A 70,909-nucleotide genomic window follows, 5' to 3' on the forward strand; every position below is an offset into this window, starting at 1 on the left:
ATTTTATGGGACAAAAATGTTTGAAGTGTTATGCAGTGTAAAAAGAGGTGAGAACTACTAGACCGTTTTGTATTTTTTGGTTTGAGATTTAGATGTCATGTCTGTTTTCTGTGATCTTGCAGCCATTCATCTGTACAAAGTAAAAAAGCACACTTGGAGGCCATTCCAACACAAAGCGTAGTATAAATGACTGCTCAACACAAGCTATAGCGGTGGCTGGGCCAGCTTAACAGGCTCTTGATGGTCAGTAGTAGATTTTGTAGCCTGTGGTGTGAATGCTAACAAAAATGCTTGAAAGACAAGATCCAGGATCCTGTACAGAAGGGCCTCGATTTCCTGACAGTATGATATAATTGCATCTTTTGGATGAAGTTTAACAGGGGACACCACTTTTCCCAGGTACATTACCTCCACTCTCACTGAGAATGTTGCCAAAAGAGTGCCACCATGTTGAGATGGAACGTGGGCCATTGCTGCTGATTAGGTTACCCTACCAAGGTTGCTACATGACCCAATGGGTATGTAAGTTCGTTTCATGTGATTGTAATGAATGCGATACAATTTGTACTTCACCTACAAAGGACTTTTTGGCCAAGGTTTGTTTGCCTTGTGCCTCAAAGGAAAGAAAAGCTTTTCCATGACAACTACTCTGAAAAAGCTAAACATTTCTCATCTTCATATGCTTTCTTGCAGATTGATGGGGCAGTCCAGTACCATTCTATGACTCTGATGTACTTTGATCGTCTCCTGATGAAGAATGTGACTGGCAATGCAATTTGTCAGACTCCAACCACCTCTCCTACCTCTGAGGTTAGCTGTGGAAAGAAGAGCATGACTGTAAAGCTACCAGCTGGAACCCATAGGACTATGAGAGTGCTTGGTTAGTGCTGCTGTTGTCTTGGCCTGTTGGAATACAATGTTTCATACGTCACCTAACATAATCCCAATTTTGTGTGATCTTGTAAGCATTTGATTCATGAAACTCACTTCTTGGTGTGGTGTTTAAATACACCTGCAACTCAAATTGCAAGCCTTTTGGTGGTAAAGCTGGCAAGTCCATTGAGGGGTATAAAAGGACCAAAGATTGAACCTGAGTGCAAGTGAAGGAGGGCCCAAGCAATATGACTGATCTTGAATGCTAAATGTATCGTGTTTACTTGACATTTGTTCACTCTGAAGGTCCACAAGCACAGGATGAATACAACATATCACTATTAGCAAGTATTGATGCTTTGTTTGTGAAGTTTTCACAAAAAGTAAAGGTAAGGGCTTTATTTAAACATGCTTGATTTTTATTACCAAACAATTGAAAACGTGTAATCAGATTGCATGTAATCTCTATTTCAGACAGAGTACGACGGTATGTCCCTGCAACTCGTATATCAGAACTTTGCTGGAGAGATGTCCACTGTGAAGATGTCGTGTTCCTCCAGACGTCCCAAGTCAAGGCGTTTCACAAGAGAGGTTGATGAAACTTTTTTGGATCTTTGGGAGTTTCAAGACATTGCACTTAAACCGTACATTCCAGATGAGACCAGCAAAGCTCAATCATATTTTGAGTACTATGATTTCCAAGATATTCCTGAAGCTCCTTATGTTCCTACCTTGGCACCTCAGACTACAAAACGAGCACAAACTGCACCCACCAGGCCATCACTGACCAAAACATTTCCTACACGCTCCCCTGCCCCAAATGTCCTAGATGATGAGTTCTGTGGTTTCCAACAACTGTTTGCTATTCCTTGTGTTCCTGCCACAATATCACTGACTAAGAAGCCAGTGCCAACCACCACCTCCCCTATGCCACTGACCAAAATATCATTTGGCACGGTAGATCTATATGATTTTGAGTACTATGGTTTCCAAGATATGCCTGAAGCTCCTTATGTTCCTACCTTGGCACCTCGGACTACAAAACGAGCACAAACTGCGCCCACCAGGCCATCACTGACCAAAACATTTCCTACACGCTCCCCTGCCCCAAATGTCCTAGATGATGAGTTCTGTGGTTTCCAACAACTGTTTGCTATTCCTTGTGTTCCTGCCACAATATCACTGACTAAGAAGCCAGTGCCAACCACCACCTCCCCTATGCCACTGACCAAAATATCATTTGGCACGGTAGATCTATATGATTTTGAGTACTATGGTTTCGAAGATATGCCAACAGCTCCTTATGTTCCTACCCTAGCACCTCGGACTACAAAACCAGCATGTACTGCAACTTTATGGCCATCATTGACCAATAAAGTCCCTACACGCTCCCCTACCCCTACCTCTTGCAATCCTGGATTGCAAGAGATTCCTATTATTATAGCACCTCCAACTAAAAAACCAGCAACCGCAAGGCCATCAGAAACCAGAACTCCAGACTCTACCGGCGCCCCATCAACAAGAGCTCCCACATTTGAGTTCTGTGGTTTCCAAGGTATGTCTACTGTTCCTTATGATCCCACTATCTCAATGCCAGAGCCCCCCACCACCGAAGTATGCCCCGCCACAACAGATTTAGTGGATCTTAAAATCTGTGGTTCCCAAGAGGTGCCTACTGTTCCTCATGATCCTGTCGTAGCATGCCCAGTTATTGTGACGCCACAGCCTGCTTCAATAGATCCAGAAGATCTTGAGACCTGTGGTTCCCAAAAGACCACACTGCAGTCAGAGCCCGCCATGACGACTCCAAAGCCCACCAAGACGACCGCAAAGCCCTGCACCACCACGACAGCGGAGCCCACCACCACCACCACGGAGCCCACCACCACCACGACAGCAGAGCCCACTACGACAACAGTGGAGCCCTGCACCACCATCACCACGACGACAGTGGAGCCCTGCACCACCACCATCACCACAACAACAGCGGAGCCAACCACCATCACCACCACGACGACAGCGGAGCCAACCACCATCACCACCACGACGACAGCAGAGCCAACCACCATCACCACGACAGCAAAGCCCACCACTACATTAATATGCCATGCCATTCCACCGTCTACCACAATGGATCCAGAAGATCTTGAGTTCTGTGGATTTCAAGAGGTTCCTCATGATCCTACCTCAGCATGCCCGGATCCAGCCACGCCGCAGCCTGTCACAATGGATCCGGAAGATCTTGAGTTCTGTGGATTTCAAGAGGGGCCTACTGTTTCTCCTAAACCTACCATAGCATGCCCAGCATCTATACCACAGCCTGCTGAAGGAATAGATCCAGAAGATCTTGAGTTCTGTGGATTTCAAGAGGTGCCTACTGTTTATCCTAAACCTACCATAGCATGCCCAGCATCTATACCACAGCCTGCTGGAGGAATAGATCCAGAAGATCTTGAGTTCTGTGGATTTCAAGAGGTTCCTCATGATCCTACCTCAGCATGCCCGGATCCAGCCACGCCGCAGCCTGTCACAATGGATCCAGAAGATCTTGAGTTCTGTGGATTTCAAGAGGTGCCTACTGATCTACCATAGCATTTGAAATTACAAAGCACCAACCACAACAGGTGCACCAATTGTAACCATTGGTTACCAATCGTAACCATAACAGCGTCATGTTGAGGGTCTACAATACCAGCAGGACCTGGTACCCCGTACTCCTAATTTTCACTACAGCATGTTCAATATTTTGACCCAGCATTGTTACACAAATAAAAAAAAAAAAAAACAAGGTTGATCAACCTAACAAGTTTGACTTGCATTGTAATAAATTAAGTTTAGATTGACATTTTTCACCCTTTCAGCACCAAGGATCATTGTTTTCTTGCCTTTGTCACCATCTGGTGACCTGGTGTAGCCAGAACAACTTGGAGCTCAACACTCAAGACAGATTGTGGATTTCAGAAAGCACCCAGCCCCACTCATCCCCCATCATCCAGTGTGACTCCAAAGTCAACACCCTGGAATCTTTCCATTTCCTGGGCATTATCATTTATAAGAACCTCAAGTGGGAGCTGAACATCAGCAAGGGATTTTTTTTATTAAGGCCATTTATTTAAAGATACTTATCTAGTTTCTTGCATGCAAAGACCAGCCTTCTCAGTTTATTGACATCTACAGCATCTGCCCTTCCTCCATCGATACTCTTCCAGTCTCATCTGTTGTTTTTTGAGTTCATTGCGCTTCTAAGATGATCATTGTCCATTTCTCTCATTCTAATAGTAATTTCATAGGAAGGCCCCCAGAGAACACTTGTCAAACTGTCTTTTTGAAACCAGGTTAACCTACCTCATGAGGTACCTTCATCTGAAGGCTAAATGGATGTTTAGCTACTACATATTTATACTTGTGACAGTACAAATGGCCAACAACATTGATATGACACCAGTAAATGACATTCAGTTCTCAGTAATGCATTAAGCAATAAAACAAGGCTAGTCATCTTCCTCAGAAGAGGAGCGTGTTGCACTGTCATCACGATAACAGCGGGCCAGGATGCGTAGTTGTTCCAGGGACTCATTGAAGTCCCCGAGCTCAGTCCCCTGGGAAAGGAAGTTGTGGGCGACTCTACGAGGATCTATGGCGCTAGCGGAGCGCTGCAGCTCAGACAGCCAGGGACCCAAAGCTGGGGTGGATTGGAGGGACGTCAGGACAGGAAGGGAGGACACCCCAGGCCAAAACGCTGTAAGAGAGATTCATGTCAGTAATGCCCATTGCTACATTTTCACCTCAGAATTGAACCCTCCTACAGTCCTGGGGGGTCAGAACAACCAGATTCTTGGTGTAACTGGCACAATAAAAAAAGAAAAAAGGGAAGTCAATTGTTTTAGGGTCAATGTGACCTGAGAATCATACTAATATGAGCTGTACCAGTCCCATGTGAGAGATTAGACTAAAACCACCATTTGTCTTTTTCATTTGAATTAGTGTATGTTTGGATTATAAGGATGTTGGAAAGAGTAGTTACTCAGATTTTGTATTCAGTCTTCAAATCGACTTGTCTTGGTTGAAGCACAAAAAAAAAGAACATTCCAATGCACACACTCTTTGGGCAATCTAGATGTGTTCATGGTAATATTAACAACCTTGAATCATGTCTGTAATCTCATTGGGATTCTTAGTTTTGACGTTAAGGGTATTAGGTATTATATAACTATTCGATTGTATTCTACAAGGGGGGGGGGGGGGGGAATTGATTCACATATGAATCGCGATTCACAAATAAATAAAAATAATTTAGATTTTCCATAAAAACAAATGTATGTAAGCTAATATTGAATCAAAATATCATAAGGGCAATTACACTGTCTTGTAGAAAGTAATTTTGCAGGAACCCTCAGTGGGCAAGCGTGTGTACCATCGAGTCTTCTGCTAAACACGGTACCCCTGGTTCAAATCTCGCTTAAACCAATTGATAATTTATTTAACTGATCAGTTAATTAAATTGTTATTTATTTAATTGTTTACATTATTTTGTGTTTAAACATTTAATTTAAGCATATATTGAATCAGAATTTGATAATACGATTTTTAATCGAATCGTGACCCCAAGAAACCATTCGAGTCATGAGGTAGCAAAATATTCCCACCCCTATATTGTACACTTATAGCTGTAAAATTGTGCCAAATTTTAAGTGTTCAACGGATTAGTTAAAGTATGAGACAAATTGGAAACCAAGTAGGTAATGGGTGTTAGTCTTTTTAAAGACAATAGGAGAGTCAAACGAAGATGAATGTACTCACTGCCAGGGGGTTGTACTTGGCCTCGTAATAATCCGTTTTTACCCAGAGATTGGCTAAATATCTGTGGGAATGGTGACGTAAGTTTACTGGGGCTGGATACAAGCTGGACTGCTCTGTATAGAGATAAAAAAGGAAACAATTGTCAAAGGGGACAATATGCGGAACATATCTGTAGGAAAAAGTGAATGTATATGTGGGTTTAGGGTGACACTCACAGAGGAGTTGTGGGGTAGTAGGATCTTATATAGGATCCAAGGACGTCTTCTCCATTGCAGAGGCTATGCAACGGAGTGGGCGGCTTGATGTTTGGGGTCAGCGAACTGGTGAGCAAACATTAAATCAGAAAAACAACTGTATCGATCAGTGATTAATAACCCTACCTGTGCCCTGAGACCTTTCAGGGTTTGTTACAGTCTAATTGTATGTATATCTAAATGTATCCCCTTTGGCATTATCAACACACACTTCTTTTATATATTATAGTGTTGTAAAGGCAAGGTAAAACGCAAGAAAGCAGCAATGCTCCAAGAGACCCTCACCTGACTAAGCTCTGCCCCTCTAAGCCCCTGAGCGTCACCGATTGGCCAAAACACCGTCCGTCACCTAATTCCGGGCAAGCTGATAGGGGTTTCCAAGGCAGCCCATCAGAACACTCCATCAGGGCACTAGGTAGACAGCTGCCTTGCACCATGGGAAAGGGAATGGCACCATGAGCTGCAACCACCTTAAATAACACACCATGTCATGTCACACACAGTACATACATAAAAAATAAAATAATGCATTTCATAATAAATAAATAATAATCAACAAATTGTGTGCATGGCATAACCTTCTTAAGGTTTTTACACTGCATAAGGTTTTGAAGGAGGGCTCATCTCTCACCTTCCTCCCAGACACAGCCAGCGCATCAGCCATCTGCCCCATGGTGGTGTTGTGCCTCAGTCTGTAAGGCACAGTCATGGAGTCCAGAGCAAGAGCAAGGACTGCACTGGAGTGGTACCACAATGTGGGCTGTGACAAAGAGAGACAACAGAGAGGAAAAGGTGCATCAGGTTAATGGAACAATTCATGTCATATCCAGCATCTGTTTTCAACTGAATTAACGGGGGAAAAGAGGAACACCTTTAAAGAGGGGGTTGACCTACATCGTAACTGAGAAGGGGGAAGGTGGTGGGGGAGGTGGGTCGTCTTCCTAACCCGCCCCTCAACGTCAAAGGGCAGAAAAAGGAACTGTGATTGGCCATGTTGATGGTTCCTATGGCGTTGTTCATAAGGTGGTAGACTTCCTTCATTGGAGTCTGTGTATAAAGTAATATAATAATGATGGACAAATGACATTGGGCCAATGTCATTGGAATTAGGATAAATAATTACAGCACATTTACACAATGGGAAGAAACTGGCATATAATGAGACAATACTAATAATGAAGGAATAGATCTAATGATCTGTTCTGTCAAATCAAATTTGTCAGTTTCACTCACTGAGTCTCTGTGATTTACTGGTGCAAGTCCCCAGGTAAGAATGCCCCTCCCACTGTAGGAGTCTTGCAGCATCTCAGTGACCTTTGAACCCAGCCCTGAGAAGCCATCTGAAAGGTCGCACAGCACTTGGAACCCCTGAGATGGACAGGCATCAAGATGTCGAAGAGGAAAGAGTTGTTGCCAATGTCATAATAACAGCTAAATAAAATATAAAATAAATGATTAAATGTCCAGATCCTCACACCCAAAAAAGATATGCCTGCTTGGTAGCTGTTGCTTGCAATGTCCTAAGAATGTTGTTGAGAATGATCTTGTGTTATACTGTTCACTTTGAGATCTATACCCTATAGCAACAAAAACCTTGGATCTGTGCAGGGCCCATTTTTGGTGATTTGTGATTAAAATGGTGAACAGTTACCTGTAGGTAGTCACACTCTTCCACAAAGAAGTGTAGTTTATCCTCCAGATCATCCAACACTGAGCCTTGCAGTAGAGCCTCCCCTTGGCCAAATGCCTCCAGCCGATGTGCTTCCCTGGACACATAGGTTCAAGTAATTGCCATGTACATTTTCCATGTCTGTGTGTGTTCATCTCTTCAAAACGACTCAAACGTATTTTTCACATCAGACTGTGTCCCACTTCAAACTGTGTAGGTGTTGCTCTCACCCATCGTGGTTGTACTGGTTGATAACCAAGATGGTGCGAGGATGCAGGTGGATCCTCAGGAAGTCTGACCACACCCGCACGCTGCCCTCCAGTCTATAACCCTTCTGAACTTGCTCCAGACGGCTGTTCACTGTATCCATGGCAACTGCCCCTGCATACAAGTTAGTGATAAAGAATTATAATGTGTCTGTGGTCACGTGAGTGTGAACACAATTCTATTTTTGATTGTTTAAGCTAATGTAAGATATTGATCAATATGAAACAGTAAAACCTTTATTTAAAGGTGGCTGTCCTGTGTTTACCTGAACATTGCTGCAATAGAGATGTGTCAAGGTCAGCCTCAGCCAATATCTCCCCCTTCTGGACACAAAGAACAAGAAATCATAGGTCTTCAATAGCAGCCTGGGGGCATAATTCAGGTCAGAAACACATTAGCTGCGAATTCAGCCCTTATGGCCCCCAAACTGTAGTTAGAAACACTTAAAAACGTTTAGGAATGTATGCGAAATGCTGATGGCCCCACCTACCTAACTACTAATCATATGAAAACCGATATATGTTTTCAACACAAAAGTAACAAAATATCATATAACTAAACATTACACTCACATCTAGCTTTTCCAGGTCTTTGAGGAAAGAGTTTTTTGACGAGGGGCTTTCTTTGTGCATCATCACATTCCCTTTCCTGCAGCAGGGAGATACGAAAACATATAATGATGCACGACACACATGCATCCATAAGTACATACATAACACACACACACTATACCATGTCAAGGCAGTAGGTTCTCTCCCAGTTTCATAGAGGCATCCTTCCTGTCGTAGTGTCTGAAGACTTCCTGAAAATCACAAACATGCAGACAAGGGTAGTTTCCAGTACCTGCAGCTATGAGCCAAATTTCAACCTAGAAACATTATTGAGCAGATATCCAATTTCAGTTTCCTGATAAGAAGTGTGCAGTAAGAGTCGTCCATCCACCAAAGTTTATGGGAGGTTACAAGTTACCTTTTAGGTCCATAGCGATGAGGCGTGGCGTGTAAGTGACATGCCCTCCCAGGGTCTGTCCCTCTCTGAACATTTCATTACACTGTAGTTCGCTAGGGGGCGAGTCTGGGTCGTATGACAAGGCGGCATCCTAATACATTACAAAAGGGGATAGCCTGGATTAGAAAGATTGCTCCTTCCTATGTAAATATATAATTTTACATTATTTACACGTTTTCTAACAGATTTGCTCATAACTTCAGAGCTGTTAGCCTAGGTAGCTACACAACCAAGGCTAGGTTAACAAACAAACTATATTACTGTATAGCGTATGTCTCGAATTGTAGCTAGCTAGCTGACTAGCTACCAAGCTTGGTGTCTGCGGGTGTTCCATGCATTTTTGGTTCATGCTAGTTCTACAGACAGTCATTACCGAAACAAAAGCTATAGTATAGCTCTAACAATACTTGCCTGTAAATTCCACCAATGTGTTCCTACAAAGTTGGAGTAGTGCCCTAGTTGAAAAGTGATGACTTCTCTACAAAAGCTACCCATACTTGCGAGAACGAGTTGTTAAATTAGGCTTGCAATTACGATTTGTGATATAACCAGCTGACTGTCTAATAGAGTATACGTCTCATCATTTTAAAAGTTATTAGAACAACTGTATAAGGATGCCCCAAACGAAAACATGACAGCATTGCCAGATCAATCTAACAAGCTGCTGAGCAGTCAACGTATCTTGATCCAACCCTCGCAAACTGTTAGGCGTCAGCTATTGGATAGTAGAAGGAGCTTTCAAAACAACGATTGGCCATACGAAACGTCCTCGAGAGTGTAAAACACCGTGTAACCAAACTACATAAAGACTGCTGTGCACCAGCACCGCACATGGGTATACAGTGGGCGTACAGAGCCTCTTCTGAAAAGAAAAAGTATAGTTTTAGACCACATGGAATTGTAAATAAAACATTTCAATTTGTAGCGATTTACGTGTAGAAATGTATTCTAAATGTAGGGCTATTTGTTACGCCGATGGTTAAACATTAAACATTATGGCCAGTATGGATGTAGCTGTTGTTTCAAAAGGGAACGATTTGTTCACTGAAATAGCCACATGTCATCTCTACAGTACAGAATATACAACGCAGAGTGGGCTATGTCGCAGTTGCATTCTGGTTTATAGGATTACAGGAGTTAATTGTATAAAAAACTTGCTACAATGAATTTTGAGTGTGGGATATATATATATATATATATAATACAACACAAAAGAATAGGCTACGTCACTAGGGGTGGAGTCATGAACAATCACACGTCTTTCCAACAATGATTTACCTGCCGGTGGCCACACCTGTTCAACTACTAAACTACATTTTCTTCCGACTTCCTTATTTATGTCGTCATATCAAAAGTCATATTCTTACTGCTTACTTGAAACTTCCCTGTTTACTTTCTCTGCGGAGAGAAACCGCGGTAAGTTCACCGACTAGTTTGTTTTATTATGTCCTAAATATAGGCTACAAAGATTTTAAACTTGTTTTGTTGGTTCTCAGATTATGGGTAACTACCCACATGAAACGTGCAGTTTAGCGTATTATATCCGAATCAAACTATGGTTATCGATATTCATGTGCTTTTTGACATTTTGTTCCTGGAAGCGCCTTGTGAAGTTCCTTGGGTGGTCATTATGAAATCAATATCGCCTAATTATAGCATGTTATCAGAATCAGAATTCGTTTTATTAGCCATGTATGTTATACAAACACGGAATTTACTGTGGCATGGAGGTGCAAAACACTAAACATATACGAATCTTAAATTAAGTAAAAGTACAAAAGTTTAACTATTTCTAAGAACTAAACAATCTAAGAATACAACAATTTAAATATAAAATAAAATATATATAAGAATGAGCAGCGTGAGTGGTCAACATCGGATACAGCAATCGGATACTGAGGTAAGGTGGCTCGTGCATACTGTAATTGCCATTAGATGGACTTATAATAGTTAAATAAGTGAATGAATGTCAATGGGAGTCCTTGGCCTTGTTGAAGAGGCCAGTAGCAGATGGAAAGAAACTGTTCTTATGGCGTGAGGTTTTGGTCGTGATGGACCGCAGCCTTCTGCCAGAGGGGAGTAGCTGGAACAGGGAGTGACCAGGGTGGGTGGGGTCGGCCACAGTCTTCCTCGCAGATCCTCCATAGCCTCACTGGTCCACTGTTTTGATGTCCTCACAACAGGTTTACAGAGCTTTCATTTCTGCCTGTATGCACGAATCAGATGGACCATGGTATGGTCAGAGTGACCCAGTGCTGCACGAGGGACGGCGTGGTAGGCTCTACTGACTGTAGTGTGGCAGTGATCCATAGTGTTCTCTTCTCTGGTTGGGCATTTGATGAATTGTCTGTATTTAGGGAGTTTGTGGCTGAGATTACCTTTGTTAAAGAAGCAGAGTACGATAACAATAAATGCAGTCCATTTACAAGGGAATCCGGGTTTGCTCGCTCCACACTCAGAATCTGGTCGGCGAGCATGCGTTGGGCCTCTTTAACCTGTGGACCTGGTGCCACAGGTTATGAAGACATCTTTATTAACACTTTGCTATTAGCACTCTTAAGACCAATACAAGTTCAAGAACACATTTTTTAAAAGCCCATATTTCTTTCCTGCAGATAAATCAGATCAAGCCTGTGGCACTGGAACTACACTGGTACAGAGATGATGCAGATCTAAATCATTGAGGACAGCATACTGAGACATGAGAGGATAACTAATATAGCACTCCTTAAGGTTGTCAGTGAAGTCACACCTTAGGCTGCATGTAAAAAGCCTGAAACAAATATAAACACACGGTATACTTGATGACACCGTTCTCTCCATTTAATATGTCTGAGCAACAAATTGGAAACTCGGAGAGAGGTAGCAATGAAAGACCTTCGAACAATGAAGCCAATCCAGAACCTCAAATCCCTAGAAAAAGTCAGGATGGTTCAGAGCTCCAGAACACAGCTGAAGAGAAGGAAGAAAAGAGCCATTCAGAAAATAAGGCCAGATTCAAGTGGAGAGAAAGCATGCCAGAGGGAGAGAGATGGATGGAAGACGGGGTCGAGAGGACGGGAGAACACGATGACGGCAGTCATGGATCAGTTCCCGATAATCAAGACATGAACCGTGAATACCTAGAGGGCTGTACCGCAGAAAAGGAAGCACCGTTTTTTTCGCCAAAAGTCAATGTAGTGTGCCCTACATGGAAGCCGGTGCTTCCACAAGAGAATGAGGAAGAGCTTCCGGAAGAGCTTCCGGAGAAGCGTCCCCTGATGGAGCCACATACGACAATCTCACCAGTGCAATACTATCCTGAGTGGACAGAGGAGGACGACTTCACATGTAAGTCATTAGGGTTTTTCTCTCCTGAATGATGTAATCTATGTTCTGTACCAAAGAGAAATGAACAATCAACTTTGGATACTTTCCAGTGTATGCACCCACAATGCTTTATGTTATGCTCAATATAAGCAAATTTAACTGTACTAGCAGACACTAGCAGATTTTTAGCAGACAAAACATTTTAAAGTCTCATGATGTCATTCTGGCTACCAGCAAGTGCAGTGATAACACTTAACTGGTCGTTTCTAATGTTTATATTTCTTCTTCTGTTTAGACATATGTGACAGTGACAAGCTGAAGCTCAGTGTGGGTGTTGCCGTGGCTGCACTGCTCTTCCCTCTGCTGGTGTGGGGAGGCTATGCTTTCTTGCCTTTCGATGCCCCATTGCTCGACAGTGCCCCACTCAGGCTTGTGTACACACTGCGCTGCTCCTTTTTCGCTATTGTTCCCATTATGCTGGGTAAGGTTGTTTTATTAAAGCTATGTTTTTGGTTGGTTACGCATTACAGTAGGATTTTTTTTATTATCAGTGTATATTGAACTGGTATCAGGTTACCCAAGCTATCTCATTAATTTATATTTTCCTCCCCTTATCTTTTCCCTCTTTCTTTCTCTCTCTCCGTTTCTGTCTCTATCTCAGGTGTTATGGTGCAGGGCGTGGCTCGGTTGCGCTATGGTGCGCTGACCCCCCTGTATGACAGGAGGGTGGAGAGCAGGGAAGTGTTGGTGCACTGGCACTTCGTCAGCGACTCACTGGCTCTCTTCCTCTTCTACTTTTTGCTGTTGGCTGTCATGGCCACATATATCAGCCAGGACTTTCTAAAGATAGTCCCTCTGCTGACTATTGTCTTCACCTTTGGCAGGTGTGTGTTCTAATCTTCTCCTATACGTAGGTTGTGTGTGACAACTTTTATTTTGTGCAAGCATGATACAGAATGGATGTGTTCTTTATTTTGCCATTCTCACTTTGTTCTATCCCTGTTCTGTAGGTTGATTTACTGGGTCTGTGTGTCTCTGGGCAGCAGTGCGAGAGGTTTGGGATTTGGTCTTTCCTTCCTCCCCATGCTGGTCATGCTGGGAGCCAACCTCTACTTTGTCTGCTCGTCACTCAGAGAAGGGGCCATCTTTGATGTGGCCCCGCCCACCACTGCCCCACCTCCCAGGCAGAGATGGTTTGGGTGAGGAGTGGAGTGAAAAGGAATGTCCTCAAGAAGAAAGATGTGTGTGAAGTGTAAATGAGTCTATACAGCATTAGAAATACTGGGGTTAAAGGGAGATGTTGCCAAAACACGCAAAACAACTATTATGATGTTTACTTGGTTCCAGATTGACTGAAGGCCTTTCTGGATTATTCATGTTCTTTGGTATTGTAATAATAATTCAACATGCTATTTGTAAAGTAATTGATAAAATATAGTGCCATTGTTTTTGAGTGGTGAAGGAAATTAATGCTGAAATGAACTGATAAACGTGAATGAATAATGATCACGACTTTTTAGATCAAACCTTCTTATGATACATGTAGAATGTAGTGTACATAAGGAATACGACAATTAATACTGAAATTTCACATTTAGAATTTATGTATTTCATGTGATTTTAGAATATTGAGTATCTCTATAACCATTGTCATGCTTGTGGCTACACACAATTGAATTACAATTTCTTACGACTGTGAATTATTTTTATTTTGTATGCTGCTATATAAAACAGATTGATGAAGTCATAAATTCAATAAAGCCATCAGAGGGTTTTGCTTTTTTTTTATCATTTTAAATGATGACAATAGATTATTTCACTCAATTTGTCTATTTAATATATAAAATACGGTAAAACATACGCCAAAAAAAGGATAAGGTTTCAAGGGACTTGGATACTTTGGTACAACAAACACTTTTTTGTAAAAGCGGTATAGAATTTTAACATATCAGTGCATACTTTGTATATGAAAATATACACAAAATGTATATCATTCTCAAAAACGACAAATTAAGTATTTCTTACAACAAAAACCCAAAGAACATAGCGGAACACAATATATTACCTATACTTTATCTTGTGTATTTATGCTACATTTCTTCTGAGATATTTTACTCATTTGTGATGCATGTTGTTTATTTCTACTGTTTATTAACATGATTCTTTTTAAGTTTCTTATCCCATGCATGTTTATTTTCAAATTAAAAATTTCAGTTTCCCACATTTTATAAATATATTCTGTCTTAATTTAAATTGCAGCATTAAACGGGTATTTTCCTTCATTGCTTTTGCTAATACCACAATGACTGATCGTGCAATTTTAGTTGTATCATAGAAGGAAACCAGTCTGTATACAATAAGGTAGATTACATAAAAAAGGTTGGCTATTCTACACAAAATAGCAGAAAAATAAGAGCTCCATAATAATAATAATAATATTATTATTACTAGTAATAATAGACAATGAACTTTTACCAGCACAAATAAACACTTGAAAAATAGTGAGTTAAAATAAAAACATCGTACACAAAAAACAGGGTCGTGGATATTTCATTGCTCATAGATTGTCTTGAGACTACATTGCTAGATTGGAAAGAGAAAGCTATTTGTACATTAACAATGTTAAAGCCAATCTAGGTGGTGTCACTTTAAATTGCCTATAAATGACCTGTTTTGTGCCACAAAGCTGTCAGAGCAAAACTTGTGTAGAAACTAAGTGATTCTTGGTGTAATACAGAGCAATCATGCCAGCCTCACACTGTACATCCCACTGTGATCTGCACATTCATAGTTAATGCAGCCACTAGTTCAACTCCTGGTTGGCCACACACAGCGAACCCTGGAATTCCCATGTCAGGCACTGATATTAAATCAGTTATTTCCAGGTGTCTGTTCAAAATGACACTCAGAATTTGGGATTCACATTTGAACATTTTAAAAGATTAAAACTTATATAGGTGGCAACTAATTTTACAGATGAAATGTTTTGCTTAAACATAATTTTATAATGTATGCAGTACTGAAGTTTCAAGTGTATCCTTACTGATCTGACCTCACAGAATTATGAAATTCAGACCTACAACAAAATGTAGTTAATTAGTCCAACTATCTACGTAAATAATTCAAGTTGTGTCCACCATTTTCATCTTATTGTGGGATTGGGTTCAGTGTATGTGGCAAAATAACATTATGACATCACAACAGGCCTCTAAAGAATAAATGAGAGACAAAAAAGTGCACACCATCAACACTAGCATTAAATAGGTTACTAAACAAGGTGACTCACCACCTAGTGCTGCAGGGCTCTTGCATTGTAGCTTGAACATATCAAATTACACTCATACGCAAACAGATTCACTGAGAATGAACACATTGCTTGTTTTAGGGATACCTACCAAAGTTTATGCAAATATATTCATATGTACACTTATCGTCCTCACTAGGGAGCCAATTGCTTTGCTGCCGACTGAGGCGGTAGAAATATAGAATATAGAATGTCTAGAATACTGTGTGTTCTTGTATTCTGCTGTAGCGGCTCTTCTGGAACACATACAAGTGCTAAACAGAGCTAAGAGAACATCAAAGCTTTTGTATGATAGGGTGTTTCATTAAAAAATTTGAATTGTTACTTATGAACAATCATCAACAGTCTCAACCTTCAAATCTATAATGCATCACTGAAAAGACCAAACACTTCCCTAACCAGAGAAACCTATGTCATAAACTACGGTCTCTAAGAGTAAAAACCATTATGCGTTTTCTGATTTCAATTATCATTGGGGGCAAATTCCTTCCAAATTGGAAAAAAATTATAAAACTATGACTTGAGGCATTCTCACCGAAAGCTAATTCAAAGCCTGGCGTTAGTCAATTTTCATTTGTCACGTTCTTGAGCATCTTCTGTTTCTACAATGCTCCTTTTGCATGTGATGAGGCATTTGGCATTTTAGTACAAGAGGAGGTTGATGTCGGCACTCTGGCAATGAGTCTCTACTTGTTCTAGGCCTTGATGAGAGTGCTAGTTGACGACGGAGTGCTACCTGAGTCTTTGGCTGGGCTTGAATGTTGATGTTGGTGCACGCAGTTTCAGTCTGCCCTAACCGCAAAATCTTCGCAGCCCGTCCGGGTCTCTTTGCAATCTTTTCAACTGAGCTGAGTCATGCTTGTTGTCACCCCAAAAGGTGCTTTTTCACGGACAGTGCTTATTGAAAACATTTTTAGAGCAGAACTGTTGAGTGAACGTGGCAGTTAGTCCCGTGAGAAGCTCAGTCTACAACCCAGTCCACTCCAAGCACAGATTAAAACAGATCATACTGTCAATTATGCAGATGCAGCTCAAATTCAATACATAAAGTTGTTGACTGTGCGGTCTACAAGCGAAGACTTTCATCTGCTCTTAACATCGATGAGCAATCAACCTCGGGAGATAATATGCACTCTTAACACACCTGTCCACACCATCAAATTAAATTAAACAACCATTTAAAAGACGGCATTCCGATTGTGTTTTCTTCATATTCAATGAGATACCTCGTTCGAAAAACACCAGTAAACAATCGCACATTTCCGGCTCAGCGTCTGAGTCCTGTGGGACTGACCGGGTAGGTGGATTTATAGGTTTAGATGGAGGCCGAGAGGGGCTGGAGGTGAACAAATGGCAGTGTCAATGAGGTGGGATAAGTGGGAGGGTGTGAGACGTGTCCGTGTCTATATGTATTTATACGTGTGGTGTCAGTGTTATTGGTGCTTTCAGGGGTGAGGACGGTTTGGCATTGCTGCTTTTATGTGACCCACGTGTCAAGTCTTATGCGTTTGACATTTGCTCCCTCCTGCTCTGCCTCGCTCTGCGCCCTGTGGAGCTCAGCTGAGGGGCTAAACTCAGGGGGGAGGGCTCCACCCGATGGGCCTGCGTTACCCGCGGCGTGTGTGGAGACGCCGCCGCCACCTGCCGCCGGGTCATCGCGGTCACTCCCCTCGTAAGAGCTGGCGTTGCTGCTGATGCTGTCTGCGGGAGAGCGGCCAGTAGGGGGCTCCAGGCACAGCAGGGAGCCTGGGTACTGGGGTGGGGCCGTCGCCGTCAGGACCCCGCCTCCGGACGAGGAAGAGGTGGAGGAGGGAACAGAACACTGGGTGTTGCGATCTCTGCCAGGCGACACAGGCTCAGACTTGATGCTCACATTGGAGTTGGTGTTGACGGTTAGCATGGTGCTCTGAGGTATATGGGTCACGGGCCTGTGAGACAGAGAAAGAGGAGGCCAGTCATGGTGTGAAAACAAAGAAGGAAGGAAGGAAGGAGAAAGAAGTTCATAGAAAACTTGAATACAAAGATTACATGACACATTGGAATGGATTTTCAAATCACAAAACCTGAGACACCAACATGGCGTAGCAACACATATTAACAGTCAAACAACCCAATACACTACAAGCATTAGAAGCCTTGATTGGCTAGCCATACCGAACTCCATCCACTAGTTTTTCACTTTGCATTCACCCAAATAATAATATCATCCACATAATCCGCATACCCTCAAATTCCATGTGACTAGTGGGTTTAAGTTGCACCTCATATTTCATAGAAATCTTGTCTCATAAGGTACAATAGCATAACATCCAAATATGTTTAGGGTAAGGGTGGGTTTATTTAGGGTTAGATGAGTGACGATGCTAAAGCGAGACGCCTTCGGTATGGCTTGCCACCCAGAAGGTTACTGATTCCTTTCTCAGCTCCCACATTTCACCACATAGCTGCCCAACAGCAATTCAAGCATGAAATGGTCTGTATGAGAGAGTGACTCTGCTATGGCGTAGGCGAGTCGCATTTTTTTATTTATTTTTTATGCAGACAGCATAGACATGCCTTGGCAACCAAAAAGCGCAGACACACAACGATACAGGAAGTAATACAGTACCGTCCCAACCACTCATCTCTACCCAAGAGCAGGTTGGACGGCGAGGACACGCTGTAGGGAGAAAGAAAATGTTGGACCACTTGAGAAAATAAGATTTATGAAATGAGAGCAATGTTAAAGAAAAAGGTATATGAACACATATACCAGTCCTTGAATCCATCTAATCTGTATGTACACAAACAAGTGTACACAAACATACAGTAGATGGGCAGAAAAACAAATCACAAGAATGATAGCAACTTGTTAGAGATGGATAACAAATAAATTGATTCTCCCCTCTCACGGTATATGTAAAGGACACAAATAATATTTATGTATGTGTCTTGTGTGTGTGCATATAAATCTATCGAGGTTCCCAAAAACTAAGTTCTACACAGGGATTCCATATGACAGATAGCTAGTCAGAAATTAGAGGTTAAACCGGGTAAAGTGAAGAACCGTGCCACTTGAAGGTGCACCACACCAATAAGAACAGCAGGACATCACACACATTCACCTCAAATTGGCTGCTAGACTGGAGATCTGGCTAGACAGCTCGCCGCTCTGTTTGTCCATACCCCACATGCTGTGGACAAGAGGAGAGAACACACTTACAAGGCTTTCACAGTGTCCTCCCCCATCCAAATAGCACTGCGCTGGGGTCAGGCACTTGGTTTTACACTCTTCCGGAGCTGAGCTTTCCGACCTCTTAAGTTCCCCCCTCCCCTCCAGCAGAGACGGTCTGTGTGCACAGGTCATGAGGGACAGTGCACATTGGTGGCTCGTCTGAGGAAAGCCACCAACAGACCTTGAACGACTGAAAGCTGGAGATAATGGTGTTTTAGGGTGTGAAGAGACTGGGATGTTGCTATGTGACACCAATTCACCTATCCTTCAGGATGTGAATTGCTTGTATTTAGTTTGAATCTCAATAGTCTTTAATGGATGTTTGGGGTCTTTTCCCCTGCACTCTGACAGTGCATGTTTAGGCAAACAAGGAAAGAGCATGCAGGGAAAAGATCAAAGACTTGAAATTCAACAATAGATTCATGCCATGGAACACTAGTGGACTGAAGGAATCAGCTGCATAGTGTTGACCAGTTGAGTTAAACAGTTATTTATAGTTTGAAGAAAGTTTTGTAACGGTTAATCCTTGGTAAAAACTCTGGTTCATTTTAGCCAAGGTCCAACAGATGATCTCCTTCTGAAGAACCTTCGGGGAACTGCGATCCTGGTGTTCTAGAAACAAACTGTGATACTGAATGTCATGGCAACCCATGTCGAAAACTTACACCAAGTTGCTAAGTGAAGCCAGACTGAGTTGCTGTTGTTGCTGCGATACAGACTGTTGATGCTGTTGCTGCTGCCATGTGGACACGTTGGCTGGTAGCAGGCCGCTAGGTGACGCAAGAGCATGGAGAGCGGTGATATCAGCGCTTGTCAATTGATAGTCTGAGGAAAAAGGGGAATAAATAAAGAATACACTATTCAAACAGGTGCATACTTAACAGATACAAACAAACATGTCTAATCTAATCTGTCAATTTGAGCTTCCTCAAAAACACCAGAAGAGTTCCATTTGTATATTTGCAGTGAAAGCATCTGCTCCTGGTCACCTGTGTTGTAAGCTGTCGGCATGGCAGAGAAGGGCAGCCCCTGTGCCAGCAGACTGGGTGTTGCCACGGAGACCACCGGCGTGGTGAGCGCTTGTGCAACTTGGGCACCAGCCAGCCTCTGAGCATTCTGGGGGGAAAAAAGACAAATGGTCGATGGTTACAGAGAATCAAAGTAGCGACAGTTGATTAAACGTATGTGTCTCCTTTGAATGAACGTTGCTTTGGCATGCTTCCGTGTGTATGATTAAGACTTTTGATGGCTCGTTCCAAGGTGAATGTACTGTCATGAGACAACTTGTAACATGCATCAAGGAGGCATGAACGTGGAACATGAGTGAAACTTTCACATACGCTGTTCTTTGTCCGGCAATCTAATTGCAAGCTACATTGGTGGTCGGAGATGTAAATAATGTATTGTGATCAGCAGAAATGCACTGCAAAGTGTTGGTCACAATACAGTGAGACAGCAACATTGTAAGGGGAGGTACAGTAGGTGGCCCGGTCAAAAACGACACCATGATTTCAGTGCAGCTCGTTGCTGAACTCTCATCCAAGCATTACTGTATGTAAGGATCTTTCCGTAAACAACCCCTTGATCCCATATCCTTAGTGGACAAGAGTTGGGATTATCACTATAACTATAGTTTGATGTTTACTTAGGAATCTATACCATGTCAAAGGCACTAGGTCTGGCTAGGGGTGGTTCAGAGCTCACAGGGTGAGAGAGTGTTTCAGTTCAATACATACATAAGCTAAACATATACTGCACTTCTAATCATGTGACAGATTACAACTGCATTCAATCATGTTGGAATGGTTCAACCATGATTCTGGCCCCGCATGCATTAGGGTGACTACCGTGGACTGATGACTAGACCAGCACATGCCACACTGGACCACACAGGATCGATATCAAAACAAAGGGACCATCTATAGTCAGGCTTGAATGATACTGTGACCATGTTAATGAGTCCATGGTCACCAACACATGCGAGTGACGTGTGGGATGGGTCGTCACCTCAGTCACCAACTCCAGCTCATCCTCTGTCTGCAAGGGGCGTGAGCGCAAACAATTACAACTCTGGTCTGTTCATCGACCCAATAAACGTCTGTTGGCCTTCAATTTAAGGATGGTGTGCGTGTACACTGGCCATGTACATTTACACACACACACTCAGGTATGATCAGTTTAGCAAAAAAAAAGGAGCAAAGAGCAAATACTCACATCTCATTCTTTGCACACAATTCACATCCATGAAAGTTATTAGAAAGTATTTGGTTTTATATGGCCTAGTTTGGCCTGCTTTAGCTCACCATCTGCATCTGCATTAGACTCTTTCCACTCTGCGAGGTGATGACCCGGAGGTCTGGCTTGCGGCTGTTGACCATCTGGGGGCTGGGCGGCGGGGGCGGAGACTTGGCTGGACCTACTTTCCCCAGGCTGTTGCCATTGGAAACAGATAGGAGGCCTGGAGATGCCCTGGCACTAATGTATCCATTAGCTGGAGGTATTAACAAATAAATAAATACATAAATATGAGGCAAATTAAACAGAATTGATAAGAAACACACACAGGTGATTTACCAGTGATTGAGGAAGCCCGGTTTAATATGGAAATAAAGAAATTGATATATAGAATATCTATCTAGGAAGCCATTTCCCATACAGATAAATTGTATAACAAAATGTTTCTAGGTCAAGACCTCCAGAAGGGTAGGGTTGGGTGGGGGGGAGTGATACCTGACCCTTCTGGGTCTCCCTCTCTCCCACATTGCTGTGGTCTCTCCAATATATGTTCAGGGGATACCAGGCATGCCCACTGACATTGTGACATGTGACAGATCTGGGTCAGTCACAGTTATGGTGGAATGGTACTTGAGAAGTCGGGGAGTGAACGAAGAGATCCAAACTCAAGATGGAACCATTATTTGCTCTTACTGTGCCTTAATTGTAGGGTGGTTGAGTGTTTAGTGAGTATATTCAGTGTACAGTGTGACAGTTAGTACTCACGGACTGGACTTGGACATCCTCCATTTGAGTTGTCGCCTCCGAGAAGTGCTCCTGTTCAAAAGGATAAAAAACACAAACAAGAAAAGGACCATTACTACCCCGGCCACTAGTCAATAGTTTAATGATTTGCTACTTATGGCTTTGTGGGGACAAGACGGATGACCTAATTTCCTCCACATGTACAGTGGAATGCAATCCATTCTCTCACTCACCTGCACTTGCCGGTCGCTGTGGCAACCCAGGAGACACCGTGTTTCTCTGCAGAGCTGGTTGCTGTGGTGACAAGAGGTGGGGATCGGAGAGAGATGAGGATGTGACGTAAGAGGTGGTTACCAGGGCATTACCGGGGTTACTGAACTGCACGGTGTTCTGATTGGTGGCCTGAACTGTGACTGGCATGGAAAACGTGGGGGGCTGGGCAGCTGTCTGCTAGAGTAGGGAGGAATGAGAGAGAAAGTTTAGACCTTACCACATCTTCCAGCTCCCTTATTTCCCAATAAACACACAGGCTTTAAGATTGCAGAGCTCAATTATTGTGACTAAGTATGAAACAATGCACCACTGTCACAAAAGTCTGCAGTGGCTTTATTTTTCTCAAACAGTTAGGCTATCATTCTATTAATACATATTAAGAGACAAACAAGTGAAAGTTATGTCAATTTCGAGGCTTCTCGCTACTTGGTAGCAGGGAGGGGGCACTTACACCATAGCGTTTGAACAGGATGTCCAGATCTTCTGTGTTTTTGCGGTATTTGTCATCATTCAAGGGGCTTTGGTCAATGGAGTCCTCTCCATCAGGCTCAGGGCTGTCACAACCATTGAAGCCTTTCTTTCGCAATGTCTAAATACATGGAAGCATATTCATTAGAAAATTGGTATGGAGAAGTGAGTGAAAACTTCAAGAAATCTCTTACTGGAACTGTAAGTCTAGTACCTCACTATGCTACACTAGGCAATAGAAGAACAAACAGAACTGAATGGCTGAAGAAGGCATCTCATTCACTTCCTCGAGGACAACTGGCTGTTTGTTTCGGGCAGGCAGCTTTTTTGGCATCCAAAAGTATCCGACATATCGCTGGGGTTTATTGACAAGCACATGACCCATAGAAATAATAATCAAATGGGTCAATAATAAAAATACAGAAATAAAAGACAGTCCTTTACCTCAATGATGTCTGCATTGGTTCTGCTCTCATGGGGCTCGTTGTACTCTGTGTATTTGAGCAAGACTTTGTCCATGTCGGTGCTGGCATACTGGAACAGCTTGTTGGAGTGGTTGAAGATGATGAGGGCGATCTCACAGTCACACAGCACACTCAGCTCATAGGCCTTCTTCATGAGACCAAACTTCCTCTTCGTAAACGTCACCTACGCCATGGTGAGAGGGGGTGGATGAGATCATAAGTAATGGAGGGTTTGAAGATGAATGTCGAGGCGAAACTGTCATTGGAACCACATATCCGTTGGCTAAGCTGTGTGTGAATCGTTTTGTGACGAGACCAGAACATTTGAACAGTTTAACCTAAAGTGTTTTTTGTGTTTATTTAACCTAACCCCTTTCTTTAACAACAATGCTTCATTCTTCTCTGCCTTCCTTTCAATGCCTAGATGGTTAGACCCCAGAAGATGAAAATGAGATAATTAGCATACTGTTAAAACTGATAAGGACTCTCAATATCCGGCCACAAAAAACAAGGCATGGCACCTCCACCCCCAATCCTACCCCACCCGTGGGTGATTACACAAAACAACTAAACACCCAGGTCACCCACAGTGAAAACCTATGAATCGTTTCTCCATACACAAGCATGTCAGTGCACACACACACACACACACAGATCAGTAACTGTCTGTCCTGGATAGCTATGGCAGCATCCATTGCCTTGCAGCTGCTATGGGAGGATTGATTTATCTGGAGCAGCTGTCCTGAGAGCTGAGGGTGATCAAACTGACTCCATGTTGGTTTGAACTGTGTGTGCTTGCTTGGCCTGGTCACTCTTTAAAAATGGAACACATGTAATTCACACCTGCGAATAGAAATCACTCATGCACAATATGATGAGCGCTTGACTTTGTGTTTTGACTTTGTGTTTTGACAGTCTCTAGTAGGAAAACACACACAGTCCCATTTTGTGATCAGACAAACTGAATGCAAACCAACACTCTCCTTTCAGTTTGATCTTCCTTCTTTGTGACCTTTTCGGAACACGTTTGGGGAACTCAACTCCCTAGATAACAGGTGGCAATATTGGAACCTGTCCTGTGGTGTCAGATGGTCCTTAGTAGGCTGTGACACACAAACGGCCCTGCTTGTGCCCCTTCCCCCCACAAACACACACACACATTACGGAGACGCAGTGTCAGACACCTCACCTGTTTGTTCCTCTCATCTGTGATCCTCTGGATCTGAATCTTTTTCCTCCCCATAATGGCTGGCGGTGGCGCTGGACAGCGGGTCCAATACAACAGGACAGTGCCTTCTCCTCAGCAGTAGAGAGGTGGAGTGTAGCCTACTCGCTTTTTCTGGGCCACAAACACACTCATGAACACACGCACACCAGCGTCAAAAAACACTTGCAAAGTCAAGTACTCCTCTGCCCGGGGTCTACTATGAAAGGGCAGAGGGGTTACTTTCTCCCTTTCAGCGTTGCAGGGATGCAGATGGCAGGACTGGTAGTATCCTTAATTCATCGTGTGGTTAGGGGAGGCAAAGGTGGCCGCTTCCAAATGACTGTTGTCCGTAAGGAATCTTTCACTCCTAAAATAAAACAGAGCAGAATCCTATGGTTATTACTTGTGTGATTCACAGAAGAAATGTAGACATTTTACAGACATGGGGATGGCGACACAAAACTGTGTCAGAATCTGTTCTGCATTCAGTACAATAGCATGTCAGCATAGTAAGGTGTTTAGACCTGTTTGAGCAGAATAAAGTGTAGCTTACATACACTCACTGTCACACACACACATGTTCAGGTCAACATGGGTCAAAAAACTGGGAATAGGTGTATGTTGCCTATGTTCCACTAAAACAGAAGGCATGCTAACTGTTGCTAATCTAGCTTTTCCCATTCCATCTATAGAGCTAGGCAGTGGACAATCATGTGACTGACAGTTAGCAAACTAGCTAGCTATCTGGGAGGGAATTCCCATGCACAAGAACGTCATAGAAAGCCTTGGTCGCTGTGATAAGCGACTAAAAATATATTTGTTCTCACAACACACATTTCTTCCTTCAGGGGTTTGTGATTGCACTCCCTGCTATCTCAGACAAATGTGTTTTTTCCCCCAGAGTGGGCACTAGCATATTAGCATATCTCCTAACCAGATTTTTAGTTGTGAAGGAGGTGACCGAGTGACATGCAGTAGATAAAGCAGTGATGGATTATTTCACTTGAGTCACTTTCTCCCCATGGAAAAATGTGCCATGCAACAGTTGAGTGGAGACACATGATAACAGAATGGCATAAAGGTAATTCTAGTGTTAAATAATCTTCTACATTTTAGGAGGCCAATTTTCCTCCAATGTTGTAGAAGACACTCGTAATATTGTTGGTTTCCATGGCAGCCCGCCATTCTCACTCTAACACACCGTTTCCCCTCCAACCTCCGCCACTTCCTGCCAAAGCCACAGGATCTGGAACAAATCTCATTCCTTTTCACCTTCCACACACAATGTGTTCACTCGCTCCATCGCCGCTTCATTTCCGTTTGGAATATTTCACCGCAGACTCACAGAGAGAGTGAGCCCCAAGGCAGAGTTACCTCACACGACCCATCCACTCCAAACACAGGTCTTTTCCTGTCACAAGACCATTTCAGCTAAAGGGTAGGGTTTAGGTCCCCATCTCAACATGTTTGTCTGTCCTCTTCGCAGAAGCAGACCCATTGTTTGACATTCAACCAAGCACTTATGTATTTTCAACAAGTTTTATGTAGGCCATGTAATATTGCTGTGCTCAGCTGTAGTGAAAACCTTCAGTGGAATAGCCAATGACTCTACATGATTCAGGCTTAATCTGCCCAGAGACTGTAGCTAACCTCTAATCAGAGCCCACCTGTGACCCTTACATGTGTCCTACTACCTCCCCCTTTACAAAGCTTACCCACATGCTAGAACAGTTGGTACCATACCTTATGTTTAACCCCCTTCCCATCTCAGTCTTACAGCTGTCCACAAACACTCATACGCTAGGAGCTTTACTATCTTGGATACTTGTTCACAAATCTAATGGGCAATTTGGAGTTCTTCATCTGGCTGTTTTGGTGGCACCATGTTCTTTACTTTAATTATTCATTCAGTCCTATTTCATCATCCCATGTAGTGTACAACTGCAAAGCAAGGAAATACTGTTGGCATTACAGCCGTAAAACTCTCCAGCTATGCCACAAGCCATCCAATAACACCACACTCATATCTTCCCATGAACACAGCTTTGTGGCTATTATGTAAATGTTGTAGCGTTTCCTCTTTCAAGTCCCCGCTTTTCTGTGGGATCATTGTGAGGCCAGATGGAAAATATGCAAACTCATTTCTGTAGCTGTTGGTACAGCCCTTCTCACCCACAAAATGCCTTCTTTTGGCATCAACGGGTGCTGGATAGTGAGGGCAAGTCCACACAGGAATCCCCCCAAAATTGAGCAGAACATATTGGGACACACTCCAACACACATTCACACAATGTTACTGTTACAGGGCATCAATGGAAAACACAGACAGACTGAGTGACTGGAATATTTGTAAAGTTGGATTACAGAGTGAAAGGCACATCATTACAGCTGATTACAACTGACAGAATGGAATGGTATGAAGAAGTATAGTACAATAAATAATTGATCAAGAACCATAGGGATGCATTGCTTTCTGTTATTAAGACATGGGTGCATTCCAAAACACAGAAATACTGATGGTGCATTAGACACCTTTACCTAAAAAAACTGCAACATACCATAGTCATGACTCATGAAGAACTAAAATTATCCACTCGCGTAGGGTAAACATTTCTTCAAGTCTGTAAAGCACTGTAAGAATTGGCGGGTATTGCTTATGTAGGTCACTGTCAGTTAACAATCTGTGACATCTCTGAGAATCAGAAGCACCCTGAGGTTCATTCCCTGTGATAATGTCCATTATCAAACATTAAATATGCTCAGATTAGCACTTAATCTGGCTTTTAAAGCCAATGGGCTTCTATTGAGGGAAGCAAAGGACTTGGGTGGGCATTAAAGTTGATTTGACAGATTTTTTTTCTGTCTACTACAAGTGATCACTTAAAAAAACTCTTCATTACCACTCTTCTAAAAATTAGATTGGGAACTGTCTTTTGAATACATAATCAGGAATTAAGCAGCTAGACACGTGGCAATATGCAAATAAGATCATTTTAGTAGGAACTTGATTTTGTGGACAGGTTAGACTTTAGGCATATGGATCAAGTGGCGATTGGCTGGAACAAGTCTTCTCGGTGATGCTTGTGTCCAGCATTCTCTCCTGCCCTCTGTATTGCTAGCCCTCATTACTATAATTGAGTCCATCCTCCTTCTTCCTCTACAGGCGCTGATGGCTCAATTAGGACCTTGCTGGAGGACTGATCAGACAGCAGGCTAGATAATGTGGACATAGCTTGACTCATGCTGAGCTCTACCAAAACCACCTCACTATGTGACACACAGTGATGCAAATATTTGTAGGGGCATCCTTTAAACTCAATCTCAGTTCCAGAGACATTCATGAAAGGTTTGGGATTTTATGATTTCATCAATGTCATTAAAATACAGCTATAGATCAAATCCATCAGCTATAGGTAAAATTAAGCTTTCCTTAAATTCCCACAAATCATTTGCTAACTGTGTTTATAATTCAGGATTGATCAAATACCTCTAATGTGGGGTAGGGAGAGTGCAATAATGGCCCCGGGTCTGTCTGTTTTGAACTATTTTGTAGTGGCAGTGACCTTTAGTGGATTATGGTGGTGATTATTGGTCAATGAATGTGGCAAGTCCTGATATGAAGATCAAGCACATGAAGTGGAAAAGATGTCCTGCCTGCTGAGGGATGGAGTTGCATTACTCTTCTGTCTTTTTTCTAAAAGTCTAATCCCTTTTTGCTAGGAACTATCTAATGAGTTAGAACAGAAGGAGTAGCAAACAGTGATCACAGTTTTGAGATCTGGCCTATAGACTCAAATCAATCACATTCCATTATTGATTGTCAATCCTGAGACAATCCAACAAAATAACGAAGGGGAGTTAAAGGTGGTTCTGCAGAAATATGATACACACCTATATTAGAAAGCATTGATTGTAGTTCATTTGAAGGTTTCCTTTAATTGCGACAGTTTTTGCTGACAATCCAAAAATCTATTTCCCAGGGCTGTACAGGGCTGTTACTGACTGTAACAAATATGACAAATGGCTAAAACAATTTACTACAAGCCCAAACCTGTCCAAAGGTATTTTGTATTTTACTGGAAAAACGTGTGATGGGAGCATTTCGGTTTTATAGAATCTCTGAAAACTGGACTAGTATGTATGTATGTAGCCTATATGCCATGTCTTGCACTGATAAGTTAACATGAAGGCCTAGACTTTGTAAAGACCTTCAAATATTATCTCCAAAAGTAATAAAAACAGATAAGACAATATGTGCAGCATATAGAGCCCCATCACACTAGACGTCAGTCCTTTTCTATCATTTAGGTATGTATAAACTTTTTAGATTAATTTTCCATTAGTCCCTACCTGTCTAATTTTGTCACTGACTGACAGCTCAGCTGAAGATGGGTAGATAGATAGGAAAGAAATTTGGCAATTAAGACTGAACAACAAGCCTATAACATGATTTCAAGGTAAAGAGCCTATATTTTACAGACCACGAGAAGAAGCCATTCAGGGACCGACACCCAGCGACGAATCCTCCGTGTCAGCTCGCGGTTAGCATCATTTTGACAGCTCTTATTTTGGTAGTTGCCATCACTCCAAAAACGTAAGCAGAGCTCAATCTTCAAAATTGTTTTTCTGTTTTGGCTACACTTATGGAATTTTTAAAAAGATTTTAACAATCATTTGTCAGTAAAACAAAGTGTTCTATTACCATTTTCACAATCTCTAAGTCGACCGACAGCCATTACCTGTTTATAAGCCTCAACTTCCAACAAAATAGGATACACCAGAGAACCCCAAGACGGTGCGAACGAGAGAGCAAGCAAGGATTGATATGTACAAAAACCGTAAATTATATTTGATAGATAATGAATCAATATAATAATGCATGGGTAGTTGAATTTGCTTGATTTAAACAATACAGCAATCACTTGTACTGCGAGAGAGAAAAAACGCAGGAAGGAAATGTACAAGTACACTTACCCTGAATGATTATAGTGTAAAGAAGCAGAAGAATTGTGTTATTTAACGGTATATTTTAAGATTTTCAATAATCACAAGCGTCGTTACTATTTACATAAATCCCTTATTCCATTCCGTTTAGTAAAGATATAACTATTCTATTCTGCCAAACGATACAGTGTAGCCTAACCAGTGTAGCACAGCCTAGCTACGTCATTGCCACCAGTTCATGATTGACCTGTCATGGGCCAATACGAAGCCAATACTGCACATACCAAGCCAATCATAGGATAAGTTACTGTAAATGGGAAGGATCTGAAGGAGAGGACATGACGGAGGTGACGGCCATGTTCTTCTATAATGTTTGTGTCCCTCCGCCTCGTTATTTACCTTTAACATGATTTTGCATGTGCAGAAAATGTCACCGTGGCCTACAATGTAGGACCAGCCCAGCAAGAACCGTTATTTGTTGTGTTAACTCATGGTCAGCACACAGGTCACATTTCACCGTGTACGTTAACAGTTGTCTAACGTGACAGGAAATACAAATAAAGGAGGGTGCCTATACTCTTTAAAAGAACCTGATTCCAGATGAACGATTGCAGTACAATGATTACCATGGTTAGGAAATTAGTTATGTTTTAGACAGTGTGTTCTGGTTCCTGGTCTTCTTTTGCCACAGGTTGATGGCTGCCCTGACCTAATGGTATTGTGATACCAGACAGGTCCAGTCAGCAATTCCTCAATAAAAAGTCAGGCTGCCTAAATCTCGTATTTTGAAATGTAAGATACAAATGAATGGATTATTTATTGCACAACAACAAACATATTGGACCTTACGTTTTAGCCAAGGTCAAAAACAGGTCAAACCCCAACAAGTCAAGTCGGATAAGTAGGATAGGCTATAGGCCTACATGTATGTAGTATACTGTATACAATGTTCCTATAGCTATAGGATATAGCTATATACTATGTTCCTATATACTATAAATATATACTACATAGGCCTACTATAAGAAAACAACAACTGAAAATAAATGGAAAACATTTTCACACGATCTCTGCAGTCTCAATACACCCAACACCACACAAAAACATGCTTGGTAGGCCTACAATTCCATGAGACATGATACATTCAGACTGATTGATTGGGTGTGGAGGAATTAGATAGACAGTGACAAGGGGAGAGCGATCTAGAGAGAGAGAGCTCAACCAGGAAATGGCGAATAGAAGATTACTCAATATGTTTTCTCTTTTATGTAAGAAGCTTAAAGGTACAAGAGATATGCTTCGTAAGCCGATGGGACCCAGTAAACTAACATCTAGCTTTGTGTAGCTGAACTAAAAAACAAATGCCAATAAGTTCAAGTCTGAGTTATAGACTATAAATAATATATTTATATTTGTTGACTTATTAATCTTATTTGTAAAGTATTTTATCGCCTCTACAGATGTATACATGTTAAATGTGTGCTTGTTCTCGAACAAGTGTACAGGGTCTAATGGGAAGATATAGCCTACTTGCCCTGCCACAGTGTTACTGGTTTATTACAGATTAAATCACATTGTAAGCATTTTTTGTTCAACACATACAAACCCACAACTACTGGTACGAAGGTGTGTTGTTCAGCTGAGAGGTGTGTGTAGGCGGACAGCCCTTTAGCGTTTAGTGTGCTCTGAAGGGCCATCACACCCTGACTGCTGCTTGGCAACACACTGTCACCATGGTGATGGTAAAAACAAAAACTCCTATCCACAACTCACCTCATTCGACAATATGAAAAACAGGAAATATATAGGCCATAGCCTATGAATAATGCACATGTGCTTAATTGTTGTGTATTGTCATTATTTTCATTCAACTCCATTATAGTAGGCCTATTTCATCAAGCACAAGCTCATTTATTGCAACATATCTCCACTTTAGCCACAACAACCAACTCAACTAGATTTGCTGAAAGAAGAATGTGAGGTCATTCAAAGGCTTAGGAAATGATTATACATCCAGACATGAAGTTTTGAGAAAATAATAAACCTGGTTATCCTTGCCGTTGTATGCTTGAGCTAATGTCAGAGTGTATGAGTGTGATGTCGTTTTTCTTGATCTGGTGTGTGTGTGTGTATGTTGGGGGGAGGGGGTTCGTCTGTAAGTAGCCTAATGGTTTATGTTTTTGAGCGCTAGACAAAGAAACAATAAGGAATCTAAGTCAATGTAGGCCTATCCATCAAGTCAGTTGGAACAGGTGAAATCAATAAAGATGACAAACAACTCAAAATTCCAGGCATATCATCATTTTAGCTATGTGCACGGTAAAAGCTAAATTGGACCCTTGTGTTGGTGGTAGGTACACAATTTAAAATTGGCTGCTTTGCAAGACCTAATGAAAACAGTAGTAGCCGACGTTATAAAAGATAAATATCGAACGTATTTTCTACAATCAGCTACACACCTTTACCACACGGTGGCAGCATAACCCTTTAAACGAAAACCTAAGACTGACAATCAACTAGTATTCACAGTAACGCATGGTTTGCACTCACCAAAAGATCGCGCAACACACCCCTATCGACCCAAAACATAGACATATAGACTACCTACTGATGTCTCTCCTGATAACATTGCAAACGACCGTTACAAGATGTTGAGATTCTGTAAAAACTCAGTATTTAAAATATTTTGAAATATATTAATCTACAGTTGGTTAATGTGAGTAAAAGTTACAACAAATTAACCAATTATTTAGATCTAGGTGTATGTAATTAGGCCTACATCTACCTAATGTCAAATATGTTCTTGCGAAGTCATAGTACATTCATTTGGTAAATGTTTGACGACACAAAGATCATATAGCCTCTACATTTTGGAAATAAGTCTAGTTCTGTTGACTATAGCACTTGTTATTATTTTCAGACCCATGATAATAATATATTTTGGATTAAAAAACTAAACTTACAGGCCTATTCTTTCTTTCTATTTTTTCTTTATTTGACTCTAAAACAAATAGCATTGCAAAAATGATAGATTGCCTACATTATATCCTACATTATAACAGACATTGTGCAAATTCTGTTGTCTTGCTATTTCTTGAATGTTTTTTTTTTATGTAGGTGTAGCTAAATGTTAAATGACAATCGAAAAAGGGCTTGACTTTGACGCACAAGTCTGTCAAATGGACATGATTGAAATGCATTTCTTTGTCTTATGAAATATTTCTGACTCAAAGCAATCAAAATAATGTTTAGAGGTGTTGTTTGTGTTTAACTTGCAGTTGCAAAACTGACATAAACCAACTTGTGCTGCAGTCTCGTTTTAGGCTACATTCTCTAGTGAGTGAATGCCATTTACGCTGTACATCCGAAGTCCATCAATTTATTCTAAATTATTCTCATTTACAAGATATAGACCTAAAATTTGAAAGATTAAAACATGCACTTAATTTAGTTACAAAAGCTCAACGGAACACGCGCATTAAACGGCCATCATTGTTTGTCACACGGTTCCCAAATGCTTGTTAATAATCCGCAGGCTGTAGCCTACCTGTAGCCTACACGAAGCCTAAAAATTCTAATGTCTAAAGTGCCAAAGATGCGTTACAAAATGAAGAACATGGAGTAAAAGTTAAATTCAAATCTACTCAAATTGTTTATAATTTGCCTATCGCTTCAAGTGCACGATATGGGCTACCTGTGTGAGACAAGTGTCTTAAATATTCAGACACATTGAAAAGCTCCTTTACAAAAACGCATGTTTGGAATTCAGATTCGTCTCTCCATCTTCTATGCATAAAACAAAACGACAATAGCCTTGTTTGTTCCGTTTATACTTTTGGTTGTTTTCTGTTGGCCCATGTAAAACGAAATGGGAAAGTAATTAATTGGAAAAACACAAAATTCCTCAGTTTGAGCAAACCTTGATTGACTAGCAAAGGCAAATGTTGGGCAACGTTCGTTTGGTACTGCATTAGAATGATCCTTGATCTTCTGCATACTTTATTTGCTGCTAGCTAAATTAATATAAAAAAATAATGTTAGTGTCGGAACACTTTGTCCAAGGAATCTGGATGGGCAAAGCTCCAATTACACGTTATGTTGAATGTCCAAATAGTTCTGGTCAAAAGAAAAAAGGCTGACCCCTGGTGAGAATTGTGAGGTGAGAAATATGAGCCTTCATTTCGGTTTATTCGGCCTCTGTGCATGGTTGCCCTGTGCCTTGTAATTTCACTTTCACTGATATAATTGATCTCTTAACTAAAAGGTGCCATTGCGCGTGCACTTGGGATTTTGTGAGGATAGCCTTCTAATTATGCAACACATTTAAAGCCTCATGAATGTTGGCATTAAGTCATATCTAAGTAAATATGAATCACACGCATGGGCTTTTAGGTGTCCATTTAGTTAATGGACTAAACTTAATAAATTAAGTTAATAACTTAATAAACTCAGGTAATGCTTGATTTTTGTTAGATTTTTTTTTATGTCACAAGATAACAAGAAATGATTTGGTCACGTCTACAATAAGCAGGCCCAAGTTGAAACTTGCCAATAGTTTGTCATTGTTGGAAAAATGACACTGGATTTTAAAATATTGCTTTATGTTTTGCATTAGATTTGCTTTCTTACAGCAATGCTGATGGAAACGCAAACTCTACCGCCCTCCGTGCATTCTCTCTCTCTTACACACAGGTTCTCTCACAGGATACAGACCCGGACAACCCCCTCCAGGCCTATAGCATACATGCACATTACATTCTACAAAGTAGATCCTATCCTAAACACGCACGTACATTCACGTCTCCTGCTCTTTCTTTTTCACACTCTTGTTCTCTCATACATGCACACACACACACACACAAACCAAATGGTTTGCTTTTGCTCATTGGATATCTGCAGCATCTTCATATGCTTGTCCGTCCTAGTAGACTATACTAACAAGGCCTTTTAAAATTTATTTTTCCGTCTAGCCTAATTGGACAGCACCAATTCACTTCAATTCAAATGAAAGACTATAGTAATTGCCATCTTTTTAGAAGTATCACAGTCTTAAAACTTTCTAGAAGACATTCGATTCTTCTTACGAATACCGCTCATGTTCTCATTATCATTATTCAAATCACTGGTCCTCAATTTGAATATTGGCGCGACGGGGATCCAACCATCTCGCAGACGGGGGTGCACAAAGCATATGCAGTCTCATGTCCAGTTGAATCCTATTTTGAAATACTGGGAGAATATAAGAGAAAATACAACTGCAGATCGACTTTTAATTATTATTAAATGATATGAATTAGTCTGGAAATCTGGAATGGAAAAGTCTGGCACTGTTTTTATTTGTTTTGTTTTTTTTAATTAGAATTTATGATGTGCAATTGCATGGTATGTTACACAATGAATCCGGCATATCAGTAGCTAGGTGCCAGATTTAAATTGGCCTCATGTAGGCTAAATATAAGAAAATGATTTAATTAGTTTTTGTCTGAGTAGTAAGTTTTCTAAAACAGTCCGTTTAGTAAGGCCTTCGAAAAAGTTGCATAGTCTAGTAGTTGACCAAGATAACCTTTTGTTTTGAAGAAGTCTATATGTTTTCTCACGCTCCATTGTGAAAGTGTTTGGACATGTCTGCAGTTCTGTAGATAAAACAATAGGGTTATGCTTGTGGATTGCTGCTGACCTATACGATCCCCCAAGTGTCTGTTTCTCACGCGTGGTCTCTTGGTAACTTATGTCTTTCTTTCTCTTCTTTTTCTCAGTGCGTGCGTGCCTTCGGGAGTAGACTGGGACGTTGAGGGAGGGTCTTGAACTTGATAATGAACTTGAGTCATCTCATTACGATTCTGAAAGTCTCTTGTCAACTGCGATGGATCCGGGTTCCCATACTTGCTTAGAGAAAACGGGGCCTTTGTGTATTATCCCCAGCCCATTAGCTGCACTTGCTTTGGCTTCCAATTTGAATCCCTTGGACCAAACACTAACTCCGAGGGCCAGCAATGAACAGTTGGGCCGAAAATGAAACAGTAGCCGATAGTGATCTCCAGGAAAACGTACACAAATGTGACAGAGAGCAGCGATTTTGTTGTTGTTATTTTCTTTATTTAAATGAATAATAGGCAACACTTTCACCTAAATGTTTTACGTTTTTCCCTCAAAACCCAGCCTATCATAATGACCCGTCTTCGACTGCTTGCAAGAATCACAAAATCACACATTTTAAGCCACTGTAAACATATGTGTTGGCCTGTCTGTGTTTGCTTGTGTGTGAAATGTGTGTGTGTGTGTGTGTGGGTGTGTGTGTGTGTGTGTGAGATTGCGTGCATTGGGGAGGAATTGTGTGAAGGAGGCGTGGGTAGCCCATTGAAGCGTCGCACAGGTCCACATTGTCACTCCATCCACTTGTCTGTTTAATTTCTGAGGGTGGAGACAACCATGGTACTGCATTGAGTCACGAAGGGGTGGGCCTTAGGCACTGTATATGATTTCGGACACATTAGATATAGACCATAACCATTTGTAAACGTGAGATGTCGTTCCGTGGAAACCGAGTAGAACGGGCAGTCCCAACTATCTCATTGCAAGGGGGAGGACTGGACTGTCTGTGTAGGAAATAGCAACCATCGTATGAAGAAACATGTTGGGCGACCCGATTGACTAAAAAAATATGGATGGTGCCAGAACGACGTCACGAATAAGAACTTGCTTGTTTTATCCACAATATGCTCATTTCGCTCAGCTCTTTCCACAGTGTACGGCTGGTGGCCGCGAGACGCGCATGAGTCCCCCGTAACCCGTCTTCAAACTGGGTAAGAAGGACTACGTTCTTAGATATTGTACATTTCTAACAGCTGGTTCAGGCGCTCGTATATGAAAGATATGCAAATCCATTGAGGGCACAATCGTAGACAATCGTCTTCGCCTTACGGTTCAAGGTTTGGTAATTAACTGAAAAAAAACATTGCTTACATGAATGTTGCCTGCATGTAGCCTATAGCCTGTGACAATCTAGTTTTACAATAGCCTAAAATTATGTAAGCCTATCAGTTTTTATTTTCATCAAATCGGATGCTGGTGCATGAACATCACGCCACCACATTACCGCGTAATATTTCAACCAACAGTATTTTGAACAGGAGGAACGATTGATGTGAACGCCTTATACTATACGTTTGGCACATGTACGGTTGTTCAATACGCGTTTTGTTGCTGGGTGAGACTTGATAAGAATAGGAAGAGTGTGGTGCTATTCTGGACAAGTTTGCATTGCTATGGAGTCAGAAGGTCACACTGACGTTCTATCAAATTTTTGAACGGATGTGCTCGCTGTCCCCCTTTGCGTTTATCATTCGGTAGCTTATCTCCATGTTAGCGATAACATAGCTACTTGAGTAAGGCGGTTCTGTAGACGAGTGCTAACATTATAAACCAAAGTTTATGTTTGTATGTCAATATGTGCTGTTGGAGTGTAACCTACGTTAAATGATTATAATTGGCAAAGTTTTCCAAATGTAGGCATAACACGCGTGTGGCAGATTGCACCCACCCATTTGGCCAGTGTTGTTCAAGACGGTAGTTGCGTCACAGTGGAAATATTAGAATAGCAGCCTCTTGTAAGCAACAATAGCAGACAGTATCCTACTGTAAATTGGATAGCCTAGAACAAACAGGCCTAGCCCAAAATAGGCCGTTATGTTTCTATGTTCCTACGGCACCTACAATTATGGGGATCAGCGCAGGCCTACATCCAAACCTATATGTAAATTAAAATGTTCCTGACATCATAATGAAATGAACACTCACTAAAACCCCTCAGCCTTAAAGTTAACCAACGGCAATGTATTATGGCAACCAAACAGCAGAATTTTCAAATATCGTCATGTCCCCCCGGTCCATTACTGATAAAAGAGTAGGGTTGATTCACCTGTTAAGTAGCCCAGAGTAAAAACCATGTAAAAAAACATAGATGATTACATGAAACCAGCTGCGCGCGGACACAATACATGGGTTAGGGCAGCATGGGATTACTAGGCAAAGCGCTTATGGGGGCTGTTACATAAGACCTGTTTAACCTTTGACGAGAAAATGGGAATTAAAACCAGGTTGTTTCTCTTCAAAAGAAAGTGAACGTGGCACATCAACAATTTGTCTCACAAGATTAATAAACAAAGATTAAGTCAGAGATCAACCTTTTTTCTTATTTGAACATGGACATGCTATCTGAAAAAAATGTGTAGGCCTACTGTTTGTTGTAATGTAGATTCTGGGGAGATGCAGGTTTTTCTTGGATATATAATCTCCGAACGAAAAAGAGAACCTTAGAAAAGGTTCAGAGTGGAACATAAAAGTGTGGACCTATTATTGCCCTACTTGCGACATCCTTGTTATCCCAAGCATTTTAGCATTTGGGGGCTAAATTAACTATCCTATAAAATCTGATTTTGAAAGAAGCGGATTAAAAGTCGCAAGCCTGCCTATTGCGGAAAACGCTATGTAGCATAATTTAATAACCTAACATTTCTGCATCGTTGACTGCATATACCATTTCACCCCCCTACTTTCATTCCCATTTTAGAGACCACGAATCATTGACATCATGCATAGGAACTGTACCAGCATAATTTGAAGAAGTTACAAAGTGGTCTCTCTCTTTCTCTCTCTCCCTCTCGCTGTCTTTCTCTTTATTTTACACACACACACACACACACACACACACACACACACACACACACACACACACACACACACACACACACACACACACACACACACACACACACACACACACAAGTGGATGGGTTAAGTCATGCACGAGGAGTTGCGCACAGGCTCAGCAGTTGTAACTCTATAGCCACCTATCGCCCCGATGTCTAAATCCCATAGGTCTATGTGCAGTTAGCCTACGGTAGATTTTGAACCGAATAGAAGAATCTTCTTCAGAAGTGTCAGTGTTTCAGAGCGTCGAGACATAACTGCAAGTGAAAAGCAAGTGAAGAAGCAACGGCGTCGTACAGATAAACACGCACTTACTTTACTCAATTCCTGTAAATGACAGGGGAGACGAAGTAGGACATGGGAGGAGTGAATCAAAAATAATAAAATATGTCCTGAAGGTTCATACAGGTTCACACCTGAGAATCCAAGTGTTTTTTCTGTAACTTAGTATAGCTCACATTTCTGTAGAGTCGTCATTCCTCAACTGTGGCTTAATAACACACATTTATCATCCTCATCTTGTAAATATTTGTAAGTCTTTAAAAACAAAAATAATACAATTAAGCGCAAAAATTAAAACGAATCGAAATCATGACTGATACTACTGTACAAAATCATAAAAGATGAATGGGTTTATGATCGCTTCACAATAATAGGCCATATACATCCATGCCCATATAGAAGAATAATTAAAATGGGAAAATGTAAACCGTATAGTGTGCCATACTTTTCCTACAGGATGCATTGAGTCTAAAATTACATGCCAGCGTTTAAACTGTCTTTTAGTTATTGGACCGAAAAAGACACAGTAAAAACAGGGTTGAAGTTATATGGATTATAAGTGTTGTCCTTCATGCTTTTCACGATTTACTTAAATAATTCAATTAGAAAATATACTGTCTACAATTGTAATCCAAATTGGCCCGTTTGTATTGATTCAAATGTAAATGTTACTGGAGTTATGGAACAAGATTAGGTAGTGTAGCATTGATTTTCATAAGATATGCCTACATCAACAGTACATTTTCTCATTTTGATCAGGGGCACATATCTTATTATAGGCTTATTTTACTAATAATTGCCTGCTTTATTCACTATTAATAATAATCATCTGTCAGGGTGTGAGGAGGGGTAGGACCCAAATGCACGAGAGATGCGAGGCATGGTCGAAAAAAGGGTTTTAATTCTCAAAAAATACTGGGAACAGATAGGGCACTCACAGGGACAGGTATTGTAAGGACAAGACAAAGACTGGACACAAAACAGAAACCTAAATACACAGAACCAAACGACACAGGTGGACACAATAACACTAACGAGAACAGGTGAAGACAATGACAGGGAAACACTAGGGCAGGGCAAAAAACTGAAACCGGGGGGGGGGGGGGGCACGGCTGTGGCCGTGACATCATCATAATCATCATACTAAAGTAAAAATACAGTACAAATGTCATAATTAATTGTTCTTGTAGTAGTATTGTAATTATATTATCCTCATATTTTAGGAATATTTAGTTTGAGAAATACAGCACAATTCATTAAAGACAAAAGCCTACACAATTAAAATGAGAAGACTATAACACTCATTTAAAGCAATAAGTAAGTTATGTTAATTAGCTAATAAATCAATATATAATTATTGAAAATAATTGCTAAGTTCATTTGAATGGGTTTGTGTGTGTGGTTTTCAAGGCTCCTTAGTCCAGTCCTGTGTTACTGTCATGACTTGTCACACTTTCATAACAGTGAATCATTTGTGTTTCCGACACACTTTTGAAAATGAAGAATTTGAAGAGCACAACGATGTCACCACTAGTGTGTTCCCTTTTAACTAAAGTTTTTGGGGATATGGTTCTATCTTTTCTAATTTAAGACAATCCCCTTTGTTTTATGGTGTATAGTGATTATAAAATTGTTCAAAAGCTTCACATCATTATATTTAGGGGGTCAGTTCAGTTTCACGGAAATAAACAGTTGCGGTGCTGACTTGAAACATATTCCTTGCTTGGTGATGTTGCAAATTTAGACCAGGTTACAGTTAACAGTCGACCAGAAAAATAATTCACGTCATTCATCTTAAACACAAAAACATTAGTTATTGTTTGCTTTGCATTTCTCTCAGTCAATGTTTTGTGTCTAGATTGCATTCTTTTCTGTTCTCTGTTTACAGGTGTGTGAGGTGCTTTGGAGTTTCCAGCTTGATTTACTGCTGAAGGGGCACTGTGCAGGCCTGAGGGGTTGGCTGTTATCTTTGGTTATCTAGCTGTATGAGTGTTGTACATTCTTCATAAAGCTAGATAACCGAAAGTAACAAGAATCCCATTACGCTCCTGCAAGGCCTTTCAACTTCCTGACCCAAGAAAAATCTGGCCGATGGCAAGAGCGAAGTCTAGATGGATAACTCAAAAGGTACAGTTCTATGCCACACTTACTGTAAGTGTCACAAAGTTCATATTTTGGGTATTTAATTTGATTTTATACTATCTTGTTGATTTAAATCATATATAATTGTATGGAATCTTGATAATATTAGCAGAATGAATTGACTGTTAAAACAGGTGTATCAGTGTGCGTGATGTTAGTTTTGTAGTGGGAGTGAGTCTTTGAATGAACAGGGTATCATGAACATGAAGCCATGTGACACAGACAGGTGAAGAGGTGTGAGAAAGGTTTAGCTTTTTCTGGAATTTAAGTGAGTATCTAAAACACAATTTATTTTCAAAAAAGTAATACTTCATCAGTCTTTCCTTAGATTGTGAGCGAGAGAGAGACACCTTCACTGGCCAAGCTTGTTGACTTAATGGCTCAAGTAAAAACATATATTTTGCCTGACTCCTTACCACACAAAGGCCCTGGCACAGGCAAAGACTGGAACAAAGATGCACACAGACACACACAGACACACACAGACACACACACACTTGTCCAACTGTCAATGGAAGGGGCTCACTTGTCACAAGGAGACAATGGGGCTCCTGCTGCACATAATTTGGCCAGAACTTTGCCTCCCCGACAGACTTGATTTGTTAAGAGCCCCACTGTGATTTCTGGCTACAACTCTCTCTCTGTCTTGTCTGTCTGTCTGTCTCTCTGTCTATACATCTATCTCCACCTTTATCTTTGTCTTTTTCTCTCTCTTTTTTTACTGTGCCCATCTGCCATTGTGTTGAGTGTTCCCCATGTGACTTAACTAGGGCACCTTTAAAACCATACAAGTGGCATATGGGAAGAGCAGAAATCACTTTCTATTAAACTTTGTCCCATATGGATACATAAGTTCATAACATGGCAGGCAACATTGTTCTACACAGACAGAACACAATTCACAGTGACAAACACACTGTAAAGCTCACACTGAGAAAACATTCTACTCAAGCACCTTAGTCTTGACTTGTGATACTAAGATCAGAGTTTACAGAGGGGCTCTAAGGACCTCCAGTAGGCCCCAATTAAATGTCGGTGTTGGGAGAGTAAAAGACAACACTTCAAGTGCTAGTGATACTTTGCCTCCATTCAAGTCAAATAACACACCACATCTGGATACATATTTATTCCTAGAATTCTACAGTTTTTCCTTCCAAAAATGGATTGCTAGCCCCATCAACAACTCATAGCTTTTGTTGAAATTGTTCGATTTTCCTTTTGGCCTTTCCTCTGACAATATATGCTGCATTATTCAGTTCAGAGATGTTTGGTGCCTTTACAGTGTCTCTGTGTGTAGCTGGACAGTCTACAGCAGGGCTTACCCATCTACAGAAGAGTGTATTTGAGAAAAATCGTTTTTTTAGAAAACTTCCTGCTTGTGAAGTATGTTCTTCCAACATGTAAATAGTAGTTGGAGGTAAACATTTTCATTCCGCAGATTTTAAGCTCTAGTCCCATAAGGCTAGTGTGGGCAACCATACTTTCTTCATGCACACTGCCACCCACAGTAAAAAGGATTTCCCCCCACGTTTCTCTTTTCTTTTTTCTGCTCTCTCATTCATTTCCTTTTATTCTCTTCGTTTTTTCCCAGCCTGGATTCTCAGATGGTTGGTTCTGATTTGCATGCATTTGCATAATGAATGTCATTTGCATGCTTAGGGGCAGACCATACCATGAGAACGGGCATGTTGGTTGTTTGCGACGTGTGTGTGTGTGTGTGAGAGTGCATGAATGTAGGCTTATGTGCATATTTGCCATACATGTGAACTGAGTTCAGCAGAGTATTTAGCAGCAGTGCAATCAGTTCTCTTTGTCTTGTACAAATTTGTGTCTGTTTTGTATTAGTGTTTTGAAGTTGTTGGTGTTGTGTATGCTTTTCTACCCACGCAGTCCTGCTTAAGTTGTTTACGTTAGCGTTCATTTGAAAGTTCCAGTATGTATGTCAAGTAAAAGATAGGGAAAATGCATATGTGTAACCTTCTTGTTGGGCTGTAAACTGACAACAATGTCTTCCTCCCTCCGTCCATTTACTGTTCTGATAATTCAAAAGTACAATGACTGAAAAAGAGGAAGAGACTCACTCCTCCTCTATCCCAGCATCCACTGCTCCCTCCACCCCCCCACCCACCCTACCCCTAGTCTGTCCTCTTCTCATGCACAGTAAGTCACAGCTCTGCCACCATCTTAGGAGGAGGACTGGCACAAAATGGCAGCTGTAGAGAAACAGAGGTAGTTTTAGCCCCCTGTGCCCAGCCCATACACCTACCCCCCCATTCCTCGTTGGCCCCTCTTCTTCCTGCGCCATTGGTTGCCTCGAGACGGTGTTAATTACTGGCAGTGTGTTAATTGCGTAGATCGCGCCAAGAGACATGGGGGAGGGGGCGTGATTTGAGGGAATCATGCGCCCAGTAGCTTTTAATGTCTTTAAGCTGGCATTTTGAGGGGCAGCTGTGGTCCTCTTGCTGCGTTCGTTGTGCCTCTTCTTTCGTTTAGACTGAAAATGGCGACGAGCAGCCATTTTGTGGATTTTGAATATCTTCGAGAAGAGATCCTTTTCCTTGACGGATTTAGGTAACAGGAATTCAATCATTTTTAGGCGTTTTAATTACGACCGCATATTAATGACTTAACACTGGGTCTATTTGCATATCGTGCATGAAACATTATATATTCATGAAGCATGTAGACAAGGAAGGTCTCATTAGACCGTCACACATACACGCATAGTGTACGCTGGAAACGTGCATACACATCCAATGATCACACATCCATGTACAAACATACACCACATACAACCCACACACGCACTTTCACACCCTATAACATACAGTATGCTCACAGGCATTACCCATGTACTAAAACTTAAATGTACGATAACTTAAAATATCATACACATGCAAAAGTATTTTGGTAGTTTGCATGAATAACTGTTCATAAAAGTTTAACTGTTCATCTTTATGCACACTTGCACATACAGATAAAACATGATATTTGGCATAACACATCCTGTAATATACAGCTCTGGAAAGAAAATTGACCAATGCACCTTTTTCTTTCATTTAAAAAAAAGTTGAGAAGGACAATTTTGAGTGAGGAACAGAAGGGTAAAATTTGCAGTGGCCTCCTAAATTGTACCCTTCTGTTCCTCACTCAAAATGTTTTTTTTCCCCCCACAGCTGTATGTCAGTCATGCATCCTCCCCTATCAAATTCGAAGGGATGTCCATCCTAGGAGAAGTCGAGTAGAAAGAGAAAGAAAGGAGGAAGAGGTAGAGCCGTTGGGGAAGAGTGGATTGAATGAGTGAATGAGTGAGGGAGTGAATGAGTGAGGGATGGATGGATAATGTACAGGAGGGGAGACAAGTGAGGAGAGGGAGGCTTGCGACAGTGAGATCTCAATAGTGAGAGGCGTTCTTTGTGTTTCCGTGTGAGGTTTATTTTAGGGGGAGTGGGGGGGGGGTGGGAGAGTGGGGGAGAGTATGGGGTGTGTGTGGTGGGGGGGGGGGGGGGGTGTATTAAGAAGCGGGAGAAAGGGGGGTAGCCGTACCCAGCGCTCAGACAAGCAGCACATTGTCCCCCCTTGTGTGGCGGCACTTGTGGCGTAACGTCATTATTTAGGCCAGTGGAGGGAGAGGGGTCTGGAGACCAGCTTAACCAAAACGCCAATTAGAGCCGGATCGCCCTGATTAATGGTGGGGGGGATTGGTAAACAGTGCTAGCCATTGTCACCGTAACCCCCCTCTTTCTCTTCTACCCCCCCCCCCCACCACCACCGAGAACCCCCCCTTTGTTTGCCATAGCAGTGCTTAAAAGCCTTAGATTAACATGTGCTCTTGTGCAGTTAGTTCGACCCTCCCCATCCTATAAAGCCTACATGAAGAACTGAAGTTGTGCGCAAAGTTTCCTTGCTCTCAAGTTGGTTGCGGTAAAGAAATGATTATCATATGCAAAATTTGCTTTATCGGTAAAGCAAATATGATCTTAAATGAAATTGTTTATCTGAAGTGTCCTTAGTAAAATATTTGGACTTCAGTAGTGCAGGCAAAGTTGGTCATTACAATTGAAACACAAGTCTTCTTTCAAATGTTTCATTGGCATTCAGCTATAGTGTTAATCACAGACAGTCTTCCATACGTCCTACTTAATTGCTTATTTAAAGTGTATGCACTGAATAATTAGCTCACTACGTTCTCCAATCAGGGGCATGCCATGAGTTGCCATGGCGACCTCATCAGGGCCCCCTGCCAGCCACAAACAGGATGGAGACAAATAAAGCGTGGGAAAAAAAAACTCAGGCACTTAGACAATGATGGGGGTGAGGAGACTGGTTTGGGAAGGGAAGGAGGGGGTCTGGGGCGGGAAAGGGGGAGAGGGCGGGGGGCAACTTGCTGAGTCTGTTTGTTGAGATAGGGTGGTAGGGCCAGCTTGTGTCTGGACTGTAGACTGTAGACATGGAAGTCTCCTGGGGGGCTGTGGCATATTACAGACCTGTCTGTCTGGATTGGCCCGGCCTAGATCTGTGTGTGTGTGTTTTGTATAAATAAGTGTGTGTACGAGCATGTTCACGTCTGTGTGTGTGTGTCTGTGTGGGGACACATGTGTGAACTGTAGCAATAGAACATATGGCTGGAAAAATCCATGAGATCTCTTGAATTCAGTTTTCATCCAAAGTATTGTGCTATTCTTCTAGCCAACCCAGGAAAAAAACTATTGTAACACATTTTCTCTGCTAGAGTGAAGGTACATACAGTATACATAAATGACTGCATGAAGACTGAGAATCCACCTGTTTAGAAAAGGAGCTGTAGCTTAGTGTGGCTCTAAGTGAATTACGGTAATCTCACAATCTGTCTTTGTGTTTGAGTTTCTTCACATGATCCATTACAACAGTGCTGTGGAAGACTGGAGCTATTCCACTCACTACATTTCTAAAGATTGTTGTACACACTGTTAGCAATCTGAAACTTCTAAACACATTATAAGACATTATATAAAAATACAGAATTTGACAGGTTCTAAACCTGTTCCTCCCAGTTACGATTCAGAGGAACTTGAATTTGAGTTATTTTTAAACAAATTGTTCTTATTTTCTTCTTCTAGATTACATGCGACTTGGAAGACATTACGTCACTGGCCACCCAGCCGATTTACCGAGCTTATACCATGGCCTGGGTGAATACTCGATTCTGATTGGCTGCAGGGGTGTCCATTATCAGGTGATAATGTACACCTTGTCGGGCATCATCCCTTACTTGATCTACATGATGCCCACTCCCTACACAAGAGACCCTGCCAGTCCTGCATGGCAGCAGATGACTCCCTCTCCTTTTTTCTGCCCCAATGTTTAAAGCTGGAAGCACTTTGTGGACCTGGAAGGATCTCCAGGTTGATGTTAACATTCAGCCTATGAACGTGACTGGTGATGAGCCAGATAAATATGGACAAAATTCTGCTCACAAACGGCCTGACCGAAAGGTGTCCCAGGGCGTAGCCTGCTTGAACTTATCTTCAATGTTGGATTTACAGAAGATAGTAAAGAAGTGCACAGACCAAGAGAGTCTGAGAGGACAACGCAAGCGTACCTCAGTCTCTTCACGACAATCTAACGGACGAAGACTTAACAATCAAATTCTGTTCAATATGGGAAACCACGATGTCCTGTTTACAAAAGGATGTTTTAATACTATGTGCCAACATTATTATGTATATACAAATACTTACTAATGACGTAGTATTTTCGGTCCTGGAAGAGACAGTGAATATGAATTCTCCACGTGGAGTACTGTGGAGTGTGATGGGACACTTTGTTCTTTAAGCTTAAGGCAGTCAGGTGGCTGAGCGGTTAGGGAAGCGGGCTAGTAATCTGAAGGTTGCCAGTTCGATTCCCAGCCGTGCCAAATGACGTTGAGTCCTTGGGCAAGGCACTTCACCCTACTTGCCTTGGGGGGGAATGTCCCTGTACTTACTGTAAGTAGCTCTGGATAAGAGTGTCTGCTAAATGACTCAATGTAAATGTAAGCTGCTTTGTTCAGTTGCAACCGACACATCTGCAGTAAATTGTGTGTAAAAATGTGACTCAGAACAAACACAGACTTTTTGTACTTTGACACAAATACAACATCCCTCTCCTGTGACATGCATACACATACATACTTTCTATCCATTGACAGCAGGGCCATAATCATAATACATATTGGGGGTACACATCCCCCCCAATATTCAAATCTGGTCAAAATATCCCCCCCAATATATTGATATAAAAATTTAAATAAAATATAAATGTGCAAAGGAAACCACGCACAGTGTCCGAAATTATCATAAAAAATTTAATAACTTGGCTAAACGTAAAAAAAAGAAGGAAAGGAAATCTCCCCAACAGATTTCGCCCCCCCCGATGTTGACTCCATGGCTATGGCCTTGATTGGCAGTCACTAAGAGTGTTCTTAATACATTACTTATTCTATCTTCGAGAAGTAGAAAAATTGTGTAAAAAAGTAAAACCTCAAAAACTCTGACCATATGTTTACTTGATTATCTGATTTAAGATAATCTTGCCTAAATGCTGATACATTGTTTTATTGTGCTTTGTTACTGCAATCATATAACTATGCATTTTTTTATCTATGCAAATGTATATTCCCCCCCCGCAACTTTGTTGTACTATTACTGACTATCAGAATTCCTGCAATGTATCTGGTTTTACATGACTTAATTTTGTGTATTTAATTTAGTTTTGTTTATCCTTTTTTGGTAATGTTCTCAATCAGAAAATCTATGAAATTAATCCGTTTTCTGTATTTGAAGTATTTGATGCGCCATAATGAGCAAGTATGCAATATTGTTGCCTTTTATATTTTTGTCACATTGATGAGCAAGACTGCAATTCTTGAAATCTATGCACTTTATTTAATGTTTGCAATATACAATGTCTAACGTGCACCATTAAAATATAAGTCAATGTAATAGCTTAGAGACAATTAATATTAGTGCATGAGTGACTAATGAGGTCAGCATTTTTATAATCTACTACAGATTTTCAAATTATGTGTGAGTCTGCACTGTATAATGTGAATACTAGTACCATGGACTGTACAACAAGGAATCGGTTTACACAATCAATAAATGTTTACACTGAAAAAAACACCTGATGTATACATTTTCTCACTATTTGATATTTATAGTAATTAGTACTATAAAAAATACTCTCAAGCAATTGGTAAATGTATTAAGTCAAAACTGACTTGATTCCATTTGCAACATTACCAGGTAACCCTACCTGGTAATGTACCAATGACATCTTTTGGTTATTGAAGACAGGTAATGAGATTAGATTTTAGTATCAACCACAGAGTTATTCTTAGGATTGAAGCAAATACACAAATGATCAATGTTTACACAGCACTGTACATTTAAGACGAGCGGAGGGGCACATCTGGGTAATATGTGGGACACAACGACACTTCCATTTGTGAGGAGGTCACAGGCCACTACAGCAGCTGTTAGAGTGTGTCTGTGTGTGTGTGTGTGTGAGTGTGTATGCAGGTGTGTATGTGTGTTTATGCTGTATGTGTATGTAAGTGTGATGTGTGTGTATCTGAAATGACTCTGTGGCTCTTCCAGCTCATGCACAGCCTGAGAGCACGGAGAGAGGAGAGAAGGACTCAGTTTGGAAAGCATTTCATTGACATTTCAGAACAGAACATAAATACTCATTCTGAGTTACCATTGTTGTTGTTCTTTAGCATAGCACTGGCAGGACAGTTTTCTACTTTAACACTGCATCATACAGTACAGCTGTTGCAGTAAGGTACAAATTGATTTCACTGCATACATTTTTTTTCTTTACTGTTCACAGATTATGTTCTGATCAGGTGACTAGAACTTCAAACGCTGGTCAAAGCTGCCTAATTCACAAGGACATTCCCTCCATGAGCATAAAAACACAAGCAATAGGAACAAGTCATCTTTTCAGATTGAGCTCATGAGCTTGGGATCTCCGGAATGGTTGTAATGTAATCAGTCTCGAGAGTTCAGGTTGAATTTAAGATGGCAAAAAGTCAGGGATAACATCAGAGTTTTAAGAGAATCACAAACAAAAGGACGTGTCTGGTTGCCAAGTCGTGGGAAATGCCATCCACGGGCCTGATTAACATTCTGAAAAGCATTTCTCTGTGGGCTGTCTACAGAAACCCCCCAGGACTGAAATATGGGGTTGAATGGAAGAGGAAGGAGGGTACAAGACAGGGACTGCTGGGAGCTGGAGTTGACAGTTCCACAAAGGGAGTAGAGGCTAAGAGAAAGTAAGGGCAAAGCCATGAAACCCGTTGGTCGAGGGAAATGTGACCAGGTTCACGTTTAAAAACAAATCTCTGTCTGCATTTTGTGGTTGTTCACCCCCAAAACCCTGAAAGGTCAAATTCAAAATCCAATGTTGTTGTTTTTCGATTGTAAAGTCTCATTATCTCCATATAGTTCAATCTGGGATAATCATCTCATATAGGTGCATGTACAAAGTTGACCCAAACACACCATTAAAAGCTTCCGATTTAAAGTGAACTTCTCAAAACCTTTTTTTCAAACAGATCTAGTTATGTTAAGTGTATTGTTGTTACAACAACAACATTTCCTGCTGTATAGAGACCTCCAACATGCCCGAAAGATCAATCAAAAGCTTTAACGGGCTCTTTATCACATCAAAGAAACAGGACAGGGTGACCTCAGGGGTCAGTAACACAATGCTCACTTCCTCCACAGTTTGACCTCTGAAAAGCCAACAGACGGTTTAGGTCAGTGTGTGTGTGTGTGTGTGTATAGGTAGGAGAAGTTGCTCCTCATTTCCCTGTGGTACATTCATTTTAATCTAGGAGGTGTGTAACTTTTGTCCCTCTATAATTGCTGGTGGGGTTTTTTATGGGCTTCTGGGGATTACCACACAGGACACCTGTGGTGCCCTCTTGAGCTCTATGGAGAGCATGGGGCGGCAGTTATAACCTTCTGGTCTAAAAGGTAAGGTCCTGGGGCAACCGAACAGGGAAACAGAGGCATGGGGTATACTAGGGGATTTAAATGGTGTATACAAAAAGGCACGTTTGAATATGAGAGCACAGAAAATACATACATTAAAATAGCAGTTTATGACATAAAGTTATGCGTTCCATAGGATTATTCTTGCAAAACAAGTGTACAGACTTTAAAATACTCTTAACACGCATAGAGTAGGGCTAAAAGATTGCACCAACCGTCCTCCTGATCAATTCAATGGTGACAGGGAGGGTCAAGGTCAAACAAAATGGTTTTTGACCTCATGGATAAGGGGTCATAAGGGCTGTTTGATGTGGTAAACCTCACAACCGCCCTTGTGCCAGAGCACACGCACAGAGCGGTGTCAAAGGTCAGTCCCTTAGGGACAGTTAGGAATTTGATGTCCGGATCATCCTAGCTAGCCACTCTGCAGAAACACATACTGGTACATGTCTGGCACGCATATTAATACACACACATGCATGTATGTATCTACGCCCGCATAACTACACATACAAACACACACACACACATAAAGTGACCACAAATAGTACACATTCATGCCACACCGCTACTATATGTATGAAAGCAGGTGCGACAACATAGTTACTAACAAGCTATTAATGACAAACTCATTGTTGACCATAACCCAAATAAAATAAACATGTCAAGTGTAATAACTATGCATGCAGGTTTTTTAAGGATTCATTTATACACCCGCAAATGGCTGAGAAAATAAAATGTCTTTCAAATTGCTCAAGTCAGACACATTCACTAGCATGTTTCCCACAAAGTAAGTCTGGACTGGGGCTTTATTTAAAATTGCTTAAGTGAAGCAACTCTTGACTTGACTAGACAATGATAGGGGGGCCTGAGTAGGTGAGAAAACAACTTCACATAAATTGGAATATAATACTTTTCATCCAGACTCAGACACATGCACAAAACATGGGAAGAAATCAGCCATGAGTGTGTCATGGCACCTTTGAGGGTTTGAGCACTTAATTACACATATGAAAAGGCTGGGTCAGACAGAGCAGACAGCCAAAGAAAGGCAGGCTAGATGAGGCCCTTCAGACTGTCTGTGTCAGACCGTGTGTATGTGTGGAGTGAAAGCGCGAGAGAGAGAGAGAGAGAGAGAGAGAGAGAGAGAGAGAGAGAGAGAGAGAGAGAGAGAGAGAGAGAGAGAGAGAGGGAGAGTGAGAGAGAGAGAGATTGGGAGAGAGAAAGAGAGAGATAGGGAAAGATTCCTTGATTAGATGTGTATGAACAAACCCACTATGATCCAGTCTTACCTCCAGGGTGGGTGGGGCGGGGTGGGGGGGGGGGCTGTCTGGCATTTGGGCAGAGGGGAGGAGTGAAACCACCGGGTGGGGTGGGAACTAAATGGGCGGGGCCCTCCATCATCCACTGCAGATATTTGCTGTCTGAGAGGAATAAATGGGAGGGGTCAGAGGGCAAATAAGTTCACAAGAAGTAAGGGCTTTCATATGCAAACAAGCTGAGGGAAACCCCAGCCACCAGGATGAAGCCAGGGAGGCTGAAGGACTCCAGATTAGCATGGGGAGGCTGGCAAGAACATGGCAGTGAGGCTGGCAGGGGCACCCCTAGGTGTGTAGTCTGTTTGTGTACCTAAGACTGGTGACCAGTTCAAGACATATAAGCTTTTCTTGCATTAGAAATGAAAGAATGTCAACCTGTTCCCAGGACAAATCTATGTTCTAAAACATTGCCCCACCTAATAGCAGCAATGACAACCAATTGGGCACATTTGTCCTAAACAAATGTAATTGTACTGTTTTGTAAATAATACACACTTCTGGTGTTTGATTTTGGCCCTGGTATGTACTTCAGTGTGGACTTTGTGTAACATTGCAACTGTAAGTGTGTGTGTGTGTGACTGTGTGTGTGTGTGTGTGACTGTGTACGTGTGTATGTGTGGTGAACATTGTGCAGGTAGTGGTGGGAGAGTCGATTAGTTACAGACAGAAGGGAGCTGGCAGTCTGGTCTGGTCTGCCTTTCTCAATGTCTCAGTGGTCTTGTGTGACCACGAATTGTGAGAGCCAGACAAGCACACAAGCATTTCATCACAGTCTGCAAGTGCATGCCCCTATCAGCATGCTAAAGAACATGGTCTGTCCTTTGCCTATTACTGTCTTGTACATTCAAATAATGTGTTAAAATGTCACTAACATCGAATAGTTAAAAATTGGAAGGACAAAAATCTCCAGCATACACAGATGTTGGAATGGACTGGAAGTATGTATTCAAATAGACTATTTCTCAATTGGTTTACTTCTTCAAATGCTTTAACCTGATGAATGGCTATGAAAACAAAAATAATCTCCTGTCACCATGTCCAATGAAATTATAAGAAGCAAGGCTAATTTACCACTAAATTGTATCGATTTACGATTTCCACTAGAAAGCTTACCTGTTGCACTTGACTTTTTCTGAAGAGAACAGTGTTATTTCTGGTTGAAACTGGTCTATGCCAAAATGACATGATCGTGTTGCTTTTTTAATATGCTACTGTGTTGTATATTAATGCTCACTTGAATAATATTTCAAAATATTACTGAAAAATAATCTACCAAATCCCCAACATAGTAAGTATGCTTTTTTATAAATCAGAGAGATGCACATCTTTGTGGGCAACATTTCGGGAATGTGTGTTTTTTTTAAATACAATCTATGAAATAAAAAAACGTTTAGGTGAAAATGTACCGATTTGAAAAACAATTGGGACGGCTATCTCATAAACACACCTGCAAACAATTACACCAGAGGTTCCAAAATTGACATTAGCCTATTGACAGATGTCATCAGTCATCAACCAACACCCCCAACAACCACCACCCCCTTGTACACATACAGAGCTACCGGTGGTAATTGGCCCAGTGTGAAAAAATATCTCATTTGGACGTTTCTGAAGTCGTCATTAGATCGGAGGAGTTGATCTCATCCCCCACCTACCTTGACAAAGCGAGTTCCAACTGCGAGATCCGCCTCCTACTTAGCTGTTAATTGTTTGGTAATAATACTTCTCATCTTAGCACGACATGCGTCTTACACGTAGGCCTAGCCTACATCTCGATCTATATCTTAATCTGAAATGCTGAATGAAAACTCGTAAACGGCGCTATATAGCCTAAGGAATCCGTCAAAATTAGCGTTTGTCTAATAAGGCCATTCTTTCGTTTTTTATAATTGGGCTCTATCAGAAATGAAAAGTGTAAGGTCCATAATACATTACATTTTCATTGTGTTAATGATGATTTTTTTGTACTGAACAGAGAAAGAGAAAAATTAGAATCAATACTGTACTTATGTGTCAATAACGCATACGCCTATCCTGTCACCATTTTACTGTTATTCATTCAGGGTTACACCTCATTGCATTTATCAAGAGAAATGTTGTAACCCCCCCAACTGCGGGGTTTGGTACAGGACAGTGTGTTGAAACTGTTCACTCTGACATGTAACGTACAGCTGCTTAAAAACTGTCACTTACAGATTCAAACACCGGTAAAAAGGAGAGCCATCTCCCTTCTGATCACATTGTGTGTATATGATTGTGTGTGCGTGTGGCCGTGCAGAAATGTATACGTAGCGCAATTCATTGTAAAGATTGCCGTTGATTATTTAATGTGTGTTAATTGGAATGCATGGGAGAAGAGTGTGCACAAAGGTTGTTTGTAATTTGGCCAGGATGCAGTGGAAGGGGTTAGGCTGAGGGACTGTGGGTAGAGCACATCTACAGGATTCCCAGCCAACTTGGCATGCCTCTTCTCACTTTTCCCCTTTTGTCTCTCCAATTATTCCGTTTTTTCCCTTTTATGTTGCAGATGATGCCTTCCTATGACGTCACTTGTTGTTACACATTCTGCCTCCATTAGTGGCTCATTCAAAAAAAAATCCCCTTTCTCTTCCTCTGTTGGTTACTCCCCCACACCCTCCCTTTTGATATTTTAAGTTTGTCTGGTGTTGCCATACATTTATCAACAGACATTGTTGGTCATGTTAGCAAGAAATATCATGTTAATGTCTACTTCTATGTAATGAAATGCTGTGAATCCTTATGTACTTGTACAATAGCACATTATCAATGGCAATGAAAGGAAAGGAAATTCATATGTACGTATATAGCAACCTGACTTGACACACAAATATAAAGAAGGCACCTTCCAATCCTCACACTTTCTCCCTCCCCCACCTCTAAATAAGGGTGGGGTAGCCGGTTATTATCGGCTGTCAACAGCTTCACTCTCGGGGGAAGGGGAGTGGGGACTGAGGGCACATTTTTGGACCAGGTCTCAATTAGCACTGGCCATCCTTTAGCCACGCGTCTTTGAAAAAAAAGAGGAACTCCATAAAGACTTCATAAGCACTGGGCTCTGTTCCCCCCGACCTGACCTTTGATCCTGTGGCCATGGCCCACAATGCAGCCCCATCTGGAGCCATGTATTGGTCCTATGGTGTAAGGAAGGGCACCAGCCCACTCCATTCATGTCCAGCCGTGTCACCCTATTAAACGCCTGAGAACCATGCTCATTGTTTGATCTAACATTCATTTCCGATTTTCTTTTTGGTCAGATTTGCTGAATTAACGTGAATTGATGAATGCATTTTAAATAAATTGCGTGAATCATAGCTGTGGTCAAAGCCTTACATTCTCATGGAGAGTGATAATTATGTATTCATGTTCAACATATATATTTGTCTCTAACACACACACACACACACACACACACACACACACACACACACACACACACACACACACACACACACACACACACACACACACACTGCTCAAATACTGATAACATTATATTCTAAGTTGCTGACAGTGAAAAGATTACCTTGGTAAAGATATCTGCAATTTACATAAGTTTTTGCTCTGATCCTGCTCTGGAGCAGCATTATTATCATAATCACGATTAGTGGCACTTTCTTGCATTTATAATGAGAGATTTACAATGTAATTAAACATTTCTTAATTACTGTCCGTTCATTAATGCAAAAGAGCACCTGGCTTTGCTCATGGGAAAGCCTGGACGCGCTGGTTCACGTGGTAACAGTGCTGTGAGCGGTAGGCTGCTGATGCCCACTCTGCTTCATCACCACACACACATGCATCATCCCCGAGGCCTGGCTTAACATGCCGCATCAAACAACAAGCATGGCTGCCTAGCCTTGACTTCAGTCATTTGATCCTTTCATAACTGAAACTGTATTAATTAAGCCAAAGAGAAATGCCATCTGGATGCCAACAGTATCTCCCTTCTGCACTGATATGGAGGCTTGCATACAGAATTCATGAGGATTAGCTACTTGCCCTCCCCTCCATCCACCCACCCACACTGCCTGACATAAATAACCCCCCAAACTCATCTTATTTCACTCAAATCTGTAAATGTGTTAAAGAATTTGAGAGGAGTATGCTCGCATGCGTAATTAAGATTGATTATTACTCCACATTTGTTAGAGGAAGCCAGTCCTTGGGAACGGTCCCCATAATGAACCCTTTGTAATTGTCAGAAGTGAGTGGCTGGAGCTCAGGCATTGGCTACAGCAAGTATAGAAAGTGACAATCTAAAGTAAGTACACCAGAAAAGCGAGAAAAGGTTGTTCAACATGTTCTCTGTCTTTGTTTGCCTTTTTATACAGGCCTCACACATGAATAACATGCGCTATATCTTTCGTTCACTAATGCCATCTAGTGACAAACTATGAGAATATAATTCTTTATATGCTGGTCTCATTGAGAAGGCCGCAAAAATATATTAACAATTTGGATTATAGTTTTATAATAACTAAATGTGCACTACATTTTCATCCATGCTGTTTTTTGACATGACTGATATTGGTAACTGATATAGCTGCTCGAATAGTACACAGAAACACACTCAGAGACATTTCTTGAGTTGGGTATTAGTCTGTTTATGAAAGAATGTATTACTGTAAAAGATGCATAAATCATTTTTGAAATTAAGGACATACAACTTCAGATTGATGCTGTGCTATATGTTGTAGATTATTTCTTGATTCTATAAAACTTTATTACAACATAAAGCTTTTGAATAGAACTGTGTCATAAAAATCAAGGATGCAGTGAACAATCAGTGAACAGTCTAGGCTCCCAACCTTAAAAAATAAAGACAGATTTATTAGGTTGGATTTGTTGATCTGGCACCATATTGTATGCTACTGCTTGACAACCCTTTCACTCAAATTGCTTCCATCATCAGTGAATCACTAAACTGTGTTTTATTGATTTATGTGTAAAATGTTTACGCTACCTTCTATTTGTGCTTACCAAAATGTTGAATTGAATTTCAGCACCAGAATTTATAAAAATGGGATTGGACAAAGTGGAAATGAGAGTGTGATTGGGTGGGCTGCAACAAGTGAAAAGATGAATAGTCCTGATAATAAACATGTGTCCTATGTCTTGTGCATCTGATTGACTCGTGATGAATACAACAAACCTGACCAGAACTGATTTGGGAAAACATACTTGTTGATTTCCCCAATACTGTAATTGAGTCAAGATAACTAATCTCTTATAGAGAATTAAAGCATAACATGAAGTGAACTATGCACTTTACAGTTGGAAGACAGAATCTTCTTTATTCCTCAACTTGTAAACCTATTATACCTAAACCTGAACATGTTCCCAGGATGCAAACATGATCATACCTCCCTTTGAAAACAGACCAGCTGTTGCTAACAATTTGAATAATGAGTTTCAAAAGTCAATTCTATGATAAGATTAAAATAAAATGTAGATATTTGTGTTATGCAGTTGTTAAACCAGAACAGACTTTTCAGAACAAAGGGTTCAGATGGATGTTTTTTGGATGCAAATGCACAAAGAGGGTAAAGGGGTTAATAAATAGGGCCTTGATATCCTTTAAAGTGGACAACCTATAGAAAGTTCCCCTTCCTTTTGTCACCAAAAAGGAAAATAAGAAGAGTTGAATAAAATAACTTGATATGTTTCTGTCATATCACTTTCTCAACATCAAAAGACAAAAAGATAAGAAAAAAATGTATTGAGGATACATAATATTGCATATTATTGAGAAATTGCCTGGGATTTAAAACTTGATGTCCCAGTATTGTGGTGATTCCTTTGTTTGAGATTCTTCTTCACCAAGACCCAGATTTTCTGAGGTAGGCGATGGGACTCCTCCTATCTGTGTAGTGCTACGTGCCCCTAAAAAAAGTAGATACCAAAATATTGATATTGTTCTATCATGCCCATCATTCCTCAGTGGGCCGAATGTTTAACATTCAAAGTCTCCTCCAGTACTCTCATATCATTAAACAGGTCTGTCTCCATTTTAATGATTTGATTCAAATGAGCTGTGAACTTCAGGTGAGCTTACCTGGGATGCAGCGGATCTGAGGCACCTCCCATTTGCCACCTGCCAGGCATTTGACCAGAGGGTTTTGTCTCTGTTGGAAGCCCTGGGCACAGTAGTAGCGCACAATGGCATCAGTCTCGTAGCGCTGGCGAGCTTTGCCAAACATTGGCGCATTGGGGACCTTGGGAGGTGGCCCGCACAAGGCTGTGGGAAGAGTTGAGAAACATTTTCTTATATGAATAGTGTCTTATCCACTTTACATATAAAATGAATAAATAAATAGTTGAAAAATTTGTAAAGGTGTGCATTGAAGATAGATAACGATAATAATAGATAATAAGACTAATTCATGACCCACATGTGCCTTTCTTGCAGGTATAAGCCAGGTGGTAGTTACAGGGCACGTCGCTCCAGCGTCCAGAGTCGTGCCATACCATCACCACACAGTCCTCTCCGGACAGGAAGTAGCTGTCAGGCTGACCTCTGTACCAATTCTCATAGAGCTAAACACAGATGCCAAGATGCAAATACATTAGGTTCTATGTTTAGGTCTTGTGTATCAGGTAAGGATGTAAAGCAATCTGAAACTATCCAAACAGTATAAGTGTATAATCTTTTTCTTGCTATTATATTGCTGTGCATGCATGACTACATTTTAATATTTGAAAGGGTCTGAGCACAGTATGACACCTTGATATGTCTAAGCACAGTATGACACCTTGTGGCCAAATGTGAAATTTCAACTCACTAATGGGTTTCCGTTGGACCAGTGGAAATCTCCCTCGATGGTTTTGTCATTCAATCCAGTCCACTGGTACTCTTTATAATTGGCTGAGGAGATGACACAATATTACATGTTACCTAGCCTCAGCAGGTCATACATATTTCTCTTTATTGAGGCCATGTCAAACTTGGCAATGAAGTATTCTGAATAGTGTTACTGTAATACTGTTGATGATGCAGCAGAGTTACAATGGGTAAGGGGGTGCAGATGAGGCATTTACATGTCAAAGGTCAATCAAATATTGACGTGGTGTTGACCAAGTGTTCTGTTCTGGGCTGCCCATGCAGTACGGGGTTTGTTGTGTCTCCCTCTTAACCTACTGTTGATGAAGTCCTGTTCCTCAGGGCTCATGATTGAGACAAGATGGCCGCCGGTCATGCGACAGTGCTGCTCAGCCACTTCCCAGCTCAGTCGCTGATTGAAGTGTTTGTAGCAGAAGCCCTGGAACTTCTCCCAGCCAGCATTACATTGCTCCACGTCTGAAGGAGATGAAGAGAGAGAGACAGAGAAAGAGAGGGAAAGAGCATGAAAGAGAGGGAGAAAGACAGAGAGAGAAAAAAACTGTGTGAAAGAGAGAAACAGAGGGACATAGAAAGACAGATATATATATATATATATATATATATATAGAGAGAGAGAGAGAGAGAGAGAGACAGACAGAGAGAGAGGGTGCGAGGGAGAGAGACTGAGTCTAAACTTAAAATATTAGTTAGACTGAGGGAGCAACCTGTCTGACAGAAGTCTCCTCCGTAACTGGGCAAACAGAGACACTTGGTGTGTCCGTCCTCCTCAACGCAGGTGCCTCCATTGACACAAGGGTCCTCCAAACAAGCTTCTGTAACATAAAAGAAGTCCAGCCATGATAACGCCCAAAATACGAGCCTGACTATTACAATGACAACTGGATGCAATATAACAGCCTTTATGTATTATATTGTACAATAACTGAAGCATTAAAAGCGACTGGAGAAAAGGTTGTGGCAAAATAGAAATAAGTCGAAAATGATAGATATGGTAATCCATATGGCAATTTTGAGTGGTAAGTAAAGGATAATGAAGAGTTAAAGTGGTTTGGTGGATGTGCTGAAATGTGTATCGTGGTTTCACAACATCACAATAAGTTTGAGTAGATAATGGGAAAAGGAAAGGAAACAGTGTATGAATTAACATCTACAGACGCATAAAGTTGCTAATAATCTTCATTTGATACATAACTGATTGTGATAGATTCGTTTACCGTTTCAAAGGCTTCAAAATAATGGATTCACTTACAAAAAGCAGAACCCTCTGTCATAGCCTGTTTCACTTTGTGTTGTCTTGTGAGACACCACTAGGTGGCCCTAGAGTACAACTATTGTGCTGAGATAATGTCCAGACTAGAGTTAACTAGAGTCTGGAATTAAGTTTGCATTGAATGTGAAAGTTGGAGTGGAAAAAATATTAATCCTCTTTAAGTTTCACATCAACTCAGTACCCACACAGGCAGCAGTTATTATAAAAAAAGAATTGAGAGCTAAACATTCAAAAGCCAGGCCTCAACATTTTAGTCAACCTTTAATTGGTTTATCCTTGTGAAAAAAACATATATGAAAATGCAATTTTACTACTACAAGATTTAGGATTTAACGTGTGTTGGCCAGATATTGCAGGTGATTTAAGACCAGAAATAAATGTTAATTACTGTCTTTGATGATTTCTTAAAGTGTGACATTTCAACTGTTTTTATATAGGAGAGATTTTAGTTTTTTTTTAAGTCAGTGTGAAATTCATGTACATTTGTAGGAACATTGGTATGTAAATAAGTATATACTCAACAAACTGACAGACAAAAGAGAGGCTATACATGTGCTGTCAACATCCATGATCATAAGGCAGTGAACCAGCCTTAATTGTTGCCATTTATCATTTAGCTGATTTTACAGATTACAGATACTAATCAATCTTAACCCTTGTACTGCCTTCGGGTCACATGACCCAAAGGTTCATAACGAACCATTGTTGTGTCTACCCAATTTTACCCAATACAAAAACAAATAAAAATAATTTTCTTTTAACCTTTGCAATGTGGGGGTCTGAGACAGCCCAACGGTTAAAATAAAATGCTTCACTTTGTTTTTGTATGCGGTAAAGTTGTCGCAATACGACGGTGGGTCACAATGACTGATGGGTCAGAATGACCTGAAGATAACACAAGGGTTAAGCAATAACTTGGGCTTTTATCTAAAATGTTATTTACACACAATGATGGTATTGCTGGAAATCATTTTAGAAAATATTATTCTGCGCTATAATCTATCAAAACCAATGGACTCTTCATTATTGTGCTTACAATTGCTGTGCTTCACAATATCGTGTGCTATAAAATATATTGAATCTAGTGATGCCCATCAAGATATCTAGTTCAGTATAGCACAAAAATGTATTGATAACAAACAAAACAACAAAATAGAGTGATACATGTACCCTCTGCTCAACCAATCAAATGCTCTAAAAATGTGTTGTTACATTAAACATTGGAGGTGTTACATTCAAGTGAAGTGACTTTCTATCCAAGTCCAGTGACATTATATCTGCAACTGGTATTTTTTTATAGTCCTAAAGGTAAAGAGGAAGGAAGATCAACAAGCATTGGATACATCTCTTTCACAGAAATTGGACGTCCGAGCAATACTTCACAGAAGTCAATCTTTGAAAATCAAAAAAATCATGCACAACAAGATCGTCTTGACAAATGTCAGACAGGGGTTCCCACAGATCAGCGCTGGATTCTTGGGGTCACAGGAAGCTGAGGGGTCTTTACAGGGTCTGGGATCAGGGAGGTGGGAGAGGTGAGTCGGCTGCTGAAGTAAGACAGACGCAGAAGGGGGGAGTTGTTGGGTAGGTGGTGGTTTGCAGAAAGATGGAGCAAGACAGGTTGAGTAGTAAGGGGGGAAGGAGGAGGGGTGCCAGGAGTTTAGAGCATCGTTGCTTCGAGCAAGAAGAGAAGGGTGGTTAGGCTGGTTAGGGTGGCTGGAGCGTTACCTGAAAGTTTTCCGGCTCTGCCCACGGCAGCCCTCCCATTGGGCAACATACGCAAGGTGGGTGGTTTGGTAAGACCGTATTCAAGCTCCACCTGACTTTGATCCACGGGTGGGATGAGAGCCGTCACCATTTTTGGGTCTGTTGGTTCAGGAACATTTTGTGGGGTGGTTGTGGACGGGCTCCAGGTTTGCATGAACACTTGTGTCGAGGCAGACACGGTGGCAGCAGTGGGTTCGGTAGTGGAAGAGGAGTCAGATCCAAACTCCTCCGTCTCGGTTGAGGAAGCTGAATGCTCTGTTGGTGAGATGAACATGGGTCCGCTGCTGCTGTACGCCCGGTCGTCCCTGGATTCCTGGGGTGCAGAGGTGGTCTGGTGCAGATCCCAACTGGATGTCAGGGGCTCAACAGAGAAGACCTCTTGCTCCAGGTGTGATGCATTTGTGCCTGTTTCATACCCACTTCCCTCATCTTCTGCTGTGGGGTCGGCCATTTTGGAAGCTGACATCGTCTGATACCCAAGAGTAGTGAGCTGAACAGGCCTCTTGTTGGGGACAGTCCAATCTGGAGACTCAGTGGTGGCCATTTCGTCACCAGATCCAACATGATCATCATCTTGTTCCAGTGGTTGCAGTTCTAATTCTCCCAAGGAGTCCAATCTTTCAGGAAAGCCTGTTCTTTCCACATTTGTTGTTGAAGTTCCAGAAGGATGTGCAACGACTGTGGAATAGACATCTTGCCCCGACTCTTCAGAATGATCCAAAAACAAATGTTTAGAAATGTCAGTGGTTCCTGGAGAGGTGGACTTCTGAGTGTTGAGGTCAGAAGTGGGGGAAATTGAGGTGGTATGGACATTGATCATTTGGATTTCTTGGTGGATGATTGGATCAGTCTCTGTAAGGAAGAAACAAAATGTCAATTTGAAGGGACCCATTTTGAAAAATGACAACACTTAGAGCAATAAATATTTTGAGGATCTGAATTCATTAACACAGTGAGTGTTAGGTGTGACACAAGCAGTACCTTGGGAAATGTCTCCAGAGCCATCCAGAGGAGACCATATGGATGTGACCTCTGTGAAGGGGGAGGTTGACTGTCCTGGATGATGACTGCTTCTTTCTTGGTACCCAGTTGAGGTAGATGCCTGCTCATGCTCCCCTACTATGGCCTCTTCATGCCCGCTCTCTGCTGTTGGGTCTTGTTTCTCATGTTGCTCTGTAACCTCTCTGGTAGAGTTGAAAGTCGTTGATATCATGGTAGTCATGACTTGATAACTATGGTTACCTATCGTTGTGCTTTTATTAGAATCTACAACATCTAGGTTGGTCTCAGGCATGGGCTGGAAGTGCTTGGAACCACTGGCTTGAGGGTACTCCATTTCATCCAGGTTTGTTTCTGGCATCGGCTGGTAATGCCTGTGAGGCTCGAAAGAAGGCTCTGGAAACTCTGGTGTGGTTTCTGGCTCAGGCTGGTCTGGTGTACTGGAGTTATGGATCGGGAGAGACAATGTGGGTTTCTGAGAGTCATGGTCAACCTCTACAGGAAGTAGAGTCTCATCAAAGGGCTGAAGGAGGTTCGGTGAAGATGTGGTAGGGCTGAAAAGGGAGTCCATATCTGAGATGGGTGTAGGGGGCGTGTCTTGCAGGTCTTCCCCAATGGGAGTGTTTTGGAATGCAGGGAGGGAGTCTAAGGCACTCTGGGCCTCTCGCTCCACCTGATCTGGATCCTGGTTGAGCTGCAGCTCCTCGGCTGTCTGTATGAGGAGGATTACATCCTGTCCCATGTCTTCGGGTTCTGTAGCCATGTAGTCCATCGGTGCATCGGTATGAGGATTCCCGTGGCCTGAGAAAAGAAAGTGGATAGAAAACTGAATATGATAAGAATATAATTGACTGAATAAGCTGAATATGATAAGAATATAATTGACTTTGTCCAGTCAATAATATTCTTATCATATTCTGTTTGTATGCAGTTTCAGATGTGTTTCATGTGAAAACATAAATACCGGTATCCCAAAGACCTCAATTGAGATAGTGCTGTAGCAGACCTTTGAAACAGTAGACGTCATGGCGACTAGAAGGTTCAAGGAAGCCCGTCTGATTGCTGAAGAGGTACAGAGTTTTGACTTCCGCCAGAGGCCCGCCACAGCGCTCTCTAGGTGTCACAATGGGGTAGCGTACGCTGCCATCAGCCAACCATCCAGGGCTGCACCAGTCCAGACCCTCACTCCATGCCATGTACAGCTGCCCAGTGGTGGCCAGCTCTGCCCCAGCTCTATTGCAGTACGTCTGCGCCTCATCCAATGACAGCAGCTGAGGGATAGGATCATGGAAAACCTCTCCTGTGGACTCAACATGTCCGTGTGTTGAATATGTTAAGATGGGCAAAGATCACGCATTTCCACATTGACATTGATTTGTGAGAGGGGAGAGTCCTTGGGCTGGTTTAAACATGAGATTCTCTAGGACATGTGTCCATTTTAACAGGTCAAGATGTGCCATTTGCATTTTGTCCTTGTGAATCAGGCACACTCAATGTTACCCACACGCAATACGTGTATTGATTATCGTAGCTGATCTGATTAGCGCCCCACTGTATATATTTTGTTAAAATCTCCCTATGTCCGCGTGACTTACATATTTTTAAAAATGTCCTTCAAAACATGACAAGTCTTGATGACACAGCATGTGTACTTGGCAGACCGACGCAAATAATGTAATTAAATTCACTGATATGAGGATTTTATGTAACAAACTGTATTCAAGGATTCTAATTTACCATTTATTTGCTCAACATAACAGTAGACATCAAACAGCTCCGTTGGTTCCAGTGTCCCATAATTTCTCACTCCAGGCTGCCCGTTCATGTCCCCATAGCAACCCTCACGAGGGACCTGGATCGGGTACCTGCAGAATAAGTACAAATATTTATTTATTTCCACGTTCAGCACATTAGACTAGTCACTGTGATACTAAGGTCTAGTATGTAACACTGAAAAACCCATCTGTTTGAAAATGCATATTCCATTTAATGTCAATTACTCTGCCTTCTTCTGTTGTTTTTAATGTTGTTTTATTTTTTATTTTGCTGTTTTTAAATGTATTTTGTACCCTGTACGGTGTCGAGAAAGGCGCCTTTAAATAAAATGTATTATTATTATTAAAGACACTATCTAAGTTTCTAGTTAAGAAAGGTAGCTACCATATTGTACCACATTGGGATGCAACCGTCAAACTGCCAAAGCTGTAAAATACTGCACTTCCTTTGAAGTCCTGGATTACAACCTCTTATTTCAACAACCTGTGTCACCTCTACCCTGTATTCCTCCCATCATAGTGTCTGAACAAAGAGCTAGAAGAAGAAATTAGCTTTCCAAAAACAGGAATATAACGACAATGACATTGCAGCTTTTGTGTCAGCACTTCAGTAAACAAGAACACTGGGATCACCCAACCTTTAAGGTCATTACACAATAAAGCACAGGGGACAAGTGCTGGTGCATGAAATAGAACGGTGGTCCTCACAGTTAGGGCCTAATTTGGAACCCATTGACCTGAACTCATTGGAGGGAGCCCTTGCATTTGTCACCCAATTGTCATGTTCTGCTCTTTATCTCTCTGACCTGTGTCAGTGTCCTCTCCAAAACATGATTATGTATCAAAATAGATCAGGTTCTCAGACTCTACCAGATTTACAGGTAAAATTAAATCAATCGATATCTGTGTTCAGACCGAGTGCAATGATTGGATAGGCTACTTGTCTGTCTACCTACCTGACTCCCGGCAGTAGTCAGGCAGTGCAGTGCGTTCATGTGTTTTGGAGGAGTGGCTTTAAAGGGAGGGGTGGGATATTTTGGTTTGAATCCTTTCGAACTTTAGCCAAAATTGGTAGGTTCGCAAAACTTACCTACCTTGCCTTAAGATAAATGTGGTCTGGCAGAACAAACAAAAAAAAAAGTTTAGGGAAGCTTAAGACATACCTTACAGATTGGTCTGCAAGCCAGCCAGCATCACACTGCTCATAGCCATCATGATAGGCCGCCAGGAGCTGGTCGGGCGTGGCGATTTGGGCACCGATCCTGTCGCAGGCCTTCTGAGCCTCGGGAAATGAGAAGGCATAGCGACCAGAGGCGTGTCGGTAGTGGAACACCACACCTACACAAACAAACAGAAACATAAGTAGGTAGACAGACAGGCAGAAAAGCAGACAACCCCACACACACATATTGTAAACACACACAAAGAATTATCAGGACTATGTATACAGTGCTGTTACATTTATGACAGCAAAAAACAAACAAATATGAATGCAAGGAAGAAATATAATTTAAATATCACTGGCAAAGAAAAGTTGTCTTTGTTACCTTTGACGGTCAGCTGCACAAGGTCGTTGGCATCCTCCAGACCCTGCTGCACCTCACAGCGGTAGTAGCCCGAGTCACCTGACCGCAGCTCCCCCAGCCATAGGCTGAGATCCTCAGGGGATGCGGCGTAATTAACCAAGGAGGCTCTCTCCCGGTAGGTCTCGTTGACCTTAACCCTATGACCCCTGGCCACCAGGATCTCTGTCTCCTGCCCGCTGGACACCACGCTCCACTTGACCCGAGGAATAATTGGAGTTGAGGTGGAGGAGGGGATGGAGAGGGACACCAGGCAGGGGATGGTGACAGAGTCTCCCAGTGGGGCAGAGATGGGAGACGGAGAGAGGATGGAGACCTGGAGGTGTCTTAGATCATCTATGGTAATACGAGGATAGAATTCATAGCAGGTTAGAGATTGTATAGAATTTCCATGTATCGAAACAAATGCCAAGTATGATCAAATTAATGGTTTGTACCTTCTGAGTGTCCAGTCAGTGCAGGGAAGGCCAGAGAGATGTGGCACATTGCACACAGAAGGGGAATGAGTGTTTCTGGTCTGAGAGACAAGAACAACAATAGAGGAAATCATGGAATATGATAAGAATATCCGATCACACTTGAAAAATGGTCCACTCTTATCCATACTTTTCCAAAGTGGAACAAGGCACAACCGGAGTAAGTAAGACAACTGTTGAAGATGGCAAACAACTTGGTGAGAGTGAAAGGACGAGAACGATACAACTAGAGAGGAGATGAACAGGAAATAAATGGAGATTTTGTATCAGTGTAAACTAATATGAAGAAAGCCTGTTGCTGCAGGACACAGACATATGGACAACAGCAGCCTCATTGCTCTCCAAAAAGGAACCCGCTGACCCATTCATGTCTGACCGCAGCCAATTCATCACCTCCGCAAGCAAATGACACGTCTGCATGCCTTGGGGCTGCCAGCCAGGACTTCTACTCCAGTCTGGGTCTGTTATTAGCCTAGAAGGCAGCGGGCATGGTAGACTGCTCTGACTGACCTCACAAAACCTTCCACTAAGGCAGGCATGATGAAACAGGGAAGTCACATTCAGCTTCTACTGTGCACAAATGAAGGCAGTATTGTTATAAACAGAATACTTTTTGAGGCGTTTTATGAATAAAATATAATATAAGTAAGTGAACCTCAAAGGTTTTTTGACAACATAAAGCTGAAAGCTAAAAATTCTGTCAGTCATTGCCGGACATCTTCAGATTATTTTATTTTACTGAATGGACACAATAAAGGTGCCTGGTCCTTTTGATATGAACTGCTGGGTCAAAGGAAAGTCCAGTCTCTCAGCTGGTTTAACACACAATGCTCTTCATAGACATGCCATGAAGAAGCTCTGTTAAATCAATAAATCAATTGTGAAACATGCTGTATGTGTGTGTGTTTGTGTGTATTTGCATGTGTTTGTGTGTGTCTATGCATGCATGTGTGTGTGTCTGTGTGTGTAGGGAGTGTGCATGGAGTCACACTCATATTCAGCCTGTTAAGACTTTTCACCATGTGAATGTAAGTGAAATAAAGATGAACAGGCACCAGATGCACCGGCCACAAATCAACCACCAACCACAAACTCTGCTGTCTCCCAACAGGGCCTCATTCATTGACTCCAACACAGGGAAACACACATATCTATGTAACTACACTCCACTTTTCAGGGACCTTTAAGCTATCTAATAAAGTCATAATGATGACGTTAAAATAAACCATAACAAGGATTATCGATTATTTGCAATCCACAACTGCACCCTCTTATGGGGTTTGTAGTATATGTACAGTATGAATCAATACAGAGGCTATTTACTTACTGATGAGTTGACCAAAAAATAATACCACCATCAGCGCTACATAGCTAATGTAAACTGCCCTCAGCTACAATATTCTCACTGCCATTCTCAATGAAATATCACTCTATCCAGGCTTGAGAGTCCAAGCAAACACAGCACCGACACAGAAACCTAAAGTATCGTATAAAAAGCCCTGTTTAGTGGTCAAATAAATGTTGTCTGTTTTGATGCCAGCTGGGTGGACTCCACAGACAGGCAACCATTAGTATTCCTGACTGGAGAACATCTCACAAAAGGGAGCGTTGGGCTAGGAGAGGACAGCTGCGCTCTGTGTTTTCACTTTTCACCGTCTCTCTTACAAACGTCCTCAAGGGGAAAATTACAGGACAAGGCACTGGCACACTTTTAGGTTCTCTCTCCATCCTTTTTTTCTTGCTTCTCATTATGGAAAAGCAAACCAAAAGCATGTTATTAAACAGGCTTGGTGCAAAGCTACAACCCTAAAACATCGACCAAGGACAAACTCTACTGTTATTGTTACAGAAGTGTGCTTTAACACAGACTGACGGTATATGCATCTTAGATGTGGCATGATGGTGCAGGAACCCTCCCCCTGAACGGTGGGTGGTTGGTTATTTAGTGACCCTTTAGAGACATGGCTAGTACATGGTTTTTGGCCTGACAGTCTTCATGACACTGGCTTTTCAGCATTTTGTAATTAGAAAACAGAGAATACAGCTGAACAAAGCATAGTGATGCCAACACCAGCAGTTCTAGGTGCCAAACGACTTTCGGTTTACAATCCACTTTTACAGAGCCACATTGTAAAACATCAATCTCTGGAGGCAGAGGGAAAGGCGTGCACATCTCTGTGTGGCATTCAGCATGAGTGGCTAAGGTATCGCAAATGATGACTGATATTCACACTGGATGCGGTTTATTGTCAATTTTCACAAACCACTGCCCACTGACCTGCTTAACCCAGTGTGGTTAGACATTCCTTATAGGCCATTTCAAGGTTGGTGGGTGCTTAATGTAGGGTGCAGATATAACCCTGCTCCACCCCCTCACTTACAGCATTACCTGCAATATTAGTTTATGTGATCGCTTCCATGATGAAAGGCTGGGAGGGGGTAGTGCTCTACCATAAAATCTAGCGGGCAGGGACATTTGATAGTGTTTAAGCACATCAAACATGGATTTACAGCAGAATAATACCTTCTAATATACTGTACTCTCACATAAGACATTTCTTCTTCTTTACTTTTCTAAACAAAACCATGCTTTCACACCTGTCTTCTTCAATTATCTCTGCAGCCTTCCATAGATTCTTTTCGGCCATTTTCACTTTGACTGTCTTCCCCCACTTACTGCCCTCCTTAAATAATCCTTCGTCCAGTATTCTTCCTTCCTCCCTCCCTTCCTCCCTCCCAACCTGCTAGTATCTTTTACAAAAGGAGCCCACAGGGCCCAAGGCAGATGAGAGCCAGAGAAACAAAAAGCACTCTGGGAAACCCACTGCCTCCTCTAGTCTCCTGCAGCGGGGGAAGAAAAGCCGAAGGTATCTTGCTGTCCCGGTTTCCTGGACAAGAAGAGTGAGTCACGGGAAGTGGGAGAACATTCTCTGTTAACATTCTCTGCACGGCACAGAATGGAAAAAAAGTATTTCTCTCCTCTCCCAGATTTATAAAGAAAGGTTCTGACCCAAATAAATAGAAAATGGTCAGTCATGGGTGTGGGCAAGGTATGCTGCTGTCTCTGAAACCCACATAAACTTGGAAAACATGCTACGTAGAACCAACCCTGTAGGAGAACCTGTGAATAAATCACACATTTCCCTCCTTTTCAAGTCATATAGAACACGAGTGATCCCAGCACACGTTTATGCTGAAAGTGCAAATCTCACGTATTACTAAATCACACTTTACCTATACTGCCATTCTGTGTTTGCTCATTTGATGCCCCTTGACAAAAGTCACTTACTTCCTGTTCACCTGATACCACATGATTTTTCGACTGCGGTCATGCGGGCTGCTGGATTGTAACATGACAATCTTGTTGGTAACTCAAACTTTCACCTAAATTAAGTATTGATGTCAGTATAGCATTTGGTTCTCCCTCTCTCTTCGTTAGTCTTCGCAATTATTAGCAGACTATAACCTTCAGTTTCACAACAGTATGATCAAATCGATGTCAAGCTAAAAGTCAGCCACTGTTGGCTAAAAAAGTTAATAGGGCGGATTAGAAAGTTAACACTGCATTAAAAATCTAACAATTTCTCACTTACAAAAGTTGGTTGCCATTATCCAATAGCTAGAGGAATGCACTATGTGAGCAGGTTGTAACGTAGATGGAAACTGGGTAGGAACTTTGGTGATACTTTGATGACTCTTTCATTGACACATGCATTTATATTTTCAACCACTGGTGGCAGTATTATTTCTTTGTCAGACTACTTCAGCAAACACATCTTCTGCAAACATACAGTTTGATCTGTTGTGTGGTTAATAACATCTTTTTGACAGCAAAACACACAACAAAGCATTACCACCAAGCCATAGACACACACCTGCTCCACCATCAGTAATGTGACAAAATGTCTCTCGCAAAAGTAAAAGATTAATAAAATCACAGTCAAGTATTGGTATGATTAGTGACCTTGAGTCATGAGCTGTGACATTGGTGCATTTCAGAGTGAAGCATCAGTGCAACTTGCAATGTCATGGGGTTGTAAACAAACAATATCAACAAAAACTTTAAATAAAGGTCCACATCACATGGGTTGTCTGTGCTTGTAGTGTGGTACCCTTAATTGATGCTTGTAAATTTCCAAAAACAAAACTTGTGATTTAAAACTGGCTGATAAGTAGGGAAACTCTTTACAGAAAAACCATGATCTGAAATAACCTTTTAGTCATGATATGCCAAAGGCACTTTCCAATGACAAGTGAATGTGCATTAGGTTGAGAGAGAGAAAGAGAGAGAGAGAGAAGAGAGTGTGTGTGTTTGAATGGGAGAAAGAGAGAGAGCAAGATGAGTACGTCATTTTTGTCTACTGGAAAATGACAGTAGAAAAGACAAGGAGGAGGGGCAGCTCTCGGTCTGATGGAGAAAGTAATGATTTTAAAGACAGTTAGGTAGAATTAAATAAAAACAGTAAGGAGTTAAGATAGACCTAGTTTTCGGAAAATTCGGAAAAGCAACCTATATATATTAGCCTACTTAATTAAACTTCATTATATTTTAGGTCAAAAAAAGTTACATTCATGCACAATAATTTGAAGACATAGAAGGGATATCTGTTTTAGGTAGGTTATAATTTCTATTCAAATATAGAATATTTAGCACAAAATTGCCTAGACCTAATTTGAACTTTAATGAACGCCTAGAAACTAGAGCTTGCAATTAGCCTAATCCTCTGTCTCCGGAAATATAAAAAGACTTGCTCTTTATGTCATAGGATACAGTGCGTCAGGTAGGCTAAAGGTACAAGCTACACAAAAGATCAAGAACTGATCTTCAACACTAAACTTTAAGTCTCCAGAAACGAGTATACAACCATGACTTATAGTTTATGAAATTAGAAGGTGATGACCTACCGCATTCTTCCGAAAATCTTAAAAAAATGTTAACAGGCAATTGCGTAAAAGTGAGAAACTATTTGTAGTGAAATTTGGTTTTTCAGGTTTCGGCTTCCCCTCACTTGGTGCAGTGCGTGCGGGGCACTGCGACGTTCAATACGGGTGCTCTGCGCAGGTATAGCGATTGGCGCGTCCGACCGAACGGGGAACTAGAAGAAAAGAAGGAGTTGGAGAAAGTGAGGGCAAATATGAAATCTTGAACAGCCCACTTTTTAATTCAGAGAGGATGGGGAGAGTAGGCTGACAAAGGGGATAGGGTCAGAGAGTGGGATTGGATGCTACGTGGCGAGTGCACATTAGTGTCCCAGCGACAACCCGCCATAACTCTGGTGGTGAAGGCACATGAACACTAATGCATCTCAATTGAAAATATCACACATTAAAGAGGGTAAATGAGAATAGAAACGTGGCTTCAGAAGACTAGGGGAGACTTTCTGAGCGGGGATGCTGCATCAGTGCAGCAGTAGGCAAGTTGCTGATGCTGCGGCACGCGCGCCCCTCAAAGAGATAATTTGAATGTCGGCAGACAGCTTTAGGTCACAGTATATGAGGCTGAGAAAGAAGAAATAGCCTAGCCTAAACCTCCTGAAGCCTACTGAATACAGTTTGGTCTTAACGCTTGACATTGTGAAAAAAGGGCCAATCCTTGCATGTATTACTGCAGGTATAAGCACACAAAACTACTTGAAGGGTGTATTCAGACTACACATCCTGACATTATA

At 41.5% G+C, this 70,909-nt stretch overlaps 5 protein-coding genes across 13 annotated transcripts; 2 read left to right on the top strand and 3 right to left on the bottom strand.

Annotated features, from left to right (window-relative positions):
• The first annotated feature begins 2,596 nt into the window (after positions 1–2,596).
• On the top strand, positions 2,597–3,632 carry LOC136962062 (hepatitis A virus cellular receptor 1-like). Its single transcript, XM_067255687.1, has 2 exons — positions 2,597–3,042; positions 3,244–3,632. The coding sequence occupies exons 1-2, from the start codon at positions 2,671–2,673 to the stop codon at positions 3,463–3,465; spliced, it is 594 nt and encodes a 197-aa protein (XP_067111788.1). The 5' UTR covers positions 2,597–2,670; the 3' UTR covers positions 3,466–3,632.
• A 324-nt stretch (positions 3,633–3,956) lies between these two features.
• On the bottom strand, positions 3,957–9,496 carry msto1 (misato mitochondrial distribution and morphology regulator 1). The gene is made up of 14 exons (XM_067255675.1): positions 9,283–9,496; positions 8,833–8,962; positions 8,596–8,665; positions 8,436–8,511; positions 8,129–8,186; positions 7,827–7,977; positions 7,579–7,693; positions 7,161–7,295; positions 6,822–6,974; positions 6,559–6,687; positions 6,213–6,397; positions 5,889–5,993; positions 5,674–5,786; positions 3,957–4,612 (listed from the first exon to the last, which is right to left on the bottom strand). The coding sequence occupies exons 1-14, from the start codon at positions 9,364–9,366 to the stop codon at positions 4,365–4,367; spliced, it is 1,752 nt and encodes a 583-aa protein (XP_067111776.1). The 5' UTR covers positions 9,367–9,496; the 3' UTR covers positions 3,957–4,364.
• Positions 9,497–10,218: 722 nt separating this feature from the next.
• Positions 10,219–13,801, top strand: tmem79a (transmembrane protein 79a). 3 transcript variants are annotated; one of them, XM_067255683.1, is made up of 5 exons: positions 10,219–10,287; positions 11,487–12,201; positions 12,476–12,661; positions 12,842–13,064; positions 13,191–13,801. In XM_067255683.1, exons 2-5 carry the CDS (start codon positions 11,676–11,678, stop codon positions 13,381–13,383), a joined length of 1,128 nt encoding a protein of 375 aa, XP_067111784.1. In that variant the 5' UTR covers positions 10,219–10,287; positions 11,487–11,675; the 3' UTR covers positions 13,384–13,801. The 3 variants fall into 3 exon arrangements, with proteins under 3 accessions (XP_067111784.1, XP_067111786.1, XP_067111785.1); XM_067255685.1 differs by lacking the exon at positions 10,219–10,287 and adding an exon at positions 10,579–10,771; XM_067255684.1 differs by lacking the exon at positions 10,219–10,287 and having other exon boundaries at positions 11,020–12,201.
• A 156-nt stretch (positions 13,802–13,957) lies between these two features.
• Positions 13,958–29,251, bottom strand: LOC136962059 (myocyte-specific enhancer factor 2D homolog). 7 transcript variants are annotated; one of them, XM_067255677.1, is made up of 13 exons: positions 29,064–29,251; positions 24,072–24,456; positions 22,863–23,066; positions 22,402–22,539; positions 21,911–22,124; positions 21,699–21,749; positions 21,002–21,189; positions 20,706–20,735; positions 19,688–19,814; positions 19,364–19,523; positions 18,589–18,657; positions 18,093–18,143; positions 13,958–17,412 (listed from the first exon to the last, which is right to left on the bottom strand). In XM_067255677.1, the coding sequence occupies exons 2-13, from the start codon at positions 24,123–24,125 to the stop codon at positions 16,962–16,964; spliced, it is 1,737 nt and encodes a 578-aa protein (XP_067111778.1). In that variant the 5' UTR covers positions 24,126–24,456; positions 29,064–29,251; the 3' UTR covers positions 13,958–16,961. The 7 variants fall into 7 exon arrangements, with proteins under 7 accessions (XP_067111778.1, XP_067111777.1, XP_067111780.1 ...); XM_067255676.1 differs by having other exon boundaries at positions 21,911–22,127; XM_067255679.1 differs by lacking the exon at positions 20,706–20,735.
• Positions 29,252–56,293: 27,042 nt separating this feature from the next.
• On the bottom strand, positions 56,294–65,779 carry LOC136962512 (brevican core protein-like). The gene is made up of 14 exons (XM_067256300.1): positions 65,751–65,779; positions 65,202–65,281; positions 64,729–65,100; positions 64,345–64,519; positions 63,144–63,271; positions 62,413–62,706; positions 61,389–62,207; positions 60,369–61,259; positions 58,075–58,182; positions 57,668–57,826; positions 57,312–57,394; positions 56,922–57,066; positions 56,585–56,767; positions 56,294–56,412 (listed from the first exon to the last, which is right to left on the bottom strand). The coding sequence occupies exons 1-14, from the start codon at positions 65,777–65,779 to the stop codon at positions 56,294–56,296; spliced, it is 3,585 nt and encodes a 1,194-aa protein (XP_067112401.1).
• Between the last annotated feature and the right edge of the window lie 5,130 nt (positions 65,780–70,909).

The sequence above is a fragment of the Osmerus mordax genome, chromosome 18 (genome assembly GCF_038355195.1).
Source record: "Osmerus mordax isolate fOsmMor3 chromosome 18, fOsmMor3.pri, whole genome shotgun sequence".
Classification (NCBI taxonomy): Eukaryota; Metazoa; Chordata; class Actinopteri; order Osmeriformes; family Osmeridae; genus Osmerus; species Osmerus mordax.

What these genes read in the sequence shown, in the direction of transcription:
- LOC136962512 (XM_067256300.1), bottom strand. Translation starts at nt 65,779, where the DNA reads ATGCCTGCCTTAGTGGAAGGTTTTGTGAG. An exon ending in AGGAGACTTCTGTCAGACAG is followed by an intron (nt 57,827 to 58,074) that starts GTTGCTCCCTCA and finishes CATCTCCTTCAG; the next exon opens with ACGTGGAGCAATGTAATGCT. An exon ending in GGTCCAACGGAAACCCATTA is followed by an intron (nt 57,067 to 57,311) that starts GTGAGTTGAAAT and finishes ATCTGTGTTTAG; the next exon opens with CTCTATGAGAATTGGTACAG.
- tmem79a (XM_067255683.1), top strand. Translation starts at nt 11,676, where the DNA reads ATGACACCGTTCTCTCCATTTAATATGTCTGAGCAACAAATTGGAAAC. An exon ending in AGAGGAGGACGACTTCACAT is followed by an intron (nt 12,202 to 12,475) that starts GTAAGTCATTAG and finishes TCTTCTGTTTAG; the next exon opens with ACATATGTGACAGTGACAAG. An exon ending in ATTGTCTTCACCTTTGGCAG is followed by an intron (nt 13,065 to 13,190) that starts GTGTGTGTTCTA and finishes CCTGTTCTGTAG; the next exon opens with GTTGATTTACTGGGTCTGTG.
- LOC136962059 (XM_067255676.1), bottom strand. Translation starts at nt 24,125, where the DNA reads ATGGGGAGGAAAAAGATTCAGATCCAGAGGATCACAGATGAGAGGAAC. An exon ending in CCAATGCAGACATCATTGAG is followed by an intron (nt 22,540 to 22,862) that starts GTAAAGGACTGT and finishes CCATGTATTTAG; the next exon opens with ACATTGCGAAAGAAAGGCTT. An exon ending in AGCTGGAGTTGGTGACTGAG is followed by an intron (nt 19,815 to 20,705) that starts GTGACGACCCAT and finishes TTTTCCCCCCAG; the next exon opens with AATGCTCAGAGGCTGGCTGG.
- msto1 (XM_067255675.1), bottom strand. Translation starts at nt 9,366, where the DNA reads ATGGGTAGCTTTTGTAGAGAAGTCATCACTTTTCAACTAGGGCACTAC. An exon ending in CATCGCTATGGACCTAAAAG is followed by an intron (nt 8,666 to 8,832) that starts GTAACTTGTAAC and finishes TGTGATTTTCAG; the next exon opens with GAAGTCTTCAGACACTACGA. An exon ending in TCTATTGCAGCAATGTTCAG is followed by an intron (nt 7,978 to 8,128) that starts GTAAACACAGGA and finishes ACTTGTATGCAG; the next exon opens with GGGCAGTTGCCATGGATACA.
- LOC136962062 (XM_067255687.1), top strand. Translation starts at nt 2,671, where the DNA reads ATGACGACTCCAAAGCCCACCAAGACGACCGCAAAGCCCTGCACCACC. An exon ending in AGTTCTGTGGATTTCAAGAG is followed by an intron (nt 3,043 to 3,243) that starts GTTCCTCATGAT and finishes GGATTTCAAGAG; the next exon opens with GTGCCTACTGTTTATCCTAA.